Below are 66,515 nucleotides of genomic sequence, written 5' to 3' on the forward strand. Positions count from 1 at the left end.
AAAAAAAAAAAAAAAAAAAAAAGAAAGAAAAAGAAAAAGCAAATCCCAAATAAAGGACATGCAGTTAAATGTGATTCTCAGATGAACAACACTAAAACTCTATTGGTTGCTTATCTGAAATTCACATATACCTAGTGCCCACTATTTTGTCTGGCAACTCTCCATTGAAAGTGCACTTTGAGCCAAGATATGAATGGGAGGTGGAGGAGGTGGGAGGATGCTGGGGGTGAAGCCAGTGTGGCTGGGGCTGAGAGTGGAGGGAGACTGTTGGAAAAGGCAGGGGACGTGGGCACAGGCAGGTCATGTAGGGCCCTATCAGCCTTTGGAAGGACTTTTTTTCTTGAGTACATTAAGAATCCATTGTAGGATTTTCAGCAAAGAAGTGATGTGAACTGATTTCCAATTGTAAAGAATCACTCTGACTGCTGGTGTTGAAAACAGTGAGATGGCAAGGGCAGAAGAAGGGCGCCCTAGGTTTTTTTGTTTTGTTTGTTTTTCAGTTATCAAGAGGATTAGTATGACACAGCTCAAACTAGAGTGAAAGCAATGAGAACTGACTAGATTTCAAAGATAGTTTGAAAGTAGAGACAACAGCATTTTCTAACAAAATTGAATGTGAGGTATGAAAGATAGGAGTTAAAGAAGGTCCCAGGGTTTTTTGACCTAAGAACTTTGCGAAGGAACAGTCTTGCCTATCACTAAGATGTGAAAAGTGACCAGAGCAGGTCAGAGGAAAAGATCAGGAATTTAGTTTTGGAAGTGCTGAGATTATGTGACTCAAGACATTTAAGGGAAGATTTGGGGTAGGCTAATGGATAGTTTTATCTGAGCAGAACATGTGTATTTTGTGTTCTTTATAATCTCTACTTAAATCTCTGTTACCAAAGGGAAATAGCTGGTCACAATTCTCATAAGGAAATTTTTGAGGCTCACTTCTAATTTTGGCTAGAAAATATCTCTTTCAGCCTGTTGCTTTGCTTAAAAACCTGTAAATCACTTCTGAAAAATAGGGGTAAAGTGCAATAGATTTAAACATTTCTTTGCTCTTTTTCCTTCAGAAATCCATAAATCCAGGAAAATGGAGTCATCTTTTTTCCCCCCTACATAAGGCCCCTTCCAGTGAGATTTTTCTCCAGTTGGTCTTTAGTGGTCCAGTTCTAGCTAATCTTGTTCTTTTTTCCTTTTAGCTCTTTCAGAATCGTTTTCAGTACTCTTCAAATGAAATTTAAAGTTGCACAAGTGTCCAGGCCAAGGTTTGGTTGCTGAGTTTAGATGGGGAATTAAATTTCCATGATTGGTTTAGACTAATTTAACTCAATTAGAATTTCAAGCTCCCACACGCTAAATGTTTTCTATTTATAACTGAAAAATAAATACAAATACATGAAGTGAAGGACAAACATCGTGCAACTTGAGGGTAAATAGAAGGGGAAAGTAAAATCTATGTTAAATAAATTGATCAATTGATTTTTTTTCTTGCTTTCACTTGAATATACTAGCAATTTCTAACAGGAGAAAGTCATAGGAAAAATATAGGAAAAGGAGTAGAAAGAGGAATATTTTAAACTCAAAAAGGTTAAAATAAAAAGGTCCCTCAATTTCAGGAACCTAAAAGTTGGGGCTAGTTTGGAGAAGGTAAAATCAAAAAGAAGTCATCATATTCAAATTTATCCAAGAGTGAGATTCTATTTTTAGTTTTAAAAATAGGCGTTTATAAGATGAATTTTTTAATTTTGTGAAACTGTGTTAAATTGGATTAGGAATAAAGTAAGTTTTTAAAAAAATTTTGATTCATTAAATACCTGGACATATGAAGCCTTGGGGAAATGTTTTAACTTTTGACATATTTCATTTCTCGCATGTAAAAAATGAGGATTCCAGACACCTTTAAATCTCTCCCCAGAGTAAGAATGAGACTATATGGGAAAGCACTTTGAAAATGTAAAGTACTTTACAAATTCAAGGGATTATTTTCCTCTGTCAGTAGTTTCATTTAATCCAAGAATTCCTTCTACTCCAATCATTGACATAAAACATAAAATTAGATTCACTGGCAAAATATAAAAGAGTAAAGGGCCCATTTCTTGAGGGAAAATATTATTCTTTCAGTAATGGTATTTTTGTAATGAATAAGGGCTAGCTATTGATACCTAATTTCTGTTACACTTACCATTTGAAGTTTCAGCTTTGTAATTATTCTGGTGAGACCAAGAACCTCTCAGCAAGATTCGTGGTTTATGAAAAAATGGGCGACTCCCCATATTAATCTTTCTCCTGTGTTACAGAAAACTAGTATATTCAGGTAGAAACATGAATAACAAAATCAGATATTCAAATTATTTAACAGAATTTTAAATGTCCCATTCTTATCCATGTCTATGCAGCTTTGAGTTTTAGGCCATGCTTGTCCTTTACTTGCTTTATTTGTTTGCATTTATTTTTTGTTATAAATAGGATTTTGTTATAAATAGGATTCCATATTTATATATTCAGCATGTAGGAGCTTGAAATTTTGACTGAGCAAAATTAATCTAATCCAATCATAGAACTTTAATTCCCCTTGCTAGTGATTGGTTGGTTTATAAAATTACATGTGGTACAGTTCTGGCCAGTGAAGTCTGATAAAGAGACACCTGAGATGACACATTGCTTCTTCTGCTGTTGTATGGTCCTTTATGTGGATGTGACACATAGAAATATGACAACCATCTTGCTACCATAAAGTAGCCTAAAGTTGACAGAGCAGAAAGATAGGAAAAATCTTGACTATACTACTGAGTTAGTGAATTGATCAACTTGGAATTTTCCTTAAGTGTATTAATAAGCCTTCTCACTGTTTCAGCCAACTTAGTAGTTTTCTGTAATTTGCATACAAAAGGTGCATTCCGGATATAAAACCCTAATAATGTTTAGCTTTTTGGGTTAATTTTATTTATGTGTTCTCTTGAACGTGTAAACTATGGTCCTTGAGCATTTCCAGATCCTTCTAGTTCTTTTTAGAAGAAGCAACTGGGGCTGTTTTCAGTACCAAGAAGGAGACATACACTAGTTAAGGCTTAAAAGGGCAGAAGTTTCATGTTTTATGTGTTAGTATACAGTCGTCACTTTCTCAGAGATTTCACTTTCTATGCTTTCAGTTACTCATAGTTAATCATATCCCAAAAACATTAAATGGAAAATTCCACAAATAAACAATGCCAAGCTTTATGTTATACTCTATTCTGAGTGGGGTTATAAAATATCAAACTGCTCCTGAACTTGAAACATTCCTTTGTCCAGCGTATTACCTACATTGTATGTGCTACCTGCCTCTTCTTTTCCAAACTGACTATTGTGATGTTTCAGTCACCCTTACATAGTAGCTTAACTTTATACCACAAGGCCTATCGCCCACTTCATTTTCTATCATCAATGTACATCAACACAAGAAAAGTGACCACAGTACAGTGAGATATTTTGAGAGAACACATTCAGGTTTATTACAATATATTATTAATTGTTCTAATTTACTATTGTTAATCTCTTTAATTTATAAATGATGATAGGTAGGTATGTACAGGAAAAACAGTACATAGGGATTGGTATTACCTAACATTTTAGGCATCATTAAGGATCTTAGAATTATACCATGTGGACAAAGGACAGAACTATAGTCGGCCCTAGAATCATGTTAGCTGTATTATTTATCATATGTTGAATGAATACACGAATTTCATAATCTCCTTTTAAAAATCATACTAGTACATAGGGCTTATTGCCTCAGGCAAGAGACTAAGGCTAACAAAATGCTCTTTTAATTCCTTTTTCCCAGATCTTGACTTATACAGGTTAGAAACCATGAACTTTCAAGTATCAGTCATATTTTTTTTCATCACATTTTGTTAATTGGCATGCGAGTTCATCTACTTCTTATCTCTCTATTGAGGCAGAAAAATGAGATCAGGATTCTGAGAGCAAGAGGGAAAAAAGCAGTGAATAACTGCTATTTAATTGTCCATTTCAAGAAGGCCATGCCAGGAATTTAGCTCAGTGGTTCCAGTGCCTGCCTTCCAAGCACAAGGACCTGAGTTCGATCCCTGACGCAAAAAAAAAAAAAAAATCAAGAAGGCCAGAGGTATTTTTAGCAACATAGTGACTTTCAAAATATTATTTTTAGGCCTAAATACTTAAATCAACTGAGATGACATAACAGACCCAGAATTGAAATAGTTAAAAAAGTGAACATATATCTTATGTTTGGTTATATGTTTTTACGTACCACTTAATAAGTCTGGTTTTATCTCTAATAGATAATTGTTAATCCAAATTCCTCTTTTCAAATTACATTTTAGTAAATCTCTAGGGTAGTTTGTTTACCAAGGTTACAATCTAAGTGCTTGGAATAAGTGGAAAGCTAACCACTCCAGAGTTTATCACAATGGGTACAAATAGAAAGAACTTTGGAATAAACTCTGGTTTATCGATAATTTGAAATATTATATGACAATTAAAATAGGTAAAATAGATTTGCATACATTAAAATGGTTAAAAACAAAAAATTGTTCTGTGAAAAATTTCAAGCTTCAAATATGATATAATTAATGTTAAAAAAACAATACTGAAAATCCATGAGAATGACACATGTGAATTTTAAGATTTTGATTCAGTTGGGTGTGTGTGTGTGTGTGTGTGTGTGCGTGCAGATTTTATCTTTCAATACTTGCCCTAGTTCTTTAACACTAAAAGCGATCCAAATGTGGCAAATGTTAACATCTGTTAAATCTGGCAGTAGGCCCTGGTAGTTTGATATATGATTGTCTATACTTTTCTCCACATTTAAAAAAATTCACATTTTAAAAATGGGTTCACAATTTCATAATTATAGAATGACAAACATCTATTAGCCCTATTTATTAGCCTAAAATCATATCAATATTCAAATTTTTAATTTTAAAATAACATGGAGAATCCTTCTATTTTCTGGTGATTCAAAGTGGTGTAGATAAAGACCATCCTAGAAAGACCATTTAAAGACAAAAAAGTAGTACTTCTCATAAATTGGATTTTCCAGACAGTGCTGTGCTTACCAAAAGCTGCAAGTTTTAAGAATAAGTAAGAGTATTTGAAGCATTTTTATCCTGCAAGGTTGGATTGTTTTTGAAAGTGGTCCTACTTAAAATTTAATGTTAGATATATGGATTTTTATAAAGGTCTTCAGATTTGAAAAATATATTTTAACTGTCAATATACCGGAATAGTTACCACCATTTACATCTAGTTCTAATGAATCTTAAATAATCTATCTTAAGCCATTTTATGAATAATTTATAGATATAAGCATCCAACTTTTAAAGTATTAGAAATTTTAGTAAGAATTTAAAAATAGTGAAAACAATTTTTATTTCATATTTTCTTGTTTTGAAAGTATGTTTACTCACAATGGGGAATATTGTAAATAGTGATTTCTATAAGGTTGTAGTTTATCATATCTTCTTGTTCTTCTTATATTCATATCACCAAAATGTAATACTTTAAAAAACTCTCATGGGAAGGTTTTGTTGAAGGATGGTAATTTTTGCAATACATTTTGATTTTTAGATTTATCAGCACCAATTTCTGAGTATGACAAAACTTAGCTAGAATATGCACTTAAGACTCATGGTCTGAGTTTTGCTTACAAGATCAATTCCCAGGTTTCATCATTATTAGGATCTAGAGTACTGCACTTTGTCTCTCTGCATTCACATTTAGATTTAATAATTATAGAAGTTCTTGTCTTTTTTCTATACTTTCCATTAAAAGCAAAAGCCAAAAAATTCTTAACTCTCAACAATATTCCTTGAAAGCTAAAGGGGAAAAAAGACTCTAAATGATAGTTTGTCCAAAACATTGACACTTTTTTTTTTTTTTTTTTTTTTTTTTTTTTTTTTGCATAGCTGGTAATACTTTCTTAGTAATGATAAATTAATTCCTGGGATAATTACAAGGTGTTTCAAAAAATATAAATCACTAAAATTTTATAACATAAGAATTAGCTAAGAGTCCAAGGAACCCACTGAAAATGGAAAGAGTTTTGTTTTGGTTTTTTTTTTTAAAGTACATTTTCAGGCTGGGGAGGTAGCTCAGTGGTAGAGCACTTGCCTAGTGGGCATAAGGCCTTAGATCCAATCTCACTGGAAAAAAATTTTTTTTCTCTTTGTTCTTTGAAAGATATCTAAGACTAAAAAGTTATAAAATATTAGAGCTGCTCAAATAGAAACCCCTAAAATAAAATCATTTCCAATGGATCTGGATGCCATCCCCAGGATCATAAAACATTTTTGGTTAATGTCATTGAAAAAAATTTTAGGGAATTGAAAATTTTGTGAAGGTCAACTGTGTGTGTATCAATCTAAATCACAGAGGTAGGGTTCCCAGCCTATGTTCTTTATTGGAAGTGCCCTTTACTCCATAAAGGAATGGGCACATGAGGCATTTCTGTTCTTGAAGACCTTACCAGTGAAGCCAGAGGAAACTAATTGTTATAGGGTAGACAGTTGGCCCACTTGAGAATATGAATTTTTCCAGTTTTTAAATCATAAGAAAAACAATGTACATTATAGCCAAAGACATACAACAGCAAAAAAAAAAAAAAAAAAAAAAAAAAAAATAAAAAAAAAAAAAAAAAAAAAAAAAAAAAAAAAAAAAAAAAAAAAAAAAAAAAAAAAAAAATGGAGCCCCAAGCCTTGAGGCCTTAATTGCACAGAAGCTGGAAAGACATTTCATTAAGAGATTTTCTGCTGAGACTGCATGAAGTCCAGGTTGAGATATTTGTGTGTGAAAAACCTCAGTTACCTAGTGACTGAGTATTCAGCAATAGCCACAATACATTGGGAAGCCCCTTTTCCACAGGATAAAATGTTGATGCCCAACCCCTTGTGAAACATTGGAATGTAACCTGTGGAGATGAGGAGTTTGCAGACTGTCTAGGGAAAAGGTGCTTCTCATCCCTACAATTTAGCCTCTCTTCATCACTTGTCCTTATTTTCTCTTGAGGACAAGGCCATTAGGAAGAGACAAAAGGGATAAGAGCTGAATAACAAAAATCCTAAAGGAATAGTCATTAGGAAGCCTGGTAATTAAAGGAGCAAATTTATCCCACAAAAATGCCTGTCATTATCTTTCAATCAGTCATGCACTTGAGAAAGACAATGACTGAAAGCCCACTAAAGTTCTGGGGTAGTTATCACCGAGGTTATCACCTTACTCTTGACCAAGTACCTGTGCCAACACACAACATAGTATCGAGTCCTGGCCTCTTCTGCAGGCGCCAGACTCAAGTGGTAAAACGATGCGAGCACTAGACAATTCTTAATGGAGAGGACCCCTTCCCACTGTGCTCCTTAGACGAGCAGGCCTGAAACAATGGAAAAGGAAACCTAATGGGCAGATGCTAGGACTCTCAGACATGACGGAGGAATTTTTGCTATTGCCATAGGAGACAAGTAACTGACTCATGGCATTTAGTGGTCTGGACCAGTGATCTGCACATGAACCTGTTTTCTAGGTTTCTTTGTTACCTGCAAATCAACCTCCTTTTCTAATTGATAATTTTTAATGCTGTCTTTCCTACTGTCTTGATGGTAACGTTGGTAGCAAAATGTGTCAGTAAACTTGGAAGACGTCATTCTGATAGGATGGTGATCAAATGGCACATGGAAACTGGAGAGCTGGCATTTGTAGCTGCACCTATGTCAGTTCATATTAGGCAATATTCTGAAGGATGAGTTTATTCTACAGAGGTAAAATAGAGTCAAATCAACCTCGCTTATATATTCTTCCTGGGAATGATTTTAAAACTCCTATTCATTTACCTGGTGACAATGTTATCACAGTTGTACTCCAAGGTTTGTGTACAGTGCATGTTCCTATAAATACATCCTACCCCAGCATCCTACCCACTAGTTGAGATGCCTCACCAGACTCAGATTTAATTTCTGAAGAATTTGAAGGAAGAGATACAAAGATGGAGGGAAGCAATGATTATTGTGGTTATGAGATTCTACAGTTGGGTTAGGGGTCTGCACCAAAGCTGATCAAAGGCAGATTGGGGGCGATGGAAAATGGGAGTAACACATTACCCTATGTGGGGAAGTGGAAATGGAGAGAAATAATTTAAAAATACAGAGTAAGCATAGATGACTACCAATAACAGAAAAAGAACAAGGAAGAAGGAGAAATGCACAGAGGGGAAAGGAGAACATACAGGGTGAACAGGTGACAGAGAGAATCAGACAATCAGAGCCAGGGGGCAATCAGAGATATACAACGGGTCACTAATGGTGATGTTCTAGCTTCTACAATGTTTCGCTATACTTTCTTCAGTTAAGTTCCAGATTCTCATTCTTTTGTTTGTTTGTTTTAATTTGGTTTTTTGAGACAAGGTGTCACTATGTAGTTGAGAATGAGCTGGAACTCACTATGTAGCCCAGGCTGGTCTCAAACTCACAGCGATCCTCCTGCCTCAGCCTCCTGAGTGCTGGGATTACAGGCGTGCGCCACCACGGCCGGCTATAACTTTTTTAAAATTTTTTTAAAATAATTCCCAGATTACAAGCAATTTTAGGTACTTTTCTGATTCTCACAATCAAACTATTCTTGACCTGGCTGCTCCATGAACCTATGGACATAACTTTATTGAATCTTTTAAATGTTTAATTTCCAACTATGACAATATAATTATTTGTAACGTCTTTACTACTGTCCAAAGACAGACCAGGTTTCATTCACTAACAATGGCTAACATTTACTGAGCAATTCTTTTGGGACAGTTTCAAAACCATCTCACCAATTCTTTAAAACCAATGAAGCAGGTTCTATTATTATCATTACCCTTTTACCTTTGGGAAATTAGAGCACAGAATGAGATGAAGTAATTTGTTCAAGATCACATTCAATAAAGGAATAAGGCTAGGTTTATTATTTATTTACATTAACACTGACATCTGAAAAACAAGTTTATATACACATTAAAAATTCATTTCAGTCAATAAATTTTTGTTGAATGCCCAGTAAGTGCAAAGTACTAATTTAAACAAACTGCTTAGTCAGCTTTATAAAGTCCTTGTATGTATTGGTATCACAATAATCTTTTTGTGGCCCACCAAAAAAAAGTACATTTAAATTAAGTTTTTTAATTCCAAAATGTCTCCTTTAAAACAGAATAGTTTCCAATAATGCTATTTTCAATACAGTCTTATTTCAAAACTCACTGGTATACTTGAAGAGTACTTGCTGCAAGCTAGACTCAGGTGAAAATAAACCTTGACTTCTCAGAAAACATCGATAAATACATATCCATTTAATTAATTACAGAGTAAGTCACACATGTACATAAAAAAGTAAAATGACGAGGAGAGGAGTTTTTCATGGACGGTGGTGAGTTGCCATGGATTCTGCTTCTCTTGATTTTCTGAGCAGGGCTTGTTTGAGGGCACTAATTTTCTCATCAAGTTCAGCCAGGGAATAGTTCTGCTATAAACAATAAGGCAAATTGCTGAATAAGACTGAAGTATCTTAATACAGATAAAGTGCTAAAGGAACTATAAATATTTAAAATATCCAACAGCATGATGAAATGTTTTTTCTCATGATAATAATTTTAAAAACTGACCTATATACATAAATATATATATATATAGTGACTATAGCATAAATCAGAAGGTATAAAACAAGGCTTAAATATTTCTTTCTCTTGCCTAAGGAAATACTCTCCTGAATCTTTTGTATTTTGAAAGGCTAGAAAAACTTTAAAAAACATATAATCTTATGATCAATAGTAAAATAGTAAACTTTAGGATTAGTTTAAGCATAAAATACCTAGAAATTTAATTATGAGGGACCAACCACTTCAGGAAAAAAAAATGGCTGCTCTCAAAATATATACCCAGAATTGTACGATAAATAAATATTAAAAAATAAGCCAAGCATGTGCAGGGCCCTGGATCTGATTGTTAGCACTGCAAGAGGGGGAAAATACAACCAAAAAAGAAATAACAACAACAAAAAACCCCACAAAAATGTTTAAAATGTTTTCCCAAACTTTAAATTTACATTACCACCATTAAGGTAGAAAAACCTTACTATTTAAAATTCAACCAGCTGGGGATTTAGCTCAGTGGTATCACTACCTGCCTTGCAAGCACAAGGGCCAGAGTTTGATCCCCGGTACCAGAAATAAATAAACAAACAAATAAATAAATAAAGTTCAACCAATTAATATAGTAATATTTTCAATAGAGGTTGGCTGAAGTCACCCTCCAACAAATACTGTTTTCTTTGGATTCTGCTAATTGGTAACATTCACAAAGGGGGAATGGGAGGAGACTTTAGCACTTATTATTTTTAAGCACTTTGTAGCTGATATACTCTGCTTTTATAAGCAGGATAAAGATTTTTATATTTTTATAACCTAGTCATTAAGTGTCTTAGTCATTAAGTGTCCTTGAACTGCAATTATAGCTCCAATTTAACTATATTAGTTTATACTGTCCTTTTCTTCAGTCCTAAATCTTACCAAGGTATGTCCAAAAGGCAAGCACAGTAGGAACTTGTATTAATAAGATATAAATCTAATCAATCTATGGCAGAAGCCAAAATGAAGATGAAGTAACTTACTTGAGGTGGCTGAACTTTTCTTCTTTTTCCAGAAAAGTTCTAGTTTTAAAAGTTAAAAAAAAAGGTAAATAATAAATGTTTTAAAAATATAAGCATCATTTCTTTTATAGCATACTGAAAAACATAGCCTTTGGGAACTCTGACAGAAACAAAGTTGGCATACTTATCAAGTGTTTTGTGTAACTGATACCCACTATCAATTTAAAGTATGTAAGATGTGGTAACAGTGAATAACATGCTTTTCTCTAGCAGAACATACTTTCCCACTAATTACCAGCTCTCATGAGCCTTTGTTATTGCAGAAAGAGGTGTTCTCGGGATTTTTCTACTTGCTTCCTTTTTCACAACCTTTGTATACCAGGACATTAGACAAGTGAAGCAACAATAGAAGATAAAATTTGGTATATAGGCCAAAGGGAGCAGACCCCCAATCCCCTTACTTCACTGACTACAATGGGCACTGTGGCTGTCTATGCAAGCATCTCTTCATCCAGTGATTCTCTAAGTGACTATACGCACACCTCTCCTTTGTGTCAAAAGCTGATCCGAAGAGCACCTAGCTATGCCTCTTACATAATAACAGGAAATTATTAAGTGTCAGAATTATTAAATATGGAATAACAGAGCTCGGAAAAATATGCTCCTTCCTTAACCAAAACAAGCTAGATACCTGTGGTGTGGTCTGAGGAAAGTAAGAGCTTAATGTTTAATCTCTTCATTACTCAGCCTCCTACTTTCCCAAGGGGTAGCTTTTTACATTCTGGATGAGAATAAACTTCCTCTTGTGGTCATAAAAGTTTATTTAATCTGTACAATACTGATACTATCTATGTCATTAAGTAATCAGATTATTTCTGTATCATGATATTAAAATGAAAAATCGAATGAGGAGAATAAGGATATAAATGGATCAATGACCTAAAAACATAGGAAAACAAGTCTTTGGGGCTTATTTTAGGCCTGAGCAGAATATTTTCACATTTAGATGTAAGTATATCTCAGTGCAAAAGGTGGCAATTTTAACAATTTTGATACTCAAGAGAAAGTATCTGGGAGCACAGCATACTAAAGAAACTGTACAGAGATAATTCTTGTCTCTTCCCTCCCAAAATTCTACCATGACAGGTAATTTACAGCCACATCAACAATGCTATACAGCCTAATAAAAATATGTTATATACACATGTCCAGGGAATGCATGCTCTAAAGAAACTCGAGGGTAAAGAGGCCTCTTCTCAACCAGTGACCTTCTTTTCTTTTAATCAGTTGTAAAGGGTAACTGGTTCTAAACATACAGTATCTTAAATGTTTTTTCCCTCCTAGTGCTACTGTCTTTTTTTTTTTTCCTCTCATTGAGTTTATTGGTACTTTTTAGGTATACAGTAGTTACATTCATCATTGGGATCTTGTACCTTTACATGACAGGTCCTGGTTCTCATTTCTAGTGCTACTGTCTTGATTCAAACCTTCATTTCTCTTTAACTTGGATGACATGACATGCTTTCAAAACTAGTTTCCTTGATTCCACTTAGACTTCATAATACTACCAGATAGGAACCTAAATCACAGATTCCTCTTTCTTTCTCGAAAACTTAACTGAACTCTGACAATACTGGAAGGCCAAAGTGACTACTGTAACTTTCAAGGCCTACAAAAATGTGTACACAATCTAATTTTTCAGCTGGATGCAACTGTTCACTTATACTTCAGACTCATCATGAACTTTCATACGTACATGATCTGTGCCCATTATGTTGATCTGGGCTTTAGCACAATCCTCTCCCAGCATACCCTCCCCTACTTTGGAATCAGGACTTTCTTACATTACTGACTAAAAATTATGTCTGGTCACTGCTTTGTGGCAGTACATTCAAAAGTCTAGTAATTAACTATCAGCCATGTGCTATACATTCATTCATGTATTTACTCAATGATACTATGTTCCATGTGCTCAAAGATGAACAACACACAATTCCTGGCTTTGAAAGGTTTAAAATAGTATGAACAGACATGTAAACACATAAGTGTAAGTGATAAGTGCTATAAACTGAACAAAGTGCTGTGAAAATATACTTGTAAAGCATGTTCTACTTGCTGTTTTCAAGTATCATAATTTAAAATCAGTAAGTCAGTCTTTGGAAATCTCTTATGAATCATATCTTTCAAATAGTCTATTAACCCATGCTCTTAAAATTTGAAAATATTAGCACATTAAAATTTTTTCATGTTTTAACATGAAGGGTAAAGATCTTCAAAACAATTACGTTAAAAGATGCAACAAATATTGTTTTCGTATTTCCTATTTTATATGCATTGTAACTTATTTTAGAATTTTATGTATTTCATTAAATGAAAAGAACTTCATATTACCTGGTTTTATTTTATTTATAATTTTAGCTGTTAACGTTCACGTTTTCATCGTGTAAATACTGAATAGTTTCTCTGGTGTGAAAAACTATAATAGCACATACGATCCTAATGAGATAATTGACAGTGTGAAATAGGAAGAAAAGGGCTAAAGGTGTAGGGAAAGTGGGAAGGGCAGGGGAAAGGTAATAAGGGAAAAGAAAAAAATATGAGAAAATGAAAAAAATGGAGATAAAGTGTTTGTAGATGGGGAGGGGAGGAGTGGGTGAAGGGAGGGCAGGGACAAGGGGAAAAAATGAGAACTGAGACCTGTCATGTAAAGGTACAAGATCTTAATAATGAATGTAACTGTACTGTATCCCTAAAATGTACCAATAAACTCAATTTTAAAAAAATGTTCACCTTTTCATATGCTATGCTCCCATGTTACCCATGATTATCAATCTCCACAGCTGTGCGAGGTTTACCCATGTTTAGAAGTGATATACATGTGAATCTATATAAGCACATTTCAGTCAGAGTCTTTGGAGTTCAGAAGTTCAATTTTTATTAAAGGTTCAATCCTTAAGAAATTTAATGGGCTCAACCTCCCTTTAATTTCTAATTTTAGAAGCTATAGAACTGTAACACACACACTTTTGAGAGAGCAATATGTAAAATTCTGCAAGTACCACCCATGTAGTCTCAGTCTGGGAATGGTGAGGGTGAAGAGTCACATGCTCTACCCTCTGTAGGGCACTCAGTGTGCTCAACTCCTCCCAGTGCAAAAACCCTTGAGCTGGCTGCATTTCACCCGAGTGCAGCTCCTAGAGAAGACTCATTCATTGCATTACAAAAGAGTGAGTATGAAATCCTTTCCTTAGGGTTTATGCCAATCTCTTCACAGGCCTGGAGGACAGAGTCACTCTGAATGTTTAAACCTCTCTAGTTCTATACGTCCTTGTAGCTGTTATTTGAATATTTCTAACGCTAATTGAGAAACGATTCTTCTAATCAAAGATATATATTTTTAACAGATTTGGAAGTACTTTTGAAAAGCACTGGTTGCATCCCAGCTTGCCATCACTCATCTTTTTCTGAATGCCAAGCCCATCTAGCCAAACCTCAGTCTACATTTCAGTGCTCCCTGCTGTCATTAGGTAGTCACCAAGCTTCAGACTTCAGGCCTTTGACAGCAGCAGTGAGCTTACCTGTCCATATTTTAATTAATAACTCCACACAGAATCTCTGAGTTAAGTGTCATCAATTATGATTAGAGTCTGACTGGAGATATCTGGTATCACCACACTCTCTTGTAAGATCAGTTCTAGTAACAAAGACTATATACAAGATATGAAACTGAACTAGAAAAATAGCCTTCCTAGGGAACAATGAACAAAAGAGGCTTGATTGGGAAAAACTTATGGTATATTATGCAGGGAAAAAACTATAAAAACTTTAAAGCAGTTTTCTAGGAAGAAAGATTCAAAGAATAATCTTAAAAGTGGAAAGGCCTTTGTATTATGTAGTATAACAAAAATATTTTAAAAAATTTTTAGACATCTGAAAGCCACAGGAACTGACTGATGCGTATTTGTATAACTACTTCATAGGTGGTTTCTAAAATTTAAATAAATGTTAATATTTACTGAAGTTTTTTATATGTGCTAGGCAGTATTTGTGCCTAAGTGTTTGGTTGGTACCTTAATCCTTGCTTTCTTTAGCTTTTAGTAATTTTATAAATCTCATTTTACATTGAGAGCAGTAAATCTCTAAACCTCTTTCCCTGAATTTTGTCATTTAGGACTTGCTGTCCCCCTTTTTTTATGTGATCTGCCTTCTACTTCTGTAGATACTTCTCTTTCTGTAATTCACTCAAATATATTCAAAAGATTGCTATTGTACCTAAAATGAATTTTAAATATATTTCACCAGTGAGGTACATGATCCATGCTATTGTACCTATAATGATTTTAAACATATTTCACCAGTGATTTATGTGATCCATGGTAATATAAGCTATTTTACCTAAGTTTCAGTATAACCTTACTTTAAATTATTTTAGTTCTAATAAAGAACAGCTTTTCAAAAAATTTTCAGAGGTATAATCACCTCAGAAGACTGAGGAAAAACAATGAGCTCAGAATTGATGGAAAAATGCTGATGTGCCAAAGATACCTTTCAATCAATATGCTTTCTTAGAGTCCTCAGAAAAGAGAGGTAAGAATGAATGAATGAATGCCAGAACTGAGGATTACACACAGACAGACTAGTCTTTTTAAAAGTCTGATAGTTAAGAAAAAGGGTAGCAGCTTGAGGTTTGTGCTTGTTTAGTATGGACAAATGGTAACTGTCTACAAGCTGAGGGAATTCATCTCAGAGAAGAATTAGACACAGAGAATAACTGACAGAGCAAGGACCCACAGGGAGCATTTACAGGACAGCAAATTCAGAGTCACATCATTGACCATCACCCAGGCTGATTTCTTATGCCACGAAAATGGCCTAAAAGAGTTTGGAGAATGCATAATAGAAGTAACCTTTTTAAAAATTTCTAAAGTTTTGAAATATTCAAGTCAAAAATTTGAAAAAAGTAGATACCTCCCTAAGATTGTGTTCATTTAATTTTGAATTATGAAAAAGTGTTTTACACGTAGATCAACGAGTAAACTGTTATACAATGAAAAATCCTAAAATAATACTTTACTTATTTTTGAAAGATATTTGTACTTACCATAGATTGAAAATATTCAGGAGATATGCCTTCCAATTCAAGGATTTTATCTTCAAGTTTTTTAATTCTCTGATAAATGTCTCTTGGAACTGGACCACCTAAATATGTTTTAAAAAATGAAGCAGCACTACTGAATACTTATCATTTTACTCGTAAAATACCATGCAAACATATTTTGCAAAGAAAAGAGAAATATTTAAACTTAAGAAAATAAAGTAAAATAGAATGAAATCCTCAGCTCACATTTGCATATTATACACCATGGGACAAATTATATCATATCTCCTCTGTCCAAATTTTTATGTTTCCTCTATTGCTAGGAGTTTTATGTTAAATTCATTTACAAGACATTGCATAGTTTCTGTATAGAACAACCTATATTTCTGATAGGCTTTGAAAGTTTCTTGAGAGGGTATAAATGCAGGGATAAATGATAATTTAATTCATTGGTTGAAGTATGTCATAATATTTTCTTCAATTTATATTTTTCCCTATATGCCAAACTTTCTCCTCTGATCTAGAATATTAAAAAGAAGTGTCAACAATAATTATAAACAAATTTTGGGGCAGGGGGATGATAAATTAAGGTCACTGGAAGTTTCAGCTCATGATTATATCTAATTCTTATCATGCCCGCTGGAACTCTTCTGGTCTAGACTGCTACCTTCTCTTCCTGGATTATCACAGCCTCCCAACTGGTCTCCCTAATTCTGCCTTGCTTTTCAAGATTATATTCTCAATCCCTCAGCCAGTGATCCTTTTAAAATGTAAGTCAGATCGTGTCATGTCTCTGCTCAAACCTTCAAGTACCTTAACATTTCATTTAGACTAGAACCCAAAGTGTTTACAATGGTGTACAAGGCCTCACAATTGCCTACATAGCCCTACATTCCCCTTATACAACTATGGTTCCAGTTTCTTGATTCTTTTTTCTGTAATTTAAGTAGGCCAGACACCTTGACAGCTTTAGCAACACCTCCAAAATCCCTTCTTGCTAACCTCAGGTTTTAGCTCCAAAGTGAACATCAGTAAGTTTCTCTGATCATTATTTTAAAAACACCAGTATTGGAGGGGAGGAAGGGGTGAAGGGAGGGCAGCGACAAGGGGTAAAAATGAAAATCAAGACCTGTCATGTAGAGGTACAAGATCCCAACAATGAATGTAACTGTACTGTATCCCTAAAATGTACCAATAAACTCAATGGGGAAAAAAAACACCAGTACTACTACATCCTCTTAACCAGCACAACCTTATCCTTCTTTCCTTAATTTCCACCACACAATTATTACTACTTAACAACATTCTGTTTCTTTGTCTCCCACTCTGATGTAAGCTCCAAGAGGACAGAGTTTTGTGCTTTGTTTACAGCTTATGCACTGCACAAACCTAGAAAGTATTAATACAGAACAGGTGCTCAATACTTACTAAATGAATGAACACGATTAGACAATCATTATTCAATTAAAGAATACTGGCAAATTATGTCAAAGATACCAACTTGTTAGATACCAACTTGTTAGTCTAGAATTTTTTAGGGGGGCGGACTGTGTTTTTAATCTTAGGACCTTGGTTGTTTTTACTCTGGTTAATATAAAATGAGTAACTTTTTCTTTTGACTTTGCCCTTTACCTAAAACATCTCCTTATTCCTGTACCTTTCAAGAGCCAATTCAAGGTTTACTGGGTCATGAAAATTGTCTGAACCTCTTCACAGGGAGGCTCCTTGTGTTCTCTCCCCCAACTATAACCTTCTCCACTGCCCCCATAAATTCTACTTCATTATGTATAGTATTTCTTTTACTGAGATTATGAAACCCTTGAAACCAAGGTCTTTAACTACATTATCTCAGTATTCTTTGTTCTTAAAAATTGTGTTTGGCACACATAGTGAACATTCAACAGAAATTTTCCAAAAGAATTAACCTCTTGATATTGTTAGAGACTCCATCAGTCAATCCTTGTATACAATTGCATTTTAAATGCATCTTTTTCTGGAAGAGGGGATTTACTCTTAATGTTAATGTCTTATTACCCTTAAAGACTTAACTCATTTCCTTATCTTTTCCTATCTCCATCCAGCAAATAATACCCCAGCTAGACTGGGTTTGGAAATCTGTGACTCTGTCCTTCCTGGTGGACATCATTTCATTCCCTTTTTGGAATGGTTTGCTTCTGCTCTTTCTTCTTTGGGGGATGGTTTGCTCCCTTCAAGGGTTTAAATGTCACTTCATCAGGGATGCCAGTTTGAACTCCCCTGAAAGAGCTTAGCACTTAACTCTGTCCCATGGCACATGCACATATCTGAAAAGGTGAAATGAGCAACGGTTCAATTAGTAAACATTCAAGCATGTGCTTTGTGCTTGGTGTTACACTAGGTACAAATGGTGATGAACATGACATAGTTCCACTCTGAAGACCTTACTACCTAGCAGGACACATGAACATTAATTAAAGAAGCACAACTGCAATGACTGCTTTAAAGGAAGGCAGGAAGAACCAGGCTAGGAAGCTATATAAAAAGGGAGTCCACACTGGTCTGGAATCAGGAAGCAAAGTATAGGTACAAAGGACAAAGGATAGCAAAATGTGTAGGAGATGGAAAGCCCAGAGATATGACTGGAACCAATGTGTAAACTATTTCCTTTACAATTATTCTCGTCCAGCCCCAATCTCCTCTCCTTTCTCTTGATCAAGGTGCTTTTATCACTAGCCCTTCTCTTTTAGCATACTATATATTATTTATACCAGCTGCTTCCCCCGAGTAGGATTCCTGTTCAGATTGATGTAGCCTCAGCATCGAGACAGTGGCTTAAACAGGAGCTTAATGCTATTTGTTGAACGAATGGTTAAGTACTAAGTTTGGTGTGCACGTAAGGCCTACAAGCAAACCATTAAAGAATTTTTAGCTGAGTAGATACATCGCCATTTTTCCAGCTGTCACTTACTACTTTGGGCATCCTGAGCTCCCTGAAATTCAGAAACTTTATCTATACAATAATAACAGCACCAACAGCTCAAAAGTATAGTTAAGACCTATACTGACACATGCATACTTTCAGAGTGACTGGCAGTAATGTTTGATGAATGTTTGTTCACTTTCCCTATAGCATTTTTATATGATCATCTTCACTGAGAAGTCCCTGGGGACTTAAACCTCATTTATCAACACTTTGGACCTAGCACAATGGGTAACAACTGAGGTGTATTCATGTGAGTTCTGAAATCAGATTTAGGAAAACACATTAGTTTTCAGCTGTGACTTCAACAAACTAAGGCTATCAGGGTCTGTTTGGAACCTGTTCCAATCTACTACACTTCCTTAATTTTAGAGAGTAACAAGAGTGAAAAGGAGGAAGTGCATATGCAACAAAAACTATAAATTCCTTCAAAGCAGTTCGTACTTTATCCATTTTTGTAATAGCCAGAACTATACGTGACAGGCATTTAGTGAAACTTTGGTAACTACATGAATTTTCTCTAACCATTTGCAAAGGTACACCATGGGGCACCACCCAACACTTTGCTTACCTGACTGCAATCGCAAGTGAGCCTCAATATTTTGTAGTCGTTCTTCTACAGCCTGATTACCACAATCTCGAAGCATGCTGTTAGATTTATGACCCGACCCTTGAATTCCTTCAGTTCTAGTCTGTGGTCCATATGTATTCACAACTCTAGAAACTAAGTTAAGAAACTTAGAAGCCAAAGTAAAGTTACTTTTTAAAATAGATATTTTTGGGACAGGGATATAGCTCAGTAGTGCTGCTGCCTGCCTCACAAGCACAAGGACACAACTTTGATCCCCGGTACCAAAAAACAAAACAAACAAAAAAAAAACTCTTTCTCCCTAACAATACTTTATATTCTTTCTATAAAGATATCTAACCATAATCCAAGGATGAGAAAGACAATTATTTTTTGTTTTTGTTATGTCTTTTATCTGGATGTCCCCCAAAAGTCTCATGTAGTCATAGGCTGGGCTTTGCGGTGGAGGCTGGATCTAGAGTGTGATGCTGAGAGTAAGGATGTAATGCTAGGATTGATTCACAGTGTGATGCTAGGATTATGGGTGGCTCACCCTGGGTATGTATGCTACCCACCCTAAGAGGGTAGCCTAGATAAAATGTAAGGGACAGAAAGAGGCCTGCTATTATCACTTGTGATTTGCTACTTCTGCTGTCTTCTGCCTGCCATAAACTTGTTTCTCCTCTGTGATGCCCTTCTGCCATGCCATGCTGCCTTGGAGCCAGCCAATTATGAACTGAAACCTCTGCAAACTCTACAAACCTCTACAATAAACTTTTCCTCCTTTAACTTTGGGTGTTGGATGTTTTGTCTCAGCAACAAGAAAAAGTAACTAAACAAAACAAAATTTAGATGGGTAAGATATTTCCATTTCATCTTATTAATAATCTAGGATAAGTTTCTGTCAATGACAATGCTATGTAGTTACTTACCCTTTACATGACTTTTAAATCCAGGGTAAGGTGTAAAAACGGCATCAGTCCTTGCACAACTATTTTCTATGGATAATTCAGATAAATATGTTTTAATATAGTCTTAATTTCAAACACAAAAGATTTTGATAAACTTCCAGTAATTCATATTAACTCATTACTTATACATACATAATTTTAAATAACAGTAATAATTAAATTACCATCACATATAGGACAGAGTGACATTTATTCTCTAAAATGAATCAGAAAATATTATACCTAATGTTCAGATTTACGTATAGAAAGGCCATGAAGTATCATAACAATACAATTTTTAATAAAAACCAACTATTTGGGGGCCGGGGATTTAGCTCAGTGGTGCTGCCACCTGCCTCGCAGGCACAAGGTCCAGAGTTCAATCCCCAGTACCAAAAACAAAAAAAAAACCCCGAAAATTATTTGGGCCTTTGAGGAAGATATTTTATGTATTATAGGGTACCATATTTTAATTCTCCTTCATAGAAATAGAATTCATTTTTATTAAAATATTTTTTAAAATCTAGCATCTTTTATATTACTGGTCATATTAACAAACATCTCATAAAATGAATTATATATCTAAGCCTTTTAATTTCAGAACACTACATAAAAGATCTTGAAACCTCAAGTATAACACATACTTTCCCACTCTACCTAGTCCAATACACACTTAATACCTTCCCACCAGCCTGAACCACATGTAGTACATACATGACTGTCCCATCAGGCAGTCTATACTACTGTTGGTACAAACAGATCCAATCACTTTTATTGGTGTTTTTACTAACAAAATTAATAAACCACCTGATGGGACAGTTATGCACATACCACTGGTACATCAAGCTGCCCAGCAGCAAAACATATGAATTATAGCCTGTCATGAACATGTAAAACTTCCTAGTCGCAAAGTCTTCTACTTCTTCCTATTCTTCCACTTTCAAAAACTGAAATTTTAGGATAGGTTGTGAAAATTTGTTTCAGTTTTTTTTTAATGGTACCGGGGATTGAACTTGGGTCCTTGCACTTGCAAGGCAAGCAGTGGGACCACTGAGCTAAATCCCTGGCCCTGTTTCAATTTTTTTTCCAAGCTGAAAATACAATTTCTTCAAATGATATGTCAATAAATTATAAAGAGAAAACTGGGACGTTAACATAATATATAATACTATTAATATTTTTATGTATTATATTACATATTAATATTAACATGTGTAATATATGATGCTATATAATAAAAATGTATACTGATGTTTGAAATAACATAAGTAAAACCATGCACTGGTTGTAAATTTTTGCAAGCTTCCCTTAAATATTTTGTAAAAAATGGATGATAAATGAAATACAGAAAGAAAATTCTTTTTTCTTTTCCTCTGTAGATTTTTTTTTTAATCTTAATCATTTATTTAGGTCAAATTGAGAAGTCTTAAAAGGAACACATTAAAATGTATTTTTTCATTTTAAGTTTCATTAATAGTTCTGCTGATAAGTTAAATTTTGTGAGTAAAATTCCAAATCCACTTATCTTTTACATGAGACTAAAAAGTCATTTTCTTTTTTGGGGAGATAACTCAAAGTATGCTTAAGAAAAGGTGAAGTGGGTAAAGGAAAGGCAGGGGTATGGGGAAATAATGAGAACCAAGACCTGTCATGTAAAGATATAAGATCCCAATGATAAATATAACTGTATTATTTGCTTTAAATGTACCAATAAACTTAATGGGGAAAAATAAGTATGCTTAAGGGGCGATTACTTCTCCATTCTCTACCATTTCATGGAGCTAAGGGTTAAAAAAAGAAGCTATCAACCATTTCAGAGCTATGTTCCAAATATATAGATTAACTGACCCATCAGTGAGAAATTCAACACGGTGTGAGACAGTGAATGTATGAGTGCTAGTCACTCTCTACATCAATTCTTGCCAGCACTGTTTTGAGCCAGCAAGGGATTGAATAGGCCAAGGAATCCTGCTGAGCATTTCAATTCTTGTCAATTTCTATCCCTGGTGGTTTATAATAATAGAGTTAGCAGGGAGAACAGAGGAATAACATTAGTGACACATGTGCTTGCTCCCTCAACAAACCCTTTTACATGGGTTGCTTGCAGTTGGTGCTACCTGAGATTTTGCCTCTGTTGAACCTGTTCTGAAAAGTTAAAGAGGAAAGTATACCAAAGTTAGAAACAAATATAAATGTTAATAGTAGAAAAAGTTGAATGTAGGACTCCAACCTGAGCCTGTATTATTTCTTTAAGACAATCAGTGGATCTATATGATACGAGTCACTTTTAGGTTCATCTGACAATTCTTGTTCATAATAATTAGCTAAGAGATACTAGCGGCAACAAGAAAAATGTTCATTCTAATTATGAACTCTTCTTCATAATTTTTCCTAAGAACTACTTGCTCTGATTATTACTAGCATACTTGAACATTATCTATGGCAGTGTTATGAAATTCTGATATATTCTGCAGCATACCTGCAGATCTGTAAACATACTATAGCATCAAGTGAAGAGGGAAAGAAGAATCTGATGAAAACAGCAAATGTATGCACTATGAGAGAAAGGAAAAGAGCATAAGGCACCATGGTCTTCATGAGAGATGGGTTGTATAATGACATAAAACATTTCACACAACTCTGGAGTAGTGAGAAAACTGCTCCCTCTTGAGGAATACTATTAACTCTACCAAGTTCATTTTCTGTCTTAACATAATTTCACAAGTGTATTTACAAGCTTGAAATTCATCCTGCTTTCTTCCTTCATAATAGCAACTGAACAACTGCCACCCAACACAACTCACTTTCACCTCCTAGAGAAACTTTAAAATAACCTTTTTAAAATCTGTAGTAAAACATCAGTCTTTTAATAATGCCATTTGATTTTTATGTAACCAAAGTGAAAATCTGTTTTGCAACAGTCTATTGCTAAACAGAAGGAAATTCTGTCTTTGTTAATAAAAACCTACAAAATAAACTGAACTGTGTTCTTAATGTTACTCTTTAAAAAAGAAAAGTACAATTATTAAACTGTGCTTAAAATTCTATGAAAATTAACTTCTAGTTACCTTGATTACAATCAATAACATTGCAAAACTCCCTGACGTTGTTTTCATTGATTTCAGCTTGCTTTCTTTCAATAAATGCAGATATTCTTCTGTCAATCTACAAACAAGTATATTTAACAATGTAAACACAATAAGACTTTTAAAAGTAATGTTGTTTCCCTCTTGCCCCCCAAAACTTACTTCTGCTTTTCCAGCCTTTATTTGAACTACTTCTGGATCAAAATGGACTTGTATCTTTTTCACATCTCCTAAATCACAGTCTTTGTGCTTCTCTTCCTGTTGGTCACCAGTGGGAAATTTGGCATTTAGTTCATTCTTGTTCCTTGTTTCTGTTTTTCCTATCTCTTCAATAGCAGCTGAATTCTCCTCTTTAATCACAGGCTGAAGTTTTGCTAAAAAAGGCTGAGAAGAAGACAATTCCGTCTGCTGGTGTTCAAACTAACCAAAATTATACAAAAATTATACATTTAATATATTTCTATAAATTTCTAAGTAAGTGAAATATTCAATATTAAATACTAAATATAAAAAGGTGATATACAAGAATACATAGGTCTGACTACATACAAGTATCTGCTGTTCTCTGCTACAATGACTGTTAACCATTTGCTATAAATTTGTTTTTGAAAAAGAAAAAGAAAGGAAAAGAAAGAAAACCTGAAGAAATTTAAAATTTTCTTTGAGGAAATCATTCCGTCACTCATCTTTTATTTTGTGCCAAATCAAAACCTTCAGCCTCTGGCACCAATGTTACCTAATTAACATGTCATTCAGATGCCTCCTCAGAACCCTGAGGCTTAGCATTTTCTCTCCTTCACAGGAGAGCCAGCTTCTCCCTCAGCAAAGCCCCGCATTATCACTACAGCACTGGAGATTCTTCACTTGAAACTGCAGTTGGCCAAAATGAATGAGAGTGCATGGACATGGCATGTATAGGTGTTATACTGAGCGAACCCTCAGGCTTTTCCTGACATGGCAAGGTATCTTTTTGCATGGTGAAATTAAATTTTACCAGAGAAAATGAACAACAACAACAACAGCAACAAAACTACTAAGATCCACAGTTGAAAACAGATTATCACTAAACTAGAGGGGGAAAGCCTTATTGTATAATATAAATTATATTACCCATCCACTTCTCCCACCCTATTCCCTTGCCACAGTTAGGTATCATCTGAGTTCTATAGCTTATTGCTCTGCCCTTTAAAAACAGGGTTAACTATTACTTTTAACATGAAACACAGGGTTAAATTTTCCCACAAACTAACTGAATAGAGGACTGAAAATTAATGCCTACTCCATTAGTCAAAACACACCAACACTTAACCAATATTCTAATTACTTTTTTTATAGCTACAATTTTGCTTCCATTGTTGGATATATCAAATACTACTCTTCTGAAACCTTGTTAACACCTTAATCACAGTAAAGTGACCAATCCAAACAGTTCTACTTATCTTTTGACACTTCATATTTAACATGTTGATTGCAGATAAACTGCAACATACATCAATTATAATTGCAGAGATGTTCAATTAGAAACTAGTGAGGTCATAATATTGTTCAGTTATTGAACTGAAATATATAAAAAATGACAATGGTACTACAAATAACAATTCAATATTGACTTCTAATACCAAGGTTGAATTATTTCAAACTGTTAAGAAAAGATAAAATAGTGACTGGCTACTTACTAAGATGAGACATTAATGTCACAGAAATTACTTTTCTTTTTAAAAACTATGCTGAAACTGTTTAATTGCAATAGACACTCCAGGATGTGTCATGCTGGGATAATGCCACTTCTTGAACCACTGAAAGCACTCCATGAGCCTCCAAACTCACCCAAGGCATGGAATCATTATCATAGCATGACACACACCTGCCGTGTCTTATTGCTTAATTATAACCCACCATAGATGGAACGGTATTGAATTTTCAGTGCAAGTCTAGAATTGAATAGAATTGTACTCATTCAATCTCTTACTCACATCAGCTTATTGGGCTATATTCCTCTAACTGTCCTGATCACTACTGAAATTAACAGAGTTAGATCCAAACTGTATATAAGTAACCTTTTATTGATAACACTATTAACACAGTGTTAAAATAGAACTGACAAATATGCACACAGCTAATTTAACCACAATTGATTTCTGTCTGTGATATCAAGTTAAATTTCTGACAAGAAATTTACCTGTAAATATAAAATGTGTTGCTCAAGTGCTCTAAAGAGCAATGCAGGCTGGAATGCCGAGAGGCTCTGGAGCTTGTTCCAATCGATTGTAATTTTCACCACATCATCTTTGAGGTTAAGCTTCAAAGGGGCAAACCAGCAACATCACAAAAATTACATGATTAAGCTGTATATCTGGGATTGTCACAAAAATAAGATTTCTATGGAGTAACACACGCCTATCAAAGTTATCAAGTTTTTAATGATACATTAAAATGCTCTGCCTAGTTACCATTTTAAAAGGCCAAGAAGATGCAGCACTTCATAAAAAATGAAGACATCTCAAATTTAATGGAGTCTTAGGTCTGTGTAATGGGACCATCTTAGAGGTGAAACCATCTCAGAAAAAAAAATGAAGGCACTTTGGCATCTAAACACCTTTGGATAAGGTCCAAAATATGCATGCCCTATTCAGAATCCTACCACTTTCAGTTCAGGCATTAAATAGAGAAGGTATGACTGTTTTATGAAAGTTCTAATATGTCCATTTCTCTTTGTTAAATATGTACACAAGTACCTACCTGAAATACATCATTATACATCATTATTCTGATAGCTTCTTAGTAACATTTTTATTGTTTTCAACTTTAACCATTTTAAAAAATAATTTAAACATCCAGGTTATTCATTCAACATTCAGGTTATTCATAAAATCTAGGGACAAGTGGCAAAATGTTTATCTACTGATAAAAATTTAAACTATTATTTAGTTATGGAAGTCTGAAACTGATAAAAAGAAAAAACTCCGTTCTAGTTAAATAATTTGGCAGAGAGCAGATGTAATGTCCAGTGTTTTTGCTAAATAGTATTTTCTAGTAAGCTATGAGGTCTAATTACACGTAGATTTCTTATCAGTTGGTGATCTATCGGAACAAAAACATATCCAGAAAACTAAGAACCTGAATATAAAGTTAATATTAAAATCAGTGAAAAGTTTAGAGTGAGAGCCTCCATCTGCAGTGAGTAAAAGTGAGCCTCCATAAAGATTTCTAGAGACGTGGTTAAGCACAGAATAAAGATAATATTCTATAATGAAATGAAGTTAATTATTTTATTTTTCAGAAATAATTTACTAAAAATTAGTCACATACTCTACAAAATAAAGACATGTTATATAAGTTCAAATACAGATCTTATAAGTTACAACTATATTAAAACAAAAATATGAATCACTGTATATGGAATCAGTGATCTCTGATTATAATAGGCAGCATACTGATTCAACACTATGTGACAGAAATTTACTGCCCTTTGAATATGAAACCAGAAACATTTAAAGTCCGTGTCAGATACATACAAAGAAATATGAAATTTTAGGTAGGCTGCATAAGTTTAGGTTAGTATGATTTTACATTAAGATGAATGCATTTAAGGCAACTGACATTACTTTAAGGCCTACAACATATACTATGTATAAAAGTAACTCATTATCATACTTTTACAGTACTCCAAGAAATCTAGTCAATTATGGCAAATTTATGAATATAATTTGGGGAAAAAGCAAGTAAATCCTCCAGCATTGAAAAGTATCATATTTTCAAGGGAAAACAGCCTATAAAAAATAAATTTTAATGTTTGAATATCTTCATTTCAATTCAGCAGAATTATGTAAGCCTTCAAGTGTAATTAAGGATCCTTGGTCTTTTAAAGATTAATTTTCAGTACAAAGTTATTAATACAAAATCCACACTAATAATAAATTAGCTATGTAAAGTAAGCCACCCAGAAGTAATTAAAAGGTTAAAATTAGTAAATTTTGCAATTTGGAGTAGAAAATACTTTTTAACATTCAATTGTATGACTCCTATTGAGTCAATAATACAATGTATCTTCCTGTTGAGATAATATTGAAGGGATAATAGAATGATACTTAGGGTGAACACAGGCAAATTATTGTACAAAATGCACTTTAAAAATCCTTTATACTTACTGCAAAAGAAAACACTGATTTTGTGGGGGCAATTTTGTAAGTATGCATTCTGGCTTTCATGTCACTGCCATCTCAAAAGATAAACTATTACCAAAATGGTTAGCATTTACTTGATGAAATAATATTATTTTTGACACTATTATAGATGACAACTTCATTGTGTCACTATAAACCCAGAGATATTTAAACATTTTTTGAGAGTTGACATATGCTTCTACATTTGTACTTTTCAAATACCAGAATGTTTAAGTTTTTTTAAGTGAGTTAAACTCAGCATGCAAAAAATTGTGACTTAAGTCACAATTTCTCAATGTTTGTTTTAAAAATTTCTGTAAATAACAAGTGAAAAAAAATATTTTTCATGAGGCCATTAGAATATGAGTAAACTTTAAAGTTCCAACTGTCCAGGCCATAAAAAAATACTTTAACTTTGAAATCATTGAAAGGTCTGGGTTTTTAATATTGAAACATTAATAGCAAACAAAAGTTCCCAAATCTCAAAAAATATTTTTTTTTTGTAAGTTGTTGCCAAACGACTGAGTTTGAAAGTTGTGTTAGGAGATTCTGTTAATAACTGTTTCATTACAAAAACAACAACAAAAACCCCAAAAATATTAAAACAGCTGTTAAAAAAAAAAAAGACTGATTCTCCATACACCTAAGGCTTTTAATAGTAACGGTCACCAATCAGACATATGTTCTATTTTCACAGGAATTTAGCATTATCTTTGACATAAATGCTTGCAGTGTCCACTATATGCACTAGTACCGGATGCAACACAAACTAGGTAACAGTCCATGTAAGACATACAAAAAGTATTTTTAAAAGCAGGCAAACATTTCTGTTTCTTATTTAAAAACTGCTTTATTACATCATGAAACGAAATAGTGATTTCATCTAATAGAACGTAATGAGACCAGTTTTAAAACCCCAATTTCACGACATTTCTGCAAAAGAGATTCATCAGCCAATTAAACTAGCTAATAAACAACAATTCTAATACAATCAGAATCAGCTCTGGATAACTCAGACAATTTTACACTCCAGATATTTAGTATTAATTCCCTTTACTTTCCTTCCCATTAAAAAGGGTAACAGGTACAACGGCCAGGAGGAAAACAGGAATAAACAAAACAAGTGATTCATACGAACAAATCACTCCAAAAAGGCCAAGAAGGCGCTTTTCTAAAAACCTCAGGCCATACTGACCAAACAGCTTCTATAATGTATACGCTTGAGGAAAAAAGACCCTGATCCCAAGGAGACTTCTAATCCCTCAGAGAAGCCTTTGAGCATTTATTCTCTACAAGAGTGCTCCTCTCGGGGCCGTTTTTCTTTTAGTTCCCCCACTCTCTCCTAGGGAGGAGAACTGCAACATAATCTAGTAGGAAGCCCGTAAGCCAGTACTACCATCCTGCTCACTCCGACCCGAGGCCACTAGGCCTGGGCTCCTCCCCCGACCTCAGCTAAACTGTAGCCTCCGAGCACTCTCCGGCGGGCCAAGGCGGTCCTCCTCCCCGCCCTCCTTTGGAGAGATAAAGGGAGGAGGGGTTGAGTGGGTCTCACACGCCCTAAACCGCACTCACCTGTCCAGCCAAGGTGTGCAGGGAGCGAAAGATTTCGCACAGCACCTCTCGGGAGAGGTTGGGGCTGCAGCTTCGCTCTAGGCTCCTGTCATTGTTGCTTGGGCGACGAAACTCCGTGGCAGTAGCCATGACACCTTCGCTGGCCGCCCCTAACACCACAGAGGTACAATCACAACCCCACCCCCACCACGATTTCGTCGCTTCGAGATGACGTAACAATCCCGCGTCTCCTTTTGATCAAGGCTTTAAGGTCCCACCCTCTCTATGTGACTGACAGGCACGAGCCCCAACCAGGTGCAGCGATCACGTGGCACGGAGGAAGCGGGAGTCTCCTCACTAGCGGAAGGCTGGGTGTTCTATTTGTACCGGTGATTTGTAGAGTATTGGTGTGGTAAGGGCTAGCAAGCATCGTGAAACCTATCTTGACTCTTAGATGTTACTTGTGAGTGTTCATAAGAGAAAACTTATATTTAAAGTATTAGGGTTTGAGCCCCAAATTAAAAGTTGAAATTTTAACATGGAGGCCTTGCTGGTCAAGAATGGAGCAGTGCTCAAACCTTCCTAAATACTGGAAAACTCACACAGAATTGTCATAATTGGATACAGCCTTTTCATCCCTACAAGGTTGTTTGACACACATAAATGCTAATTTTTCATGCCAGGACGGAGAGAGTGTAAGAAAAATAAAAGTGCTCAGTTATGCCTCATGAAGCAATGCCATCAATGACTTTAGACAGCCTGCAAAATAGTTTATGTCGCGTTTCAAAAGGTTAGAGACGCCGAACCCTAAAATCGGTTCGAAGTAAAACAACGTCTGTATGAATCCAACAGGAATCTAAACCGAGTAATTTCATGTTACCACAATCTTTGAAATTAAAAGGATATAAAACCAAAATCTGACAATGTATTATTTGTCAAATACCTTTCCTATAAACATATTTAAAGTACTTTGTAACCTTTTAGATTCTTAAACATTTAACTGAAAAAAACAGTTTTAGAACAATTTTAAGTGTTGATTGCTCTTTAGAAATACTGAAATTTAGAAGTCAGGGACGAGGGATTTAAAAAACTTCATTCTAATAGAAACATTTACAGTAGAGGAAGCAAAGGTGGAAACTTTCACAAAGTAAATTTAGTTTTAGAGCAGCCTCATTGAAACGCCAAGAATAAGGCGTCAAGGAATTGTGATAAGGGCAATAAGGATAAAAACTCCTTTGACCTGTCCGTAGGGAGCCTCTTAATTAGCTGTTCATTTCCAAAGGAATAGGGATCACCAGGCTTGACACGATCTCGAGAAATCTCGTCTGTTCCCTTGTTAGCAGCAAGTACATAGCTGCAAGTACAGCCTAGAGATAGAAAAATATTTCACAATATCCAGTCCCAAATTGAGCAACCATATATTCAAACTACTCATCCTTATAGTTAATGTAAATTAACAATCTTTGCAATTTTAGCATTTTTTTTTTGTCTCTGGTTCTCATTATTTTGGAGGATAATTTTAACGTGTTAGCTGAAAGTTTTGTTTCTGTACTAAATTAGCCACCAGCTTCAGATCATTTGGTTTTCATCAAGGTGTGAAGGACTTTATCAAATATGCAGGACATTTGTGTGCAACACATTTGGGAATGCTTTTTACAGTAAAATATACAATATTTACTATTTGTAAGTATAGTACATTACTCAGGTACTGCTTTTTCCTTTCTTTGCCACCATTGATTTTGAAATTGTGTGTTTCTTGAGCCCTTGTACCCCCTAAGACAGAATTAACTATATCAGTTCTCTATGTAATCTGTGATTCAATATCCAGACATGTATTTATCATAATATACTCAGGTAAAACTGAAAAAAAAATTAACTTTCATGTTAATTTTCATGTTATTTCATTTTTCTAATGACTGACTTTCCTTCCTTTTTGGTGATACTGGGCATTGAACTAAGGACCTTCACATGGAGCTATATACATCCTGAGCCCTTCTTGTTTTTTATTTTAAGACAGGGTCTTGCTAAGCTGCCAAGGCTGGGCTTGAACTTGCAATCCTCCAACCTCAGCCTCTTGAGTAAGCTGGGATTAAAGACTGCAGTACCACACCTGGTTTATTTCTTTTATAATAGAAAATTCTATTTTAAATATAAGAGCTTATTAGCTGCAAAGAGGTGGATTCCTGCAGGCTAACTCCAAATAGAAATTTATAGATATTAATTTGTAACAAAAATATAAAAGGCTGAAAATTAGAAAGGAAATAATTTGCCTTTTATAGAAAACTACTTACAGTTTATGAAGTGGGTTGCTGAAAAATGTGCTGCCTAGCAAAAATGATTGGTGTTGGTGTTGGCATTAGCAACAGAGTTAGAAAATGTTGTCCTGCAAGTTTATGCTAGGAATTAATTGGGAAGATAGAAACTATAAGTGAAGTCCAGTCAACCTAATTTATGAACAAAAATGTACTTTATTTTGAGTTTTAAAGGAGCAAAATAAACCAGGGTTGAGTCACCTGTCTTAAGTATTATGTATGATATAAATTACATATAACATTTTGATAATATGTGATGAATGTATGATAATACAAATATTTCCTAATGCAGAGATGGGGGGGGAATTTTTTTATCTCTAGCTTAGCATCACCTGTAGCATAAGTCCCAAGTTCCCTAAAGTGTCATTAAGGCTTTTCTCCTAATCTGGACTTTGACTAAATTTCGAAGCTCATTTTTGTTGACAGATCATCTGCTACTAAGATTGTTTTTATTTCTTCATGATTGTACTTTTTCCCCCTGCATGCTTTTATTTATGCCCTTTGCTTCTTAGCTGCTTGGGAAAACTCCTTTTTCATATTCACACTCCAATTAGGGAGTCTTATCTGGGAAGCCTTTCCTTGTATCCCTTCTCCTTAACAGGTTATTTTCCCCTCTGCTAAACTACTCTTACAACTTATATAGACTTCTGTTACTTTGTTGGTCACATTGGTGTTCAAATTTATTTCAATGTGCGTCTCCCTATGAATATTTATATGTATCATATTGGTGTACTTAAGGCTTAGTATAATTCCTGGTGTAGATTAATTGTTCAGTATAGTTGTTCCCCTTTGTCCCAGATAGATACATTTTAACACCCTAGTGGAAGCCTGAAACCTTAACATTTGATTTTAGGAAAAATATGTTCAATAGTGAAAAATGGCTAAGCAAACAATTCTTGAAGTTTGTTCTGCTAAGTACTAGTTCCATATGTACTATGGTTCATTTTTACTATAGATTTTAGCAACCTTAGCGCATGATTTTTCCCCTTTCCTTACTGAGAACTTTTGTCTTTTCACTTAAAGGAAATACTTTGCAGCTTTTCTTTGGCATATTCAAATAGGTAGTATCACTACTCATGCACTTTGGCACCTCTATTAATTAAAATAAGGGATATTTTAACACAAGTACTGTGATACCATGACAGCTCTGATAATTGAGACAGCTACCAAGTGACTAATGGGCATGCATCATAGATACCGTGGATGTGCTGGACAAAGGATGATTCATGTCCCAGACCAAGATGAAGTGGGATGGTATGGATTTACTGCACTACTCAAAACTGCAATGCTATTTAAAAGCTGTGAAGTGTTTATTTCTGGAATTTTCCATTTATAGTTTCAGATCATGGTTGACCAGAGGTAACTGAAACTGTGGAAAGCAAAACCATGGACAACAAAGGATTACTGTTATGCTTGTTGAGCTCAATTTATTTGCCCAAAGTGAACAGATTTTTAAATAAAAGAAAAGGAAACAAGTTTGTACTGTTGGGAAAAAAATTGTGACACACAGTAAGAATACTATACCTATTTCCCTTAAAATAATGAATCATGTCTATTACTGTCTTTGAGGTAACAAATTCAAAGTGCTCAATTTTTTAAGTTGTATAAATATTGCTAGTCTTTAATACCATTCTCATGAATGATACTGATAGAAATTAATTGTATCTACTAAATGCTTAGCACTCTGATTGACATTGGAGGTACAAAGATAACTAGATAAGGACACTTACTCAAAATGCTATCCAGTAAAGCTGGTGTTTGTATATTTTCCCTCAGTGACTTTTTTTTTCAGTACTGAAGATTAAACCCAGGGCCTTTGTACTAAGCTGCATCTCCAGCCTGCAGCCTGCCCCCTTTTCTTGAGACAAGGTCTTACTAAATTGCTAAATTCCCAAGACGAGGCTTAAACTTTTGATCCTCACCTCAGCCTCCCAGAGTGCTGGCAAAAGGGACCAATTTTTGTGGATGGATTTTTGTAGATTTTGGAAAGCTACCTACTGGCTATAGAGAAACCAATTGCCAGGTTATCACCACTTCACAGGGTCTTCTAGCCTCATGTCACTGTTGTCCTAGACATAAAAGTCCTCTATATGGCCATGCAACATGTTTTCTGCGTCCTGTTTCATACAGTGTGACACAATGACCATATTAAAAGTATGTGTGTATAAGGTAATATAACCAGTAAGTTCCTTTGGGGGAAAGGGTTGGGTTCAGTCTTAAATGGTATAAATACTTAAAGTAATATGAACTTATTTTAGAGTAATATGAATAAACTGCAAATGATAAATGAAAATTCTCAATTTAAAAAACATATGAACAGCAACTTTAACATGCTTGATGTATTTAGGGAAGATATGCTCAAAAGTAAAAAATGGCTAAGCAAGCATTTCTTGGTTTGTTCTGCTAAATACTAGTCCTATAGGATGCTCTTTGTTAAAATTTCCCATTGTTAAATAAGTTGGTATAATTATAATAATGATTTTCTGCCTCACCACAAAACCTATGGGGTCAATACATTACAGACAGGAACATCAAAACTGAGCCAAATAAAATTTTTATCTTTATAATTATCATAAATATTTGATTATAGTGAATGTGAAATTATCACAATATACAAATAATCCTGTGTTACAAATACCTATAGTATTCAGTAGCATGTTGTACAGGTTTGTAGCCTAGGAGCAATAGGCTATATTATATAGTATAAATGTGTCATATTGAGTAAATAGACTCTATAATATTTATTCAGTAATGAAATCACCTAACAATATATTTCTCAAAATGCAACTCTGTCATTAAGGAACAAATACCTGTATGTGAAATTCAGTTCTAAAAGAAGAATGGGGCAAGGAAGTATTTTAAGAAATGATGACAGGAATTTCCAAAAATAATGAAAGATATCAACCTGTAGATAGGTGAAGGTTGTAGAACCCCAATATTAGTTATATACTGCTGTGTAAAACATTATGCCCAAATTAAATGATTTTAAACAACAAAACCTCCCTTTCTCCCTGCTTCTCCTTTTTCCTTCAGCTTTTTGGAATTTTGGGATTGAATCCATGGCCTTCACACTGTGTATGTACGTATGTATGCATGTATGTATGTATTTATATGATAATGGGGGTTCAATGTAGGGCCTTCACATATGTCCTTAAAGGTCCTCTGTATTAGTTTTCTTCCTTGTCTGCTGACAAGATATGGAGAATCCAAGGCATGTCTTTGAGGCATAAGGAAAGCCAGAGCTACCAGATTGGGAGTTCCTTTAGTGGAATCCACACACGCCCAAAAGAAGTTATGTATAGAAATCAGGGAGCCCATAAAGATGACTAAGGAACAAAAAGAAAACAAAATTTATTCCTGTCAAAATTTATTTGAAATTAGAATTTAGAAATGTGAGAGAATAACGATGTCTATTATTATTAGTCTATCATTTTAGCCATCTTTCTGTTACTGTAATGAACACCTAAGATTATCAACTTATGAAAAGAAAAGCTTTTCCTTGGCTCACAGTATTAAAGGTCTCTCAGTCCATGATCGAGTGGCCCTTCTTGCTTTGGGCCTGTGGTGAAGTAGCACATCATGGCAGAAACCTGGAGAGAAAAAAATTACTTAACTTAGGGCCAAGATTAAAAAAGAGAGGAAAAGGAAGGGGTCAGGGTCCCACTTGCTCATTGGAAGAAATATTCCCAGTGATCTGAAGAAACTCGCACTGGGCTCCACCTCTTAAAGTTCTACCACTTCCCAGTAGTGCCACTCTGAGGAACAAGCCTTTAACACATGGACCTTTGTGTGATATCGTCTAAGCCCTAACTCTGTCTGTATACTTTTAATATATCAATATTATGTTTGAGGTGTGATCAAAAAATACAATGACTATTTACATCTTTTAAAATGTATTACTAAAATAATTCTCCTAAAAAATACTTCCTTCTTACTTGGAACACATTTATACCATCTTTCTTATACTTTCTGAATCAGATTCAGAAATCCTATTCCACAAGTATCCTTAGTTCCTTGTCTTGGCTGCCAAGATGTCCTGAATAAACATAAAACATTTGCTTTTCCTGGTTATTTTGACTTGGGGACAGTCACCTGGTGTCAGATCTGGTGAATAAGGTTAATGAGAACACGATGTAATTTTTGCAAGCCTGCCTTTCTGTTGGACATCATGCAGCAGTAGCATTCACTGTATATTTGATCACACCTGTATTTTTTCAAATGAATAAGTTTATCAGTCTTTATCTGAAAAAATCTTCATAGAAGGTTTGGGTTAACTCTCGGCAGTCTGCTCTTAAACTCGGAGGAACCTTGCCTTCTTTTGAGCTACCCAGTCTTTCTTCTGGGTAAGGGACATTTTGGGATGGTTCCACTTCTTTTCAACATCTCTCTTTGACTTCTTTTCATAGACTGGATTCTCTCACATAGCAGCATGAGCTTTCTTTTTTAAAATTTAAAAAATGTTTAAATTCATTGAGTGAGTTTATTGGCATATTTTAGGTATGCAGTATGATGACATTCGTCATTGGGAATTTGTATCTTTACATGATATATCTTGGTTCTTATTTTCTCCCCTTACCCCTGCCTTCTCTTCAATCCCTTCACCCCTCCATACTTATAAAGACTTTGTTTCCATTTTTTTCATATATATTTCTTTCCCTTCTTTCTTTTCCCCTATGCCTCCCACTTCTCCTTCCCCTTTTGTCGGGGCCCAGTCATGGCCCACTGGAGTTTGACATTTGGAAAATAACTTCTTCCTGTATAATTAAGGCATCAACATTTGCTACTGTTCAAGGAAACTGTTTGTTAAGCTTGTTCTGACTCTTTCACCCTGATATAACAGGAAGCTCGTTAGCCGAAGATCTGATGTTATCTGTAAGAGTCAGGAACTCACCCTGACATAACAGGAAGCTCCTTAGCGGAAGATCTGATGTTATCAGTTAGAGTCAGGAAATCTGGTCTTTGAAAAACAATGACTTGGTGTTTTTTGTTGTTGTGTGCCCTTAAAAGCTTCCTGTTGCTGTGAACCTATAAAAGGAGCTGTTTCTGCGAAATAAACCAGACTTCTGTTCGTCTGTGCTCAGGCTTGAGTGTTCTTTCCTTTCTCAATCCTCACTCCCCGACTCAGGCATGTTCGTGTTGTGACGGCTGGACCGCCACACCCTTTGCACATTTTCTTCCTATTTCACCTTATCTATTTTGCCTTTTATTTCTTGGATTTACACTTTCTCATACCAGAGAAACTATTTGGTATTTACACATGTGTGTCCTATTTATTTCACTCAAGAGTATGGCCTCAGTGTGCATCCATTTAGCTGTAAGTGACTTTAGATTCTTATTTTTTTTTATGGATGAGTACTACTCCATTTTATAGAAAAACCACATCATCTTTATCCAGTTTCCATTTAATGGACAATTAGGCTGTTTCCAAGTTTTAGCTATTACAAACTGTGCTGCTATAAACATGGGTGGGCATATATCGCTGTGGTACAACTCAATTCTTTAGGGAAGATACCCAGCAGAGTAATAGCCTGGTCAAATGGGACTTAAGATCCTAGTTTCTTGAGGTATCTCCATCCTCATTTCCACAGTGGATGGACCAGTCTGCACTCCCACCAGCAGTGGAGAAAGGTTCCTTTCTCCCCACAAACCCACAGCATTTGTTATTAGTTGATTTCTTGATAGCAGCCATTCTTTCTGGAGTGAGAGAGAATCTGTGTTGTTTTCATCTTCATCTCTCAAATGACCGGTGATATTGAACATCTTTTCATATATTAATTTGCTGCTTTTACTTCTTTGAGAAATGTCTGTTCATTTCAGATGCTCATTTTTGGATTAGGTCTTTAAATTTGGGAGGTCTGATTTTTTACAGTTCTTTATAGTCTAGCTAGTAGACCTTTATCTACAGAACCAATGGAAAAAGTTTTTTCCCACATTGTGGGTTGTCTCTTCACTCTGTGGTTTCTCTAGCAGTGCAAAATATTTTTAATAAGGTGAGATCTTAGTTGTTGATTCTTTGGGCTAGTTCATGTGCAAGTGAGGTTTTGTTCATGAAATCTTTTCCTATACCATTGTCTTCCAGTGTAACCTCTCTTCCAGCAGGTTTAGTGTTTCTGTTTTGATATTTAGATCTTTGATCCATTTTGATTTTAGTTTAGGGCAAGGTGAGAGATACAGGTCTAGTTTTAATCTTTGGCAAGTTGAAACCCAGTTTTTCCAGCACCATTTATTAAAGAGGCTATCTTTCCTCCAGTGAAGGTGTTTGGCTCCTTTGTCAAAGATGAGGTGGCTGAGTGTATCTGGACTTGTTTCTGCATCTTCTAATCTCAGGTGTGTTTCTTTGCCAGTACCATGCTATTTTTATCACAGTGGCTTTGTCATATAGTTTCAAGATGGGGATTGTGATACCCCCTGCCTTATCTTTATTGCCTAGAATTGCTTTTACTATTCTAGGTCTCTTCTTATTCCAAATGAATTTTTGGATTGTTTTCAGCATGAGCTTTCTTATATGTCTACATTATGTCTGAAGTTATGCTTTATATTTTCTTTATGTACTGAGAAAATTGTTTCTTATAAGCATCTTCATCTTCTTCCATTAGGTAACACATATCATCTGCAATGTTCTGACCTATGATGTGCTTCTGGTATATTTCTGTATTGAACTCCTTGCTTTCAGCATCATAACCAGGGAATTGTTTGGCACTGTGAGGAATAGACAAGCCTTAATCCAGAGCACCCTTCAAGGCTTCCAAAACCTTATTGCCAGTTGTAGTTCTGGGAAGGCCTGCATCCAAATAGCAGGTGAAGGTACCAGGTTGACCATCAATGCTTTTCACATTGTATTAATCTCCAGTCACCTGCACCCAGCCTTCATAGATCTTTCTATGCCAAACCTATTAAGAAGTCTGTGGGTCAGCCGCAGGCCAGTACAGTATGCTGCAGCATAATTTATTAGGTCAACTTTCACACAGTATTGTACTTCATGTGCATATGCTGTGAAGACCATCGTGTCTCCTTCAATATGGTAATAGGCAATCTGACAAATGATATCTCAGTTAATGAACTATCGTCTTATACTTAGATGTGTTGTACTTATTTTTGTCCTGGTCACCAGGAATTTTGAGCATAGTAATCAGTTTTACTCTCTTCTTCTAAACTTCACTTGGTATCTCTTAATGTAGGCCTTATTCTTGACAAGTTTAACAAACCCCATCCTGTGGAATAGACACCTGTGTCTGCTCTGCATAGACCAGCTGGCCCAGCAGTGCTACAGAGGAGAAATGTCTGGGACCTCACACCTGTATTTTGGATCACACTCACCAAGTGCCATAGAAAATGGTAAGCAAAATGAGATAAATGTTCAAAACAAGAGGGAGTATTTTGAAGGAGATTAATGGCATTGTGTCTTTTTCTGAAATACATTTAAACACATTTTGATCAGTCCTTGTAAATGACTGCATGGAGAAGTCTGTCTATCTTGTAGAAAAAATGATGTTCTTTCTACTCTGTTGTTCTCTCTCTTGAAACCACTGGCTAAAGCTTTAACTTTATACAGAGAAGACTCTTGAGTGATAGAGCTTTATGTGAGAATCTAACATGGCCGATAGTACTTTACCCATGTCCAGATGTGACCATAGAAGTAAACTCTTTACATATATCGAGGAGACAAGCTCAGTTTCAGGCCTACTGTTTCTCTTCATACTGATTTTTCTTCAGATGTTGTCCATATTTTCTCCAGTATGGGTCAATGTCACCTTAGATAGTACCCCTTGCCACGTACCGTACTATAGCAGCATAGTATGTCGTGGATATCTTGTGCCTACTGGAACATTTTCTTGTCCTTTTTTTCTTAAACATAGCCTAGAAACTCAGAATACTTTTATCTTTCACCTAGACTCCATTCCTGCCACTCCTATGGTGCACATCAGTTTGAGCAGAACACTGGCACTGAGGGTCTTACTAGTAATTCGATTAAGACAGTGTAGATTGACTTTTCTCTAAGTGTGTAGGTTATCTTTGATTTACCTTTGCATATTTGAATTTACAGACTAAATATATACATTTTAATCTTCACATTTTTATGCATATCTTTTTGGGACATGAAAATAAATCTATGTTTTAAAAGAGAAACTTGGAAAAATTTTGTGATGAAATGACACTCTCAAATATTTATTTTCAAGTACACTGGCTAAAATAATCTATGATCTTGGTCTCAAAGGATTTTTTGTGATTAAAATATATCAGCTGCTGTAGACTGATAATGCCATTAACACACTATGGATGTCATAAATATAGCTTCTCAGTTTATTCAGACAAGCGTAGTTTCTAGCAATTTTGATATCAGACACCCTCTTATACATATATTATTTCAAAACATATTTGCAAGTCCAGCTTTACTGAAGTTTTTTGTGGTCTCTTAACTTTTAAGCATGTGGCATGCTTTCTTGCTATGTCCTGAAGTCTTAAATGTTCTCCCACTTTTCTTTAGCTATGCAAGATTTGCAGTCCTTTTACAGGTTACCTCAAGGTCTGTAAATGACAAAAATATTCTATTTTCCTGCTGGGTATCTTCCCAAAAGAATTAAAAGAATCATACCACAGTGATATATGTGCACCCATGTTTATAGTGGCACAATTTGTAACAGCCAAAACTTGGAAACTGCCCATCAATTGGAGACTGGATAAAGAAGTTGTGATTTTTTTAATAAAATGGAGGGTATACTATTCAACCATAAAGCATGAGAAACTATAGACATTTATAGCTAAATGGATGCACACTGAGGCCATACTTTTTAAAAATTAATTAATTTTATTGGTACATTTAAGGTATACAATGTAAGACATTCATCACTGAAAATTTACACCTTTATATAATCTATCTTGGTTCTTGTTTTAAGGCCATACTCTTAAGTGAAGTAAATAGGAAACACATGTATAAATACTGAACAGTTTCTCTGGTGTGAAAAACTAAAAGTGTAAATAAGGATAAAAATGTATAATTGATAATGTGAAATAGGAAGAAAAGGTCTAAAGGAGTAGGGAAGGTGGGAGGAGTCAAGGAAATGAAAGAAAGGAAAAGAAAAAATATGAGAAAAGGAAATAATACTTATTCTTACAGGCCTTCCCAGTTTACCAAATCCTGCCAGGTGCAGTGATGCATGCCTATAATCCCAGAGCTTGAGAGGCTGAGGCAGGAGTATCACTGAGTCCGAGGCCAGCCTGGGCCACATAGTGAGTTTAAGAGCAGCCTGAATTACATAGTGAGCCCCTGTTTCAAAAAACTAAAGCTGAAGACAAAACCAATTTTATCAAATACCTTGTTATTTATATTTTTATTTTATATAAGCATTTTATACAAATATTTATATATGACTTTGGAAATTTTATTTAAAATGACAATGTCCTCCTTTAAATGACAATGTCCTCCATCTGTTGGTTAGTGCAACAAGACTTGCTTCATGTGAATGTTTTAAGGATCCAATGGGATGTATGTATAGCACTCAGCACAATGGCAGTTAATGAGAAAATAAATAAATATTATTTCTTTAAAAGATCATAGGCTTATAAGATCAGAGATCACGTTTTTATTATTATTTTCCCATGGTAACTAGCTCAATGTTAGATTTAAAAATATTTGCCCAATAAAGTTATTGAATAAGACCAAACAACTTTCATAGCTGAATATTAAGTGTTGAAAGAGATTTATTTCTGATTGCTTAATTCATCTCTTTAGGGCTTTCCTGTCTTTCCACTTGATTGTTTTAAATTTGTTTGTCTCACTTTTCTCTAGCAATGTTTTCTCCTTCTCAACCCAAAGTCAGACTTCTATATCCCATGTTACATTTGCTGGTCAAGTTCTCCCATGCTGTGGGAGTCATTCTGTCTATATATTACCTAAAGTTATTGTGAAAATGAAATTAGAAAATGTAAAAAATTTACCTGCACAGTGATTGACACATACAAGCCTACTTTTGGGGTCATTTTTCTTGTTACTTGACTATTTCCTTTCTTTGACCCTCATTCATGTTCCAGTCCTTACCTTTTCTATTTTTAGCCATCTGTTACTTTAAGCAAGCAAAAACGTACTTGATACTCTTGTTTCCTCTCCTATCTTAATGGTCTCTAAGTATAGATTCTGCAGTTTTCCTTAAGGTCAGAAAGTATCTTTGGTATATCTCCTGGTTGTCTAGCAGAAGTTTTTCTTAATATTCCAAATTTAAGGGGAAAGCTTAACCTACTTCCTGTGATGTTCACTAACTACTTCTAGTCATTGAGGTTATTAGTATTTACCTCTTTTCTCAATTATGAACTTATCTTTATTGAGTTAATGCATATAAATAGTGCATTGTGCCAGGTACCTAACAAATTCTCAGTAAAATTGGGTACTATAATTCTTATTGTCATCTTCAGCTATAGTTCTAATGTTCAGATTCTGTTTTTAAAATTTCTTCAATTTATAACTAATTATTTTTAAAAGTTTATTTTAAAAATATAAAGTATTTATTATAGTCCGAGTATTGTGTTTTTATTATGTCATAAATGATGCAGAAGAGTGTCAAGGAAAGGCACAAAAACAATGGAAAAATATGGAGAAAAATTTAAGTAAATAATATTGTTCATGATCTTATTTAAATATTTTGTATACCAGCATAGCAAATAGATGTTTTCTTTCTTTACTAGAGATTATAATGAGAAGAATGCAAACTGATTTGAGGGCTTCTGTCCTTGATATTTAAGAGAAATGGAAGGACATTTTTGTTTCATTCTTAAAGGAGGTGAAAAAAGGATTATTTTCAAAAACAGTAAGATTTACTGTAGAGCCAAATCTCTTCTGATCCCATGGTGTACTCAAATATTTACCAAACGTAACCTTGTAATTTGTCTCAGAAAGTATTAAAAAACACATATAGGGAAAAAGAAAACAGAACACAGAGTTCTCCAGGTAAAATAAAAAAGAAACACTTATAGAAAGTTTTGGGGGGCTGAGGATGTAGCTCAGTGTTAAGATTGCTTACCCAGGATGCTCAAGGCCCTGAGTTTCATCTCCAGCTCTAAAAAATTAAACTTTTTAGCATAAAGATATCTGAAATATCTTTTTGTGCATGTTTAAAAACTAGGAATTTATTATGCAGTTTTTCAAATGACATTTAAGGACTCAAACAAAAGGAAAAATAACTTGGTATAATGTCAAAAGTGAAGGGTGAAAATTAAAGGGTAAAAAGCTGAAACAGGATTCCAAGTTCAAGCTTATCCTGGGCAACTTAGTGACACCACCCTGTCTCAAAACAAATAAACAAAAAATACTAAATCAACTGGGCTGTAGCTCAGTGTGAAGGTCCTAGGTTCAATCCCAGTAACAAAAAAATTATTTTCCTGTAATTTAATTTTCTACAACAACTATGAATTGTTTGAATGATGAAGGAAATAGAAAAATAATGAATGGTTTAGTATACACTGTTTACCTTACAAGTTGTTCAAATCCATTGAAATAGAGTGTGAAAAAATATGTTTCAAACTATAAACTGAAATAGTAAGGTAAATTATTGCTACTATCAATAACTGAAGGATAATACAATTCATCTTTTAAACTCACATGGAGAACTCTTTTAGTCAGTTTTATGCAATTTATTTTTGTCATTCCAAATGGGTTTCTAAAACACTTGGAAAATCTCCATGAAAATAATAAACTGTGTTATCTGCTTTGTTATTATTTTGAACTATGCAATGACGATAATAAACAAAAACTTTTAAACTGGTTTTACCTCCTTTCTTTAAAAACAGGCAACACCAACATCTCCCTCTAAAGAGATAAATAAAAAATTTTAAAAAGGAAAAAATATGGAAATTTTAAATTTAAAATATAGTTAGAGCAACTTTCTCTATCAAATGAGTTTGTTAAATGATAGGCAAAGAAAATACTATACCAAAATTTACTTGAACAAATGTATGCCTATTAAGCAACACATTAACTGCAAGTGATTTCATATGTAAATTACCTATAATTTGAATGCAATTTCTAAATTTTTTTAATGTGAGCAGTTCCAAAAGTTCTTTGGTGTTTAATAACATGTAGTATTATTAAAACAGTTGTTAAATTACAGATGTTTTGTTCAGTCCATGACCCTTTCAACATATTGCCTAGGAGAATGTTGTTACTTAGAATTGAAGCTCTCTTGACTTGTCTAGTGTCCTCTCTCAGCATCAGTTATAAGTGTGATGCTCTGATAAGCTATGGAAATTCAGCCATTAACAAGTCAGATATAGATCCACCCTTGGGTTGTAGAGTCTATCACACTAATATTTGAGCAAACTTGTCCTTAGAAAATTGTTTCCTGTATTAGTTTTTTATCACTATAAGAAAATAACTGACACAGGATACATATAAAAAAGGCTTATTTAACTCACAGTTCTGGAGGTTTATGGGCATATTATTGGATTACAGGACCAAACAGGAAGTCAAAGAGAGAGCCTGGGTCCCTCATTCACTCCAGTATCAACATCCCCAGTGATCTGAAGGCCTATGACTAAACCCTACCTCTTAAGGCCACTAGCCTTACCCTGGGGATGAAGGCTTCTACCTAAATGGGCCCCTAGGAAACTATCAAACCCCACCCAAACCATGGTAGTTCCCAAAGGAAAAAATATTTCATCTATTTGAAGTGCCTTTAAATACTTAATCTCTTAAATGTTACTTTTCTAATTATATAAGAACTGATTTTGCCCACCATCTTGGCTTTCCAAGACAGAGGAATTGAAAACAACTAAGTCAGCTTCTTTACATCTTAAACTAGGAATCCATCTCTTTTTTTTTATTAAGTTTATTGATACATTTTTGGTATACAATATACTTACATTCATACTAGGATCTTGTACCTTTACATGATGTATCTTGGTTCTTATTTTTCCCCCATTTTCCTGCCCTTCTTTCATCCCCTCCACACCTCCCTATTTACAAAGACTTTGTTTCCATATTTTTCCTTTTCTCATATTTTTTCTTTTCCCTTATTTCCTTTTCCCTACCCCTCCCACTTCCCATACTCCTTTAGACATTTTTTTCCTATTTCACAATATCACTTATACATTTGATCCTTATTTACACTTTTAGTTTTTCACACCACACCAGAGAAATTATTTGGTATTTATACGTGTGTCCTATTTATGTCACTTGAGTATGGCCTCAATGTGCATCCACTTAGCTATAAATGTCTCTGGTGTCTCCTTTTTATGGCTGAGTAGTACTCCATTTTATATATTTAAAAAAAAACCCACATCCTCTTTATCCAGTTTCCAGTTGATGGGCAACTGGGCTGTTTCCAAGTTTTAGCTATTACAAATTGTGCCACTATAAATATGGGTGTGCATATATCACCATGGTATGATTCTTTTAATTCTTTTGGGAAGATACCCAGCAGAGGGACAGGTGGGTCAAATGGGACTTCTTGTTGTCTGAGGTATCTCCATACTGATTCTCATAGTGAATGCACCAGTCTGCCCTCCCATCAACAATGAAGAAGGGTTCCTTTCTCCCTACAACCCTGTCAGCATTTGTTATTGGTTGATTTCATATTAGCAGTTATTCTTTCAGGGCTGAGGTGGAATCTCAGGGCTGTTTTCATCTGCATCTCTTGAATGACCAATGATGTTGAACATTATTTCATATGTTTATTTGCTGCTTTTACTTGTTCATCTGAGATATGTCTGTTCATTTCAGATTCCCATTTTTGAATTGGGTCTTTATGTTTGGGGGGGTCTGATTTGTTTTTAGTTCTTTATATATTCTACACAGTAGACCTTTGTCTGAGGAACAGCTGGTAAAAATTTTTTCCTATGTTGTAGGTTGTGTCTTAGCTCTGTTGGTGGTTTCTCTTGCAGTGCAAAAGCTTTTAAATAAGATGAGATCCCAGTTGTTGATTGTTTGTGCTAGTTCCTGTGCTACTGAGGATTTGCTCATAAAGTCATTTCCTATGCCAATGTCTTTGAGAGTTATACCTAATTTATCTTCCAGCAAGTTTAATGTTTCTGTTTTAATATTTAGATCTTTAATCTACTTCAATTTTAGTTTAGTGCGCTGTGAAAGACAGGGTCCTAGTATTAATCTTGGGCAAGTTGAAAGTGAGTTTTTCCAACACCATTTATTAAAGAGGCTATCTTTCCTTCAGTGAGGATGGTTGGCTTCTTTGTCAAAGATGAGGTATCTGAATATGTCTGGAGTTGTTTCTGCATCTTGTAATCTATTCCACTGATCCTTGGGTCTGTTTCTTTGCCAATACCATGCTGTTTTTATCACAGTGGCTTTGTAGTATAGCTTTAAGTTGGGAATGTTATACCCCCTCATGTGATACCCATGTCTCTGTTGCCGAGAATGGCTTTTGCTGTTCTAGGTCTCTTCTGGTTCCAAATGAATTTTTGAATTGTTTTCTGTAGTTCTGTGAAATATACTGTTGGGATTTCAATCGGGATTGCATTGACTCTGTATAGCAGTTTTGGAAGTATGGACATTTTCACTATGTTGATTCTTCCTACCCCGGAACAAGGGCTGTCTTTCCATTTTCTTATATCCTCTTCTATCTCTTTTTTCAGAGTACTGTATTTCTTGGTGTAGAGGTCTTTGTCTCCTTCATTAGATTGATTCCTAGATACTTCATTTTTTTGGATGTTATTGTGAAAGGAATTGTTTCCCTAATTTCTCTCTCAGTGAATCTGTTATTTGTGTACAAGAAGGCTATTGATTTTTTCAAGTGTTGACCAGCTCTTTTACTGAATCTGTCAATTAAGTCTAAAAGTCTTTTGGTGGTGTTTTTCAGGTCTTCAATGTAGAGTATCATATCATCAGCAAATAATGACAGTTTCACTTCTTCATTTCCTATCTTTAATCCTTTTATTTCTTTCTGTTTTCTTATTGCTGTGGCTAATGTTTCCAAATCAATATTGAACAGGAGTGGTGACAGTGGACATCCTTGTCTTGGTCTTGATTTTAGTGTGAAGATTTTCAATGTTGGCTCTTGGTTTTTCATAGATAGCCTTTATCAGGTTGAGATAAAGACCATCTATTCCAATTTTCTGTAGGGTTTTTATCATGAGCAGGCACTGAATTTTGTCAGATGCTTTTCCTGCATCTATTGAGATGGTCACATGGATTTTGTCCTTTTCTCTGTTAATACAGTGTATTACATTTATTGATTTATGTATGTTGAACCATGCTTACATCCCTATGGTAAATCTGACTTGGTCAGGATTTATGATCTTCTTGATCTGTATTCTGTTTGCCAGTATCTTATTGAGGATTTTTGCATCTATGTTCATTAGGGAGATTGACCTGTAGTTCTCATTTTTGGTTGGATATTTGCTTTTGGAATCAAAGTAATACTTGCTTCCAGGAATGAATTTAGAAGTATTGCTTCCCTTTCAATTTTGTTGAAGTAGTGGCAATAGTTGTTCTCTAAATGTCTTGTAGAATTCAGCAGTGAAGCCATCAGGACCTGGGATTTCCTTTGTTGGTAAGTTTTTAATTACATTTTCAATTTCAGTGATTGTAATTGGGGTGTTTAGAATTTTTATATCTTCTTCATTAAATTTTGGTAATTCATATATATCTAGGAATCTGTCCATTTCTTCTGTGTTTTCCATTTTATTGAAGTAGGTATTGATGATCCTCTGAATTTCTGCTGGATCTGTTGTGACTTCACCTTTTTTGTTCCTAATTGCATGGATTTGAGCCTTTTCATTTTCTTTTTTTGATAAGGTTGGCTAAGGGTTTATTGAATTTATTTATTCTTTTGAAAAACCAACTCTTCAATTCATTGATTTTTTTGTATCATTCTCTTAGTTACCATTGCATTTATTTCTGCTCTGATATTTATAATTTCCTCCCTTGTATGGGCTTTGGGTTTGTCTTACTCTTCTTTTTCTAGGAGATTAAGATTAAGCATTTGGTTGGTTTTTTTTTTTTTGTTTGTTTGTTTTTTTTTTTTTTTTTTTTGGTACCAGGGATCAAACTCGGGTCCTTGTGCTTGTGAGTCAGGCAGCAGCACCACTGAGCTAGATCCCCAGCCAAGCATTAGGTTGTTTCTTTGAGCTTACTCTGTTTTCATAGTGTGGGTATTCACTGCTATGAACTTCCCTCATAGAACTGCTTTCATTGTGTCCCATAGATTCCTGTATGTTATATTGGCAGTATCATTTATTTGTAAAAGCTGTCTAATTTCTTCCTTAATTTCCCTCTGGTTGTTCAGGAGAGTTATTCAACTTCCATGTGTTTGTGAAGTTCTTGTGGTTTCTTATGCTATGGATCTCCAGTTTAATCGCACTATGGTCTGATAAAATACATAGGACAACTTTAACTCCTTTGCATTTACTTAAACATGTTCTGTAAGCTAGTATATGCTCTATTTTGGAGAATGACCCATGTTTAGCTGAAAAGAATGTGCATTCTGATTTTGTTGGGTGGAACACTCTGTAGATATCTATTAAGTCCATTTGTTCAAAAGCTTGGTTCAGCTCTAGTATTTTTTTTTGTCTAGATGATCTATTTGTGACAGTGGTATATTGACACTGGAATCTTGATTATTAAGTGTGTAGGTGTAGATTTTTTTTATCATGGCTGGTTGGAGTCCTATATGCCTCACTTACCTGTGTGTCAATACCCTACAATTGTATTAGTGCCTATTTGGTGTTTCATGTCCCTTAATATTTGTTTTGTATAGTTGGGGGTATTAGTATTTGCTGCATATATATTTATGATTGTCATCTTTTCCTCTTAGATTTTTCCCTTTACAAGGTTGTAGTGACCTTCTTAATTAGTTTTGGTTTGAAATTTACTTTGTCTGCAAATAAGATAGCTACCCTTGATTTTTTCCAGGTTCCTATCACATGGAGAATGTTTTCCAGCCTTTTACTTTCAGTCTATAAGTTTCTTTTTGAACTAGGTACATTTCTTGTGTACAGCATATTGTTGGATTTTGCTTCTTAATCCATTCTGCAAGTCTGTTTCTTTTGACAGGTGAATTGAGGCTATTAACATTGATGGTTATAACTGATATGTATTGACTTATCATTGTCATGTTATTTTCCTGTTGTTGGCTCTTTTTAATTTTTCCCACTCTCCCTTTAATTTCTTGCCTTGCCTGATGGATTTGCTCTGTTGGCCCTCATGGAGTTGTGACCTTCATTGTCTTTTCTAGGTTATTGTTTAGAATTGTTTGGAATGCTGGTTTGGTATTCATGAAGTTTCTCAGATATTCTTTATCATGGAAGTATCCTATTTCCCCTTCAATTTTGAAAAATAGTTTTGTAGGATACATCAGTCTAGGTTCGAGGTTGTTTTCTTTTAGGGCTTGAAATACCTCACTCCAGGCTCTCCTTGACTTGAGGGTTTGTATATAAAGTCTACTGTGATTCTGATGGGCTTTCCTTTGCATGGGATTTGCTTCTTTTCTCTAATAGCTTCTAGTATTTTGTTCTTCTGTTGGATTTCTGGGATCTTGATTAATCCATGTCTAGGTGCAGATTTTCTTATCATAGCTATTTGCAGTCCTATATGCCTCACTTATCTGCATGTCAAATTATTTTGCTCTGTCTGGGAAGTTTCTGTCATTAATTCTATGAACAGTTTTTTTAAATGTCATTTGTATTTTCCCCTGCTTTTTCGTGGACTCCTATCAGTCTCATATTATTTTTCTTTGCATTATCTAGGAGCTGTTGGGTTGATTTTTCATGGTCCTTTACCATTTTTAAGAGTTCTCTCTTTTCATAGTCTCTGACTGCCATCTTGTCTTCTCTGTCTGATATTCTGTCTTCAGAATGGGTCAATCTTCTGTGTATACTTTCAGTAGAATTTTTAATCTCCTGGATATCTGTTTGAATCGGTTTCATGGATTCCATTTCTTTCCTATGTTGTATATTCATGGTTTCTATCTTTCTTGTGCTGGGCATTCATGGCTTCCATCATCTTTCTGAACTCATCTATTTTTTTTTATCTGTTTCTGTTCTAGAGTCTCTAATGTCTTTCATTCTGCTCACTGTCTCTGTAGTTATCTAGGAAATTGTTTCTGTTTTAAATTTTTCTAGGGCCTCTTTCATCTCTTGTGTTACTTCCTGTGCTATCAGTTCAGGGTGTCCAGGTGGTTGATTGTCACACTTTCCCACCTCGTTTTCCCCAGAATTTTCCTTTGGTGAGGTGGAAGTCTGGCTTTGTGCCTTGCTTAAATGTCTTCTCATTTCTATTTTTGTTGTTGATATTGTCCTTAGTTTAATTCCTGGGTTGATACTTCGATATTGCTAATTGTAAATATCTTTGTTGCTTGTATTTAGAATCCTTATGGAATGATTGCTTCTCAGAGGTGTGTTCCAGATATATCTGGTCTTTAGGTTTTGAGTCTCTAATGACTCTGAGGTAATCTCATTTTCATTATACCAAGAAGGACAACTGATTAGATCAATCACAACACCTTAGCCCAAGTGATATAACCAGCAACACAAGAACATCAGAGCTTAGAAAATGACAATCTCTGGTAGTTATTAATCTGTCACCTTTAACTGTGTGAATTAAATCAAAATTGAGGACCAGCCCAAAATATGTTAATAGTGAATAAACTCTTCAGTATTGCAACTTTACCCTTTAGGATGGGGAAATAGAAGGTGCTGGGGAGGGAGGGATAGGTAGGTAGAAGGGTAAGAAAAGGTTAGAGGTGAAGCCGGAGGACACAGGAAGATTACATAAACTGTAGGAAACTGTGGAAGAGGAGAGAAAAAGACAGAATGAAAGAATAAAGAGAAGAGCAGAACAACCTAACAGCAATAGGGAGGGTAGAAACTGTACTCACTTTTCTTTGAAACTAATGACAATGAAGAGAAGGAAAAAGAGAGAAGAAAAGAACAATAAAGAAATCTGAGTTATAGCAGGAATAGGAACAAAAAGGGAGATGAAGAACAATGTGTGTAGGGGGGAGAATAAAGAGAAAAAACTTTTTGAAAACAGTAGAAAAAATTAAAATTAAGAGAAAAAAATAATTTTGAAAATAAAAAATAAAAATGTGGGGCCTTCAGGTTATGTCTCTGATGTCATAAAAGACAACATGAGCAGCAGTGTGCAGATCTAAGTCAATTAGTCTCAGCAAGCCAGCAGCAGACCCGTGAGATTCATTCAGGCTGATTTCTGGCTGCAAGGCCCAGGTTGAGCTCCCTGACTTCCTGCAGGATTTAACTCTGCCAGGTTCTACTGCAGGCTTCAGCTGCCCTTCTCCTGAAGATAGTCCAGGTTCCGATGGGAGGTGGTGATCCCTCCAATTTACCAACTACGGTGGTCTGGTGGGCCTTTATTGCAGAGATTTTCTTCACTTTTCCAGTGGGTTTCAGTTTTCAAGGAGCCTGAGAGAGGCTCCTTTCTGTTGTTCTTTTCTGTCTTCTGGAGCTCAGGCCAATGGCTTTCATGACCCCCAGTGCCTCTGCAGTGTGGATCCAGGTACTGATGCAGCCAGGAGGTCAGAAATGGGGGGCAGGGGGTACTGGGGTTGTGCTGCAGGCACCTTCACAGCTCCACTCGCTGCTTAGAGACCCGGGGTGGGATAGCAGCTCAGCTCCTCACTGGTCTGCTTACTGTCCATTTGTTCAGTAATCCATCTCTATTAGGGATGATTCAAGTATCAGAAAAATTGGTTAAAATAAAATATACAAATGCTGCCACAAAGAGTTTTAGAATCGTGCTGTATTCAATCATATCTTTTTTAAATGCCATTTTGCCATAAATTCTTATTATCAATTCACATAGGCAGATATATGGAACATGTAAATTCTGGCTAGATGACAAGTGGCATAAAAAATGACAGCTAAATTAGTGGAGGCTGTTCTTTAATTTGTTCACATTTAATGTCCTCTGAAAGGATCTCATTCAAAAAAAAAAGAACTTGCATGAATTATAGCATGAAATTCTCAAATTCTAATGTTAGAAAATATACATTACTTTTTACTTTAATGTTGATTTTTTGATATCTTAATATTTGTATAATTTTCTAAAAATTTTAGGAGTTTGTCACAAAAAGAAGACACGTCTATAGATATGATACAAATGAAACAGTTCAAAAACAGGTGTATTAAAGATACAATCTTTTCAGAAGTCATGTCAGAGTGTGATTTTAGAATAGAACAGTTTAGAATAATTCATATTTTACTAATTAAGAGTATGAAACAAATACCGTGCAATACCAAGTTATGTGGAGGAGAGACAACTTGCCTTTTGCCAAATGTGAAACTCCACTTTATATTTGTCAAATCCCAATCTTTCCTCCAAGTCAGGTCTCACTTTCAGTCATCTTACTTCTATACGATTCCCCTTATTCTTTTCCTATGTTACAGTGAGTTTTGTTAAAATACTATTCTTGAAAAATTCATACCACAGTGTGTACTCTGCTCTACTACAAAATCAGTCTGTCCTACTCCAGGTGGGTTCTCATTGCTGCTTGACGATCTTGATACTGATCTCCCATTTATTCCCTAGCATACTTCCTTTAGCAGGTGCTTCAGATCTGTCTCTGTTCACACATCTAATTCACTACTTGCCTTTTCCATTCTCACCAGATAATAACTGTCTTGCTTTCCTGAGAAACTCACGGATAGCCAGTCTGTGCTTTCTCATTCTCCCTTATCTGTTTGACAAAGCAGTAAACTTTTTAAATTATCAATCACGATACAGGCACTGTGCTGAGCAGTGATATACCAAAAGTGGTACAGTAGATTGATCTTTGTATCTATTAAACCCAGCACAGTTCCTTACACATAGTAGGTACTCAATAAATGTAAAAATGAATGTATGATGCTTATATGTGCAAGGTCCTGAATTCAGTCCCCCAGACTGAAACACAAAAGGTACGTATTAATGAAAAGACAGGTCTAGAGCATGAGATTCCTCAAGTAGAGGAGAGGGAAAGTAAGGAAGTGCATGATAGATATTGTGACCACCTCACATGTTCTTTCCTACATGCATATATGAGGTATGATAAAAAATAGAATGTTTTTGAATTTTAAAAAATTATAATAATAAAAGACACATTGCTATTAATCTCCCTCCAAATATTTCCCATCACTCCAAACATATTTACTGCAATTCTGGAAGTCTTTTTCATGTCTTTAGTTAGACTGTAGTGGCTGCCTTCATTCTGGAATCAAATACATGTATATGAATCTATTCCTCTAATAAACCTTGATGTACCTTTCATGGTCATTTGACTTTGGGGAGGAGCCAAAAGTCACATGGTGCTAAATCTAGTGAATAAGGTGGATAGGACGCACTGTCACGTTTTCACCAGCCTGCCTTTCCACTGAATGGCGTGCAGCAATAGCATTCACTGTATTTTGTAAAATCAAACCTCATGAAGTCGTTCAAGGCAGACTTTCCGAACTGCTTCAGAAAGTGCCAAGAATGACGGGATAAGTATGTCTGAAACAAGGCAGGAGTGTTTGGAATGGGATGAATGGCAATGTGGCTTTTATTTTAATAAAAATTTTTTCATCGAACATTCACCGCAGTTTTGATCACTTCTTGTAGTTCTCCTGCACTTTAACCTGTTTTATTACTGTACTTTACGCGAGCTGAAATCTCACCTGTTAAAATTCAGTTTGAGATTCATCTTTCTCACCAAGCTTTCTCTGGTCACCATAACTGGAACCTTCCTTAGGTAAGCCAGCATTACCTGTGCTACTCCTACGACACATATCTTAATTTACTTTCTACTTCCGTACAATTCCATGGGTTTGATTCTTTAATAGATTCGGGGTTCAATAAATATTCATTGAATGGGCACTGATAAACACCTTAAATGGAGACAGCAAAAGAGAAAAATGATTCAAGTTATCTTTTTATAGTACAACTTTTTTCTTTGATAACGCTAATAAACAATTTTAAGCATTATTCTTATACATGTCCGATCATGTAAATGGAGAAAGCTGTCAGAGATTTGTCTAGCTTCATTTTTAGCAAAACATTAGAAATGGTGATGGTGATATTGCCTCCATTTCCTCTTTCTACTATGGAAGGAAATTAATTTCTTGATATATGTATTACTAAAGACTTAATTTCTCAAATGAAATGTTGAAGGAATTACAAGGGATCTTTGAATGACTAGTTTTCTAACCAATTCCAAGATCGGTTAGTTAAGCCTACAAATGAGTATTCCTGGTTTGCTTCCTGATTGTTCTGATATTGTTCATTTTGTCATGTTTTTCAGCTGGTACTAGTACAACTATTTTCTCTCAAATACTTTCCCCATTTCAACTAAGAGTGAAGAGGTTCTTGGATAAAGAACTTGTAAAAAATCAGGTATAATATAAAGTCATGGATAGTTCTTGGAATTTGCTAAATAGGAAAGTGTAATACAAATGCAACATCTCAGCCATATAAGATTATTATCATAAAGTAATCATCATGATTTTTTAAAACTCTAATTGAATCATTATTCTTTCCAAAAGATTGGAATTGTAAGAATACTTCTCAGAAGCTCTCAAACTTAATATGGAGCAGAAAATATTGCAATGAGTTCTCAAGTGTGAGACATAAAAAAAGTTGTACCATTCTTTCATTGTGTTTTTAATCACTTCATCATTTATAACTACATATATAGTACTTACAAACTGAAGAAAGTAATCATAGGGGGATGTCTCTGTCAGCATACTGACATATAAAAATAAGTAAAATCAGTGAGAATACATGGTAGGTTATTGTACTTCATATTTGAAACTATATATGTATGTTTTTAGAAGCAAACATAAAACAAGTATATTTATATTATTACTAGGTAAAAGCAACTTACCAATAGATTGATAAAGCCAGGTCTATGGTTTCTCACCTTGACAATATAGATATACCACCAGCAAAATAAAGCCAAAATATATGTATACATTTTCAGCTATACCCACAAGGACACTCATGATATTTTAATATTCAGCCTGCAATATTATATATAGTAGTTATGGAAATACATCAATAGACTTTTGGGTGATAAAGATTTTAGTGGTGCTATGATCAGTCTTTAAAATTTAAATTAATGTGTATATAGTCATGGTAGTATGCACCTGTACCTCTAGCACCTGTGCCTCCTCAGGAGCCTGGGGAGGTGGGATCAAGATTTCGAGGTTCAAGGACAGTGACACCTGTCTTAAAAATATATATTATAATAATATGTAAAGTTTGAAGGAACAATGAATACCAGGAGGAGGGGGAAAAGAAATTGTGAACAACTCAGCAAGATGCTTGAAGAATTTGTCAAACCTGATTCTTTATGCCCCAATCTAGGAAACAAAGTGCCCAATCTATTTCTAGTTCATATTTTAAAATGCTTCAATTTAGCCAGTCATTTCTGTTTCAGTTCTCTCGAATCTTGACACCAATCCCATCTTAACACTAGTAAGTTACTGTCAGGCAGCATAGAATTTGCTACAGTAATAAATCTTAGTAGCTTAAAACAAGACAAGGCTGATTCTTTATCCTGCTACATGTCTGTCATGAGTTGGATGAGCACTTGCTTTACATTTTCCTCATTTAAGGACCCTAACTGAGAAGAGGGCTCTACCTTCCCTCTGCTGCTGTTACTGCAGAATGGCAAATAGCACCCAAACTATTAAAGCTTTGCTTAGGAGTGATTATTTGTCATTTCTGATTACATTATTGTTTAATTCAAATTGCATGGCCATGCTAACTTCAAATGGGGTCAGAAGGGTAATCTCATGTACGTAGAAGGAGAAAGGCCAGAAATATTTAGTGCATTTATCATTTCCACAGCCTCCCAGAAAAGATTGGCAACTCTTTTAACTTGTTCTTCATTCAAATGATTGAATGGTGGTGATTTCTTTCCTTTCTAGTTGTAGAACTAGAAGAATATCAGTGGATAATATCTTCGTCAAGGACTAAAAGTGAGAGATCATTAAATGGAGCATTAGATCAACTCTTTTACCATTCAGCCATTTGTTTATGGGTATGGTCTTTCTTTTGCCCCCCCCCAAAAGGCTATAATTTGGTGAAAATATAGGTCTAGGCTCCATGAACAATTATGAGATGAAGCAAGCCATTATACCAATCAGGTAAGTGGTAATAGATGACACAATGAATAGTGACAGATGAAATTAAGTGAAAGATTAGTATTGATGCAGTGGGGAAATATTTTTTTAGATTTTCTTGAAGATATCAGATAGACATGAAATATTAAGCTTACACTGATTTAAAAAAAGAAGGAAAGACGCTATTTCTAGTAATAAACACAGCAACTATGAACCCAGAAACAAGAGTGGGTAAGGAAGAAGCCTAGATGAGATTTGCTCAGCTGGAGCAAAAGGTGAGAACACAGCTGAAGTGGCACATCAGATCAACTTTTCTTTAATGAACTTGAACAAGAGAAGAAAAAGTTTAGATTTTTAGAGAATATTAGATGTGGTGGGCAGCAATAAGAAACTAGATTCAACCAAATCCTGAATAAAGCAATGCTTAAATTTTGTACATTTTATAGGCTGTGCCAATAGAAGAAGCTTCTAAGAGATCATGTTTGATCACACACACAAAAAATCTTTAAGAAAGCTGAAGATAGGTTTCCTTTAGATTTCAGGAAAGTTCAATCCGCTTGGGTAGATTCACCACACACCTTTGTAGTTATTGTAGTCTTTGAGTGAAATTTTTCACTATAAATTTGGTCACAGATAGAAACTTTCCAAAAAATAGTTAAAAATAAAACCATTTCAACTAGATAAAAATATTTGGTCATTCTACCTGGAGGTGACTTTGGTTTAACTTATAATATAAAAAAATACATGTATCATAAAATATAAGATGTATACATGCTACCAATAAGCGTGCTTTCAAATCATGAATAAATAAAATTTAGTTTGTATTATTGATTAAATCAACATGAACTGTGAGCTGTGGTTTTAAAACAAAAGCATGCTCTTTAAAAGTAGTTGGGCTCAGATTCAAGTTCTGCAACTAAGTAGAAAAATAAAGCTTAAATTATTCTATTTTCAAGAATCTCTGTTTCCTGCCTGTAAAATGTGGTAATAATTGTATCTACTTTAGAGTTATTATGAGAATTAAATAATAAACATTTGTGAAGTATCCAGCATATTACAGGCATACAAGCAGTGACAGCAATGACTATGTATAGACAATTACTAAATATTTTTCAATCAAGTTTAAGAAAAATGTTCTTATGTTTTTCTATTTATAATCATTGTAAAATTATTAAATTCTAGTTTACTACCTATTTGTTTACTAAGATCATCATAATTTCATTTTTATTTTACTGAAGAAACCACTAAAAGGAAAAATAAGAAAATTAAGTTCAAGTCAGAGAATACAGTGTTCTATTTCTAAAGTGTTTATGATCTTTTATAGGTTTTATTTCACATAGCAGATATTCCCTAAGAGCAGAAAGTTTCAACAACAACTTCCCAAAACTGTTTATCATGAAGATTGCACTCTTGTTTTACAGATGAGTATGCTGTACAGAATAAGTATTGTGTATTAACAAAGTTAGTTGAAAATCAGTATTCTACCTCATGACACTGTTGGAATCACGGTTGATTTTGTTGTTATTCACCAGTAGGTTTTTTTGTTTGTTTGTTTGTTTGTTTTTCTGGTACTGGGGATTGAACTCAGGACCTTCTGCTTGCAAGGCAGGAGTGGGGTCACTGAGCTAAATCCCCAACCTTACCAGTAGTTTTAATAGTACCTTACCTTTTAGATCAAATGTTATGATTTTAAGTGTGTTGATCTTTAACTTGTACTCCAAAGACTATATTTTAGCCAGTCTAAGGTCCTTAAGGATTTTATCGCTTTGCAAAATTGCATTTTTGGGTCTTTCCTCATATCAGCTCTACACCTTGAATGCAGATCTGACAGTATGGTAATAAGTAAGACAGGAAAAGAAAAAGAAACAAAAATAAAAACGTATACTTAACAATCAAATTAAATTTAAAGTTTAAAGAATAGGCATCGTGCCAGGGATTTAGCTCAGTGGTTCTGCCACCTGTCTCGCAAGCACAAGGTCCTGAGTTTGATCCCTGATACCAAAACAAAACAAACACCCAAAACACAAAGACAAAAACAAAATCAAAAAACAGGCATAAACTAGGACACATTTTAATATTGTATGCATGTGTTAGTATCCATATATAAGGTAATGGGGTGATTAACTTTATGGATTATTAAGGCCTTACACTTCCCTGAGTAGGTAGGTGTCCACAGTGTGAAAAAAATCTTCTTGGTCTGAGCACCAATCAAGAGATGAAAAGTGATAATTTCCCTGCAGTACTTTTTTTTCTCTCATTGAGTTTATTGGTACATTTTAGGGATACAGTACAGTTACATCATCATTGGAATCTTGTACCTTTACATGACAGGCCTTTTTTGATGGCTTCTCAAACGATGGTCCATGGTTTCTGCTTTACCACTCCATCACGATTTTGGCATTACCAATCACTGATTTTGAAATGGTGGGTGCATGCACGCACGGGTGTACACATGTATGTGTAGAAAAATGCCACAAAGTGAGAAAATAATCTCTTTGTGACTCCGGACTAGGTAAGTGTTTATTTCAGCTTTAGTATATGAATGGGCTTTTGGCCAAATCCATTTTTTAAGACACTGAGGAAAATATGACCTTCGTTATTATTTAGAACGGAAGCTATACCATATGAACAACAAATTCACCCCCTGGGGGGAAAAACAGAAAAGGGAAAGAAAAAAGACCCATAGCTTAATTTATATGTTTTGTGTTTTGCTGTTTTATGATTTCTTAGTTGAAACTACAATTTCCTTTTCCCACTCTTCCACACACAGCTCAGAAGATGGACATTTGGCATAATAGACTGCTCCTTTCCCAGGTATCTCCTGCTTGTTTCCTTTATCTGTGAATAGGAAATGGCTTAAAGGCACCTGTGTGATGAAGGTCCCAGGGGCAGCTGCCTGACTAGTGAATGCCTGATTATGTGTTAACATGCTTTGTCAGATATTGGCAGAATCTGTTCTCTTCTTTTGCCTTTTCAGCAAGGGTACCATTGACAGCCTGGCTACCCATTTATAGAAATGTTGTCCATCAAACTGTGAGGAAGGACAATAGTGTTTTTCTGTGGCCAGTGACTGTGGGAAACTTTTCTTTGGCTATTCAGGCAATTTTTGTAGCTTGCTCTGAAGAGGAGAGACTGATGAGTGCAAAAAGTACAATTAAGCAAAGCCAGACTTCAATTGAAGGCTGTAGTGTAGTCTGCTGTTCTCATTTTTTTTAGAGGGGGAAAAAAACCCTATGGGTTTTCACGTTGCTGTGTGGCATTCAGCAGGGGGCTATTACAATCCTAAATTTTTTTTCTAGACCACCTAATTCTGAGTTAAAATTAAATGTAATGAGAGCCACTTGGAGTTCTGAATATTTTAAAGCATAATTCCCACAGAAGGGATTCGACCTAAACTGCAGTGAGCATCAGTTGGCTAATTATAGCTGCATTTTATATTACAGCAGGTGTCAGATGCAGTCATCTCAATAAAGTCCACATAATACTCTGGGAAATAACAAAGACTTTTCTTTGAATGTGGGTACTAATTTCTGCTAGGTGTCATATGAGCCTTGATACTTCTTATTGGCATTAACAAGAGCACTGCAGCACTCAGAAATGCTTTTTGCTTGGGATGAATTGATACTGTAAAGCACTTACCAGTCAGACTTGGCAGATGTCAGTAGTTAATACTAGTGTTGCAGAGGTTGGAATATAATGCAAAGAGTCTTATGTAAATACTCTTAGATGATGGGCTGGTTTTGAGAAGGCGCCTGAGCACTGCACCAACTCACTTAATGAAAGTTAAATAGATAGCAGTGGGGTATCTGCATTTACTTTGGCTCCTGCTTTATTGAAAGTCCTCCAGAAGTGAAGGGCAGATGGTAAAGCAGTAAACTAGGTGAACAAAATACCCTAGACTAGGATAAGGACTTGTTATATTCACAGGGCTTTCTTAGAACTTGTGTGGGTGATTCAAGTTACCGAAATGATAGCCAGTGCAAAAGTATGCCTAAAGATAAGGACTCCTGTCTCATTAAAAAAAAATTTAACTTAGAAAATATTGCAGGAGTTAAAACACTACTGAACAATGGGCTAGACAAAAAGGATGTAACTTTAAAATCAGGATTGTCCTGCACTGCTCCATTCTACCAGGACAGCAACAATTTATGCAATCTATTGTGGTCCCATGGGATCATAGCAGATGGGAAAAAGGGTGGACCTATTAAAAACCGTATTGCAAAATTCCAACTAAAATATGACAAAAGAATTTTTTATACAAATTCCACTTGAATCAACCATGGATTTTCATTTGTTTGCTTTTCTTTTTCATTTTAAATCTAGTTCATAGTTAGCAGTGCAATGGCAGTTTATCCTTTTGATCCCCAGAAACAGCTTTGAATTCTTATTTTGTCAGGTTACAATTTATGTGTATCTCATAGCAGACCCTATAGGGTGCTGTCAGCAATTAGTGCTGACATGGAGGACTTTAGCATTCATTCAACATTGATTCAGTGACAGCGTTGGTAGGCACAAAGCACTGTTAAGTCCAGAAGTGAAATCTAAGATGACAAGAGGGCACAGTGCATGCCTGTCCCCAAACTGCTATCTAGTCACAAAAGTATTGTCCCTGTTAGCCTTTTTGAAGATTCTTTTAGATCAGATGTATTCACAAATTTTGATAAAACTCAGGATAAAATTATAAAATATTGAAAAAAGTCACATAGATATCACAACAAAGGAGCATAGATAATCCACAAATAGTAATTTCTCCTTATAGTATTCTCTCATCGATGTCTAAGTGTTTTAAATACCTAAATCCTCAACTGTGAATAATTTTTATTTCGTTTTCTTACATAAATATTTGTTTTTTATTGAAAAAGTTGGGGAACATAAAAGTACAAAAAGAAACTAATCCATATTCCTACTACCTAAGTTCAGATATATAGTGTTTATTATTTATCCATTACTACATATAAATTATATATGTACATTTTAAGTATGGGGATTATACTATTTTTAAAAATTTTTATTGTTTGAAGCAGAACTTATGTTAAGATCATCTTTAGTTCTAAAAGAAGTATTCTTCCTCAATGTCATTTTCAGTGATTATGTAGTACTATAACGTATGAATACACCATGGTTTATTTTTGCCACATTTTATAATTCTCTGCTATTATGTATTTAGCTCATTTTCAACTTTTTGCTTCTACAAGTCACAGTGTAATGTATATGTATGTGGTAAATATTTCCCTAACTCCATGATCATTTGCTTATACCTCGTATTGAAAATGCTACATCAAAGAACATGTAATTTTATTAAAGCTACAGATTTTAAGACATTTTTCATAAAGAAGAAAAACATCTTTATTCTTTCCATTTAGATGTGAGATTTTGGGTTTTGATAGACTTTAAAGTCAAGAGTTTAGTTTATAAAACTAAATTATGAATAGACAGGACCTTTCAGTTTAACTACAAAATTGATCTGTTATTAACCAATTAGTAAACAAGTGGCTTCTGTAGCCATGAGATTTTCAGTATAAACAGGATCTATATACTGAATTCTAAATATGCATTGCCTGGAAGGACTGTACGAATATTCACAGTAGTGGGACTGTTATTTAGACCCTGATGTGGAAAGAATTCTGGTATATACTTAAATATTCAATATTTAAAGAGTTCTGATGTACATTTAAGTATGATGTATATGTTATTGGACTATACCTTTAATACATGAGTTTAAAGAATGAAAAGGCCATTAATCTAAGATTGTTTCCAATTTAAGCCATCCAGTTTCAGTTGGCCTTCGCTGTGACTTAGAAATCCTTCAGAACATCAATTGTTACCATGCTTTATACAATAATTAATCCAAACCTTCTTCATTCTTCCCTAAGCTAATGCAAGAAGACTCTTAGGAACAAGAGGGGGACAAAAGGCATTAATTTCTATGTTTTTCATTGATTGCAAAACAGAAATATTTTGCCTTAATAGAAAATTAGGTATGGTAAGTGATGTTGGAGAGATTGTGGGGCTTTAACTCCTTTCCAAGTAGTGTATTATAACTATAATCATTAAACTTGAAGTGAGAGAGGTTATCTGATCGTATTAATCTTGTATCTCACCTTCCCAAAGAGCTGAGATAGCCCTACTTTGGAATACTTCTAGTTAAGAATCTGTGTCCTACCCTAGATACACATTCCATAGTTCAATATAACTTCTTTCTCTAAGTCTCTTCAGTTATTTATATAGTAGACACAAGCTGAGAGGGTAGCCTGACACTTGTCATTTCTGCAGTAGCTTGTCTGGGCTGCCTGTCTACCTGCTTTTGAGAGAACCACTTTTCCCTTACCAGTAGATGTTAGTGCAGTTTTAATACCAAAGGGTGGTCACAGAAAGAGTAATTTTGAGCATATGCTAAGGTATATTTCCTGGGAGCAACATCAATTGTTAGGGGAAAAAGGGGGATGAAATTCACTAAAACAGTTTATCCAGCCCACACAAAAGCAAATAATAGTAAGCCCCATAATATATGTTTTGGGTGATCCCCCTCCCTATTCAAGTGTTTGATCCAAGGATAGGCAAAATACCCAAGTAGGGCCCAAGAAAATCTTCCCTGGATGTTTTATGGTGGAATATGTTGGGTAGAATTCTCTCTTTTTTGAGAAGATCTGAGGATGTGAATTTAGGGCTTCTGGCAGCCATGTCTCCTGTCCCTAACCCCTCACTCCACTCCCACTAGTGGAAAAGAATGTAGGCAACACACTGGAGAGAACTAGAACAAGAGGTAGTATTAAGTTTCTTCTTTGTCTACCCTTGGCAAAAATCTCTACAGTGGAATATTAGAAATGGGTTCCTCTTCCCGGAGGTCTTAGTTGAGAACCAAAAAGAAATAATGACAGAGTTCACACAGTCTTAAAAAATATTTTAGTTTTTGTTTCAATGACTGTGTAAATCTCACTTAAATCTTAGCCTCAGATTAATCAGTCTCATTATTCATCCTAAAATGTACTGATGTTTTCTATATGCAAGGGGCAGTAGTACGTAATGTAAAAGAGTGAATAAAATAGCTCCTCTATCATGATAACAAGTGCCTACATATCAGGGGATTGTTCTAAATGCTTTACTCCCCTAATTCTCTCCATTTTATGGATGAGGAGACCAAGACACAGAGGCTGAGTAGCTTGTTCATGGTACCGCAGTTGGTCAGGGAAGGAGTTAAGGTTTATAATCTGAGCTGTGCTACCAGAGAGTCTGAGCTCTCACCCTCTGCTCTGCTCCTCTTCTCATAAAAAAGTCTCAAACTTTATAACGAAGAATTTCTATGTAAGGAAATATAGTCATTGATATCGTTATTTACATTGTAAGTTTCAGAAGTAACAGATTGTAACTGTACCTGTATAAAATGAACCTACAAGTTGTTAAAGTATTTACATATTTGGAAACATCCATAATGTAGAAATAAATAGGCTTCCTTATATGTTTAGCAATGAAAGCTTTTTCACATGAACACAAACTTCCTTAGTATTTTCCAACACCTAACCACTTATTTTCTGATTCTAAAAACCATAAATTTAAGCATATAAAATACAAATAAGTATTTAAATCATCTGTAATTCCACCATCCAAATATATCAATTGATAATATTTATCATTCAATTCCTGGTATAATCTTATAATTTTTATTTAAATTAAGTAGAATACTAATTCAGCAAATTCTATTATTTCTCTAATTATGAGAATGTCAATTTTAATAGACATTGTAAAGTTTCCATTTCAACTTAGATTGAAAGTATGCTTTTCAGTGTATTATTGGGTTTCTTGGTTATTTACATTGAGATTAGTTGAGGCAACATCCAGCTGTATTAGCATAATTCCTAGAAACTAAATGTGTGCACTAATTGTATAGTTCACAGCTGTTACACCTCATTTACTTCAGTGCATATTGCTGGATACCTATAAGCAGGGTAGATAGGCCACTGGTTGTTGGAGATACATCATTCAAATTCCTTTTTTTTGGGGGGGTAGAAAAATCTGAAATATGATCTTAAAAGAAATCTCATGTGCCTGATATTTAAAAACATTTGAGTTTTAAGACTGCATTATTAAAATGTGAATTTATAGAGTCTTAATAACCCTAACTGGTATTAATCAGCGTACTTTAACATATTCATTGGAGTTGAGTTAGTGCTCTGAAAAAGAAACAAGTTTCAAAGATGAGAAGAAAGAGAATGAACGGAAGTTTAAATAAATAATAGTCAAGTTGCTTGGGTTAAAATTCTGCCTCTACCATGGCCTAGACGTGTTTGACTTCTCTCTATCTCAGCTTCCATGTCTGCAGAGTAGAAACACTGTTATAAATTACTGTTTTTACTGTTAATGATCTTTTATTAGCTTTAGATGAGTGAACATATGTTAGAAGCCAAGAATATTATCAAAATGAATTTTAATGCTAATATGTGCCTGACCCTTTAAGGTCTTAAAACTTTAGTAGTAAACAGAATTTTTTAAAAAAGTCTCTGACCAATAATCAAACAAGTAAAATGGTAAAGTAAAACTGATGAGTGTTGTGGAGGAAAAAAAAATAAACAAAAGGATAAGGATACCGATTTGAAAAGGGAAAGTTCATTCTTAAAGTGCTGACAGAAAGCCTTACTAAAAACATGATTCTTGAACAGTTGTATGAAGGGAGAGAAGGAGTAACCATGCAAATGCTTGGGGAAAGGGAGTTCAGGAAAAGAGAACAAGTAATGAAAGACTTTAGGAAGAGCTACAATTATTTACAAGGCAAAAAAAACTGATAGGCAGAAATTCTGAAATGTGTATGGACTTTGGCCATCCCTACTTGAAACAATCCATCTAGTTAAGAAGTTAAAAAATTAGTTAAAAGAAACCATCAGCAGAACTAAGAGACAACCTACAATGTGGGAAAAAATTTTTACCAGCTGCTCCTCAGACAAAGGGTTCTTATGTAGAATATATAAAGAACTCAAACCAACCATCCCCCCCCCAAATATAAAGACCCAATTCAAAAATGGGCACCTGAAATGAACAGACATTTCTCAGACAAAGAAGTAAAAGCAGCAAGTAAGCATATTAAAAAATGTTCCACATCACTGGTCATTCGAGAGATGCAAATGAAAACAGCACTGAGATTCCACCTCACCCACAAAGAATGGCTGCTATCAAGAAATCAACCAATAACAAATGTTGGCAGGGTTGCAGGGAGAAGGGAACCCTTCTCCATTATTGCTGAGCATGCAGACTGGTGCAACCACCGTGGAAATCAATATGGAGATGCCTCAAAGAGCTGGGACTAGAGGTTCCATTTGACCCAGCCATCCCTCTGCTGGTTATCTTTCCAAAAGAATTAAAAGAATCATACCACAGTGATATATGTGCACCTAAGTTTATAGTGGCAGTTTGTAATAGCTAAAACTTGGAAACAGCCCATTTGCCCATAAGTTGGAGACTGGATAAAGAAGATTTGGTTTTTCTATAAAATGGAATACTACTCAGCCATAAAGAATGAGAAATTAGATTCATTCACAGGAAAATGGATACATATTGAGGATATATTCCTAAGTGAAATATATAAGTCACACATGTGTAAATGCCGAATAGTTTCTCTGGTGTGAAAAACTATAATACTACATAAGATCCTAATGAGATAATTGACTATGTGAAATAGGAAGAAAAGGGCTAAAGGTGGGAAAGTGGGAAGGGTAGGGGAAAGGTAATAAGGGGAAAGATTGAAAAAATGAGAAAATGAAAAATGGAAATGAAGTGTTTGTAAATGGGAAGGGGAGGAGGGGGGTGAAGGGAGGGCAGGGACAAGGAAAAAATGAGAACCAAGACCTGCCATGTAAAGGTACAAGATCCCAATAACGAATGTAACTGTACTGTATACCTAGAGTGTACCAATAAACTCAATGAAAAAAATGTAGTTAATGAGACCAACTTCTGACATTATAATATGAAGAATTTTGTTGACCCATTCTTTAGTGCAATTGCAGAATTTTTAAAAAATATATACAACCATTCAAAACTGATGGAAATGATCTATCATGAGAAGATAACAACTCTGCTTTCAGAATTTAAGAGAGGAGAGTCAGGTCATAAACTGTGTAATTCCTAATCTCTTCCCAAGGGAAATGACTTTGTTTGCCAGAGAATATGGAAAAGTTTAAGCTTAAAAGTGATTTTTAAATAGTTTATGCTGGGCATGGTGGTACATGCCTGTAATCCCAGCACTCAGGAGGCTGAGGCAGGAGGATTGCTGTGAGTTTGAGACCAGCCTGGGCTACATAGTGAGTTCCAGGTCAGTCTCAAATACATAATGAGACCCTGTCTCAAAAAACAAAACAAAACAAAAAAATAAATAGCTTATCTGCCCATCAGCAGAAGAAGGGATTAAAATGTGGTATTTATACACAGAGGTATATTACTCTGCAATGAAAAAGGTATACACTTGAGTTGTTTGTAGGAAAATGGATACACGTAGAGACCATAATATTAAGTAGCACACATGCAAGATTAAATATTGCATGTTTTCTCATATAAAAAATAATTTAAAATATATATTACAAAATAAAAGATAGAAAATAGGAAAAAAGAGAAAGAAAAGAAAGTATTGTAATCCAGTGAAGACAAAATGTATCTAAAAGTGTATCTTGGCTTAGTGACTTAGTATAATTGTCTTATATGTTTTATATGTTCTTTGGGCTATTAGTCTGGTCTCAATCTGTGTATATGATAATTAAAGTGTAAGAGTTTATAAGATACATAAGTGAATCTGATGCTGGAAAAAATAAAAGGCATGAAGGGAGGAGAGAAAAAGAAGGAACCCAAAATGTGTTATGTACATATACCAATCCCATACAGTCAATGTAGTAATTATGTACTGCAAATGTGTCCTAATAAAAGTGAAAAAAAAAGTGATTTCAAGAAGAGTAGAAAGGCAAAGGCAGTCGGGAGGAAATCTGTGAATCTAATGAAGATGTAGCATGAACTGTAGGCTGGCTAGTTTCACAAAAAGGAATAAGACAACTAGAAAAAGCTTGTCAAGGCTCAGAACAAATATCAAACTCTGATGTTAGAAACCATTTATTCAAAGGAGGCATGATTTGATGCATTCATTTGAGGAGAATTTGTCCGAGTATGGTTGAAATAATAGAGCAATAGGCTAGCAATTAGTTG

General features: G+C 34.8%; 1 protein-coding gene and 1 pseudogene across 5 annotated transcripts; both read right to left on the minus strand.

Moving 5' to 3' along the window:
- Window positions 1-8,932: 8,932 nt before the first annotated feature.
- Window positions 8,933-29,208, minus strand: Mbip (MAP3K12 binding inhibitory protein 1). 5 transcript variants are annotated; one of them, XM_010632671.1, is made up of 9 exons: window positions 29,011-29,208; window positions 25,455-25,574; window positions 23,438-23,659; window positions 23,258-23,354; window positions 20,172-20,237; window positions 19,243-19,395; window positions 15,716-15,813; window positions 10,636-10,674; window positions 8,933-9,489 (listed from the first exon to the last, which is right to left on the minus strand). In XM_010632671.1, exons 1-9 carry the CDS (start codon window positions 29,137-29,139, stop codon window positions 9,385-9,387), a joined length of 1,029 nt encoding a protein of 342 aa, XP_010630973.1. In that variant the 5' UTR covers window positions 29,140-29,208; the 3' UTR covers window positions 8,933-9,384. The 5 variants fall into 5 exon arrangements, with proteins under 5 accessions (XP_010630973.1, XP_010630972.1, XP_010630975.1 ...); XM_010632670.1 differs by having other exon boundaries at window positions 8,933-9,492; XM_010632673.1 differs by lacking the exon at window positions 25,455-25,574 and having other exon boundaries at window positions 8,933-9,492.
- Window positions 29,209-35,571: 6,363 nt separating this feature from the next.
- Window positions 35,572-38,551, minus strand: LOC104868054 (annotated as a pseudogene).
- Between the last annotated feature and the right edge of the window lie 27,964 nt (window positions 38,552-66,515).

Source organism: Fukomys damarensis, unplaced genomic scaffold (genome assembly GCF_012274545.1).
Source record: "Fukomys damarensis isolate Sample0158 unplaced genomic scaffold, DMR_v1.0_HiC HiC_scaffold_17, whole genome shotgun sequence".
In the NCBI taxonomy this organism is placed as follows: Eukaryota; Metazoa; Chordata; class Mammalia; order Rodentia; family Bathyergidae; genus Fukomys; species Fukomys damarensis.

Excerpts from the sequence above, each read along its gene's own strand:
- Mbip (XM_010632670.1), bottom strand. The coding sequence starts at position 29,139 with ATGGCTACTGCCACGGAGTTTCGTCGCCCAAGCAACAATGACAGGAGC. Across the intron at positions 23,355-23,437 it reads TAAAGGCTGGAAAAGCAGAA|ATTGACAGAAGAATATCTGC; the intron begins GTAAGTTTTGGG and ends ACTTGTTTGTAG. Across the intron at positions 19,396-20,171 it reads ATTTAAAAGTCATGTAAAGG|TTTCTAGAGTTGTGAATACA; the intron begins GTAAGTAACTAC and ends TTCTTAACTTAG.